Here is a 72,089-nt window from a genome sequence, read left to right on the forward strand (position 1 = left end):
AATAATAAGAATCTTTTTGGAAATCTTCCCTGCGATGTCTATCATTCCAAAAATACGCCTGCTTTTATGGACAGCTCAATGATTTTAAACCTGACGCGGTATCACATAAAACTACAGCCGCAATAAGATTTTCTTAGGGTTGTCGGTTTTCTTTAGTAAAATAATTGCTTCAGCTTAAGCTTCAGGCATGGCTGAACCCACCACGTGATAACCTGTCTGTTGACATTAAGGAAGCTTAAGAGCCTTTTTTTTTTAAATAGACATTTAGTTCTTACTGAATTTCCTATTTTAGAATGTGTGTAAATAATGTGTAGTTAATACCGCGCGTAACATGCTTCTTCAAAACACAGAATGGGCAAAACATACCATTCATTTTTCTACAGTTTGGTGGGAAGGACAACCAAACAACCATAGCTCACATTAGGTATAGACGTAGAAGAGCCAAATACGCGCACTAATGTTCCTTTCTTTATACGATAGTCACACTGTCTACTAAAAATTGTCTTCTTAGACTATTAATCTTTTCAAAACAGCGAAGGAGCTACACTAGTGTGAATCAAATACATCAAACGTATACAAGGGTGCGATGCGAATTAAATAATTTGAAAAATATTGCACCCCTAATGGTCGTAGACACACTTTGTACAGAGGAAACGCACGTCCTTGTCGCGCACTGTTGATGTCGCACATTTTGCGCATTCCATTGTCAAGAGCCCTAACGTCGGCGCATACGAATTCCGATTAGTGCAATAGGAGTCTTGGCTGTTGCTGTTCGAACTGTTCTAAACTGTCTGTCAACTGAAATGACGCCGGTGAACAGTCACAGGATGTCGTTGGAAACTCTAGGCGCATTTTTCCTCGCTGCTTCTGCGTTCGCCCTTTTCGCCTTCTCCACGTCATCCAGCGTACGTGCCCTCGCTAGCATGGAACCACCACAGTTCTTGCGGCCGCAAAAGATCACTTTTCGGAAGCTCTTGCGAAAGTTGTCCGACAAGAACGCGTACAGAAATGGATTCACGCACGAGTTGGTGTACGCGAGGATCTGCGAAGCTATCTGCACCACGATGCGCGGAGCGGTCATCTTACTGCCGTACAGGTCGACGCTCTTGAGCACCAGCACCACCTGCACGGGGCACCAGCAGAGCGCAAACACCACCACCACGACCACGACGAGACGGGTTACGCGCTTTTTGGACCTCATGCTCTCGGCGCTGATTCTTCCTCCCGGAGCTGTTCCAAGCCACAACCTCTTCAGCATCAAGACGTAGAGCACGAACACAATGGACAGTGGCACCACGAACGAAGACATGAAGAAGGATATCTGAAATGCGGCAATGTTGTATCCCAAGTCGGTCCTGAAGGTGCAGTAAGAGTAGGTGTCTTCTACTAATATGACCCCGTGGGAGAAGAGTGCGGGGACGCACGCAGCCAAGATGATGATCCACGTCAGTAGTATGGCTATATTGGCGTTTCGTTCCGTCCTTATGGACATTGATTTTATTGGATGAACCACGGCCAGGAACCTATCTAGGGACATAAGAACGAGGGTGTATATGCTTGCGTACGCACAGACGATAACTAAATATTGGACGATCCTGCACCAAGCGTCACCAAACGGCCAATGGTTCAGGGTGTAGTCCCAGCCCGTGAAGGGAACGCAAAAGACTATAAAGAGAAGATCCGCCATGGCGAGGTTGATGATTAGAATATTTGTAGTCGAACGCATCTGAGGGTCGCAAAGCACAACAATAACGACAAGAGCGTTGCCGAAGAATCCTATTACGGCTATGGCACCGAAAAGGATGGGCACGGCGATGGCGAGAACTTCTTCTACCGTCTTTGTGTCACCATAGCTGTCCTCGAAGTCTACCTGCTCCTGACCACTATGGAAAGGAGGCCCGGAAACATTAGTATTCACTCCAGTCTTGCAGACTTCTCCGGAGCTGTTGCACGTCTCCGGGTAAAGTGTTCCGAGCAGCGTATTCTGTGCTAGTTGCGTCAGCATTGACGTTACAACTGCGAGGGATGTCGAGATGGAAGGCAATGCTTCGCTTTTGTTGTCGTTGTGTGCAGCCATCAGCGCCTTTAACGAAGTAAAACTTCCATCCATCTTTGTCAAGCAGTAGAGTCCTTAATTCCTCTTTTTGCTTTACTCGTAGTCGTCCGGGGATGCCTCAGACAGTGTTCGGGCAAAATCTGAAAGAAAGAAAGAAAAAAACAAACAGATAAACATTAGTCTGTGTCATGTTTCAAGTATTTGATGTATCTACTACGGAATTTTAATTACCTTTCGTACGACTTCAACACTTAGCTTTTGCAGTACTACAAGCTTTCTCGTATTAGGGGGTGAGAAAAAAGCAAATATTTGCGAAAAAGCATCGCTGCCTTACTTGTTGATACAAACATCGACAGAAGACCTAGTAGGCAAATGCTCCCTATAATTAGTGTTACATTGTTTTGTTCAATCTCAACCTTCAGTTTACTGTGAGTTATTTATGTCCAGTGGGATGAACAGTCACATGGGCAGAGCAGGTTTATTATTGTGGATACTAAAAGTACATATGTAATTGTCATGTGAACTTAAGCTGTCTCTTCTTGACAGAAGGAAATATAATTTCTTTCCTTGTTTCATTTTCTCTTGGGAAAGGCAGGTGCTGAAATAACTGATAAGTTTCATGCGAGAGGACTATGTTCTTCACCTTACACGTTTTATCTCCAATTACTGAGCACAAAGACTACGTACATGAAGGACTGACAATGACACGTATTAGAAGAAAACCAGATCACCGAAACCAGTTAACGCGCATGAGAATGCGTTGTTTCATTCGTTTTTATCAAATAGAGAAAAATATTCGCGGTTATGTGTTGCATGAAACACTATTGATTAAACATTCGCAGGGAAGAACTTAGACAAAGAGAGTTTGCCAAAGTTCAGTGCGATGCACAGCCACATTTTCTCGTAAATTTACATTTTGCCATAAATTCTCTTAAGTAATTTGAATGTGACGCGGATTTTTGTGCCGTGCTTGAGTGCGCTTTCTGATTTTTCATGTGCGCTCTCTTTCGTCAGGTACTCCCTTCCATTCCTTCCCTCAAGCCGGGTGGTTTCAAAATTTCTGAATCCCCCTTCTTCAGCACGCTTCACAGTATCCACCAAGAAAAAAAGCACAGTTTATTTTTTGATTTGTCTCCATACTCTTCCCTTAATCAGCTGCTCATTTTTATGTGGCAGCCATCATCACGTGGCGCATTCCTCCGTTGTCTTCATGTACTTTTCTTGTACAGTAACCGCCCTCGAAACGTCGCCACACTAATTGCTCTGTGCTCGACGCACTCTTTTCGTTCAGCGACAAACCTCTCCCTGTTCGTTCTAGGTTAATAACCTCGTGGATAGATGATGTCCGAATAAGCTTCATGTTGCACATTCCTCCAGTTTATAGATAGCCTCTTGTTCAAAAGATTACCCTCCTCATCCTTCGTCTCATTAGTTAAGTATTGAAGAACGTTGATGAAGCTTATTACTACTACTACCACTACAATCTCAACTATATTTAGTGTCCCAGTAGACTAACTTGCAATTGCTCCTGTCCTGAGAAACAAAGCCTAGAAAACGGTCCTGATCTGATATCGCTGTCCTTCCCGGTGCAAGCAGCGCGATCTGAATTCACGTTTTTCGTTTTACACATAAGCTACTTGGGTTAACTTATCCCCTCTTTTGAAAGCCTTGCCCTTTCAAAGGTTTCCACACCATTTAATCCAATCACTACACAATGCAAGCTATAACTAAGCATAAAATATTTTCGCTTTACCTCCCCGATTCTACATTACAAAAAACATTCCGAATCGACACGTCGGATAGTATGCAAGATTATGATAGGTACTTAGATAACTACACCTTAACAACTGATTAAAGAAATAAGTTAAAATCTTAGAACAAAACCTGCCAGATAGGAAACCAGAAATATTTGTTACCAGGGGCACAGTATAAATAGTAAAGGAAATGACACAGCTACTCCTTGAAAGGGTAGGCGTAGTATTTCATAGGGGCCCCTGGGACAAATAACACGTAAAAAATTTATCGACAAAAAGAAAAACAGTAAAAAATGAGAAGAAAGCAGTATAAATGAGACAACAGAACAGAACAATCAATAACCACAGAGAAGAGCATTAAGACGCAACGAAAATAGAAAAAAAAAAAAAAAGAAACGACAAATCGAGCTCTAGTAGTCGCCGCCAAGTGTCGGGCCCCTCCATCGGCTGCGGGGCCGCTCAGTGGCAGAGTACGCTTTCTCTACTGCTCTTTTTCATACTACTTTATTTTTGTTTTTATGTGTGTGTGTTTCAGGCACAACTCCGGTCTTATTATATTTGTACCTCTTTTCTTTCCCTTCATCTTACGGTGCTTAAGTCAAGCGGGGAGTCTTCGTTATCAGGCTCATGTACTAACTTTATTCCTGCTGCGTTTGTGTAACATTTAATGTTTTCATTAGCACCGCCACTTTCCATATCCATGAGCGTAGAATGATCTGCAGCACTATCAAACGTGAACCGTGCTCGAGTGGCGAAAGCGGTGGGTGTGCAAGACCCCTCCTGTGCTGCTCCTTATGGCATCCAGAGTAGTTGAAGAGAGCATCTCACTAAGCTAATTAGTAGATAAGGGTAGGGGAATGGAGGAGTCGTTGTGTCAATCAGGCAAACCAAATGTCAACAAATTCAAGAGAAGTGCGCAAATGTTCTTTTCATTTGAATTTGAAAGTAAACTGTATAAAACAATTGTGCCGGCTATTAACCCGAATTATAATTATTTAGGAACTCGAAGAAGCCCAGACACTTCTTCCAGTCGATTGCAAACCGAAGGCCTAAGTGCGTTTCGTGCAAAGCGGTATCATAGGAGTTATATAACAGATACCAGAAATTGAATTAACGGATATGAAGGTGGCAGTATTAAAAGGAGTGTACGGAAAGTTGAAGATACACTTGAATTTACTAAAAGAATTACAGTCATTTTCTCGTAAAGCTTCAGGTCAACATAGACAAAAAGCAGCCCGTGAGATTCGCGCTGTTGAAAAACGAGAAAAAAAGAATTGGGCGCGATTGCTCAATTCATCGAACGAGTCTGCAATCAAAACGAAGACTTCTAGGAACAGAGCGGCTCGTCTAGTAGTTCAGGCGAGTCAATGTGTGGCGACAAGAAGGTCCCTAAGGCACTTCAGACCGTCGCTCGTTGCGTACTGTGTTATGCTTTCTCAAGAAGCCCCGCAGGCTCTCCCTATTATTAGACCTTGCGCAAACGGGACGTGATAATGCCGCGCACGAGCTTGGGCATCTAAATCCCCAGGCACCGTTCTGCTCATTTCCTCGAGTGGATAGGCAACGTTCTAGGCTGCGTCGCTCGGCGAGGGCGGCCAGTTGGCCGAATGTCGGCTAGGGAACACTTGGCTGCGAGAGCTGGGCAAACGATATAAGGTGCCGGCGATAGCACTGAGAGGCCGGTGGGGATAACTGTCTGGCTGACGTTCGGGCAGCTGAGAGACAGAGTCCGAGCGAATTCATTTTTTGGAGTGGCACTCAGTGTGGTCTGGAGAAACGGAAGGATGTAGCAGCTGCGGCTCAGTCCCATCAGCATTGTAAGCGATGCACGCGTACATGGCATTTTCCTCATGAGGGCGTACAGAGTGGAATATTGATATTTCCTTATGAACATTGAGTATAGCTTGCAGATAACTATGCAAATGGCGCTCGCTGTTTGGCTCTTTTCCTGTCTAATTTTTTAATATGAATTTTTTTATCATACCGCATTCGACAACTATGCAAAAATGCACCAAAATGATTTCAAAGCGCGCGATTTGTGTAGTATCTAGGCGGTATGAGCTCAGACACTGCTAAGCTGAAAATGCAGAACTGTGCACATCTAAGCCGTAAGTACTACACCTGGCTGATTCTTTAACAGAGCCTCAACAGTGTCAAATAAAAAGCCGTATACGCCCCGTTCAAAGCGATGGTCGCACCACTGGTGACGGAGTTGAAAGTAAGTCCGAGAGCGGAGCCGGCCGCGTCCTCTACTAGCCGTGCGTTTCTATGCAGTCCTCGCGTCACGAATTCGTTTTCCCGCTGCGCTTTCATTGTTGCATAAACAGAATCCGCTGCCAATGCACTGTGATGATCTACGTGGCATCTCCAGCGACAGTTTCTCTTTGATTAAATGTTCGAAAAGCATAAAACAATGCGCTGGAGATTGTATTTACTCGTCCCAGCTCGGCAAACAATACGACCTAGAGTGTACTGTTCGAGTTCACTTCGCGTTAACAAACCGCTTCTCATTACTGTTATATATTTCGATATGAACGCACTTTAAATGATATTCGCGCATCATCATCAATATTCTGAAGATCGCTATTATTCCCGTTTAGGTACAGAAAAATTAATATATGTTGGTTTGTCAGTAAACGTTCAGTAGTTCAAGTACGCAGTGCAGTGCTGAATATTTTTATTGCTCTTAATTTTTGAAGTCATTAATAGGTGCTGAATGCAAAGTAAAGACAGATAAGATGAGCGCCAAGTGGGAAATTTAATGAATTAAACGAGATGCTCCAAGCGCATGATACATGCAGGAAACGAAAGCGAAGTCCGAGTCGCAAGCAGGTCTACGCTAGTCTAAGAAATCAAAAAATGAGAACTCCAGCAGATAGCATCCAGACCTGAAAACAAGACAAAAACAGGAAACAGAACCTGAAAAGCAAATAACAGGAACAAGACAACGGGTATACAAATTGCCGGCATAACCCGCAAGGCTAATCCTACCGGTAGTCAGCAACAACCTCAACCTGTGAACCTCAGCGGATATACAAAAAAGGACAAAGAAAGCGTGGTGAAAGAGACAACCATACAGAACACAAAAACAAAGGAAAACAAGAGCCCCGCCGGGGTGGCGCAGTGGTTACGCCGCTTGACTACTGTTCCCAAGGACGCGGGATCGAGTCCCGGCCTCGGCGGCAGCTTTTCGATGGAGGCGAAAAGCAAGGCGCCCGTGTGCTGTGCGATGTCAGTGCACGTTAAAGAACCTCAGGTGGTCGAAATTTCCGCAGTCCTCCACTACGGCGTCTCTCATAGCCTGAATTGCTTTGGGACGTTAAACCCCACAAACCAAACCAAACCAACCGAAAAACAAGAGATTCGGGTGAACTAGTAAGGAGGATAGTTCCCAACAAAATACAAATGAAATAGAATTACAATGGGACCGAAAATAGAGCTTTGCAGTCCCCTAGAGCATTGGTATGGTCGGTTCACAAAAATTCACAACGAGAAAAAAAAAAAAACTATACACCCTTGCATAATGACTCAGACACGCTAACTCTAGGCACAGCAGGCCCGTTCGTATCATCAACGCGAAAAATGATCTGCAAGCAGAGTTACAAGACGGAAGCCATTAACGCTCTCTCGTCATACTTTTAAAGCAGAGCTTAGGTGCCCTCCGAAGTGTTGTTTCTTTCTCTTGTGTCATGAGAGTAAAATTAGATCATCCTGTTCAGCAGTATAGTTCTACTAGGAAGCGGGAAACCTGGAGGCAGCCTGCCTCATATATCCTGCTGCTTTCAGCTGTAGTTAGCTAAATCGTATATAGGTATGCGACTTATTTAGATTTATACACCCCAGATAAGATAGGTTTGTACAATACTAAACGTAGGGCATGTTTTGTGGTTTTGTGGTCTCACTTTTGCACGGCTTTTAAACTGACATTATGACGTACGTGTTGTCATATTGTATCATGGTGCTGGCAGGCGGTAGCTAGCAGCTGTCATGGCCGAGCACTGATTGGACGTAGAGGTCAGTGGCATTACGCTTGGCAGGAGCTGCCAGCTGGGACCTTTCCTTTCATATGGGAGGGTGATATCAGAATCAGGCTGCCAGGACCGCAGCATTCACGTCACACTTAGGCCACGGAGGCACGTTCATACGACTTGGTTAAAGACAGGCTTTATATATGTGGTCTTTTAGCCTACTCTGTCGCATCGCACACTTAAAAATGATGCTTAGGTATTTGCCATTTTTTTCCGAACAGAGATGTATCTATTTATCTGGTGAACTAATGTCTCCAGTAAGTTTTCGCAAAGTGCACGCTCCATTGCTGCCGGAACAACAAGGACGACGTGTTTAGAATATTATGTTTACGAATTTGCATTGTTGGGCCAACATGGAAACTCTTGCATTGACGACGAGAGAAACCCAGGACACATCGCTGTCCAACCCAAGCCAGCCTACCTAAAAGGTACACGTTTTTCAGTGTTGATGTGGGTACAAGTACTGTTTGGACTCATGCATCCATTTGTCAGCAACGCACATCAGATATGCCTCATACCCTGCAACGAGCTGCGGCGCCACGCGCAGATTCTCAAAAAAAAAAAAAAAAAAAAAAACAGCGAAGCTCGCAAGCAGTGGGCAAAGTGCTCTTCAGCGTGTTTGTCAGTAGAAGCGCCGGCAGAGACCAAGAATTCGGCCACCTCACCTAGCAATGTTAATGTTTGCCTTACCGTCTAGACATGCTCAGACGCGCCGATTCTAACTGTGCTTGTCTGAGGCGCTCTTACAGCTTCATGCAAGGATTTATGTTTCGCCTACCGCGATGCGGGTTGAAGCATAACCGCAAAGGGACTCCCGAAATGCGGTAGGTATGCGCGCACGCTTCACACGTAAGTAAGCAGAATACGCTGGCCGCATAAGAACAGCCTTTTTCGCAGAATGTGACCCAAGTATATATCTTTGAACGAGATATAACAAGCGCATGTAGTGAGCACTAATGGAAGAAGCTCGGTTTTGACCCCCCCCCCCCCCCCCCCCTCCCCGCCCCCCCGGCCGGCGATAAGGTGAGCATAAAAGCTTCACTGTATAGTCAGCCGAATCCTCTCAATCTGAATGCACTTCTGCTGCTGCAGTTCTTTCTGAAGCATTTTTTGCCAAGTCCTGGTCCCTGTTTGTTTTTAATGCATGAGCCCTGAGTGCCTCGTACGCGAGAATGCCATTCTGCTTGAGGGTGTTAATTTCCGGCCACCAGTCAAGGTTGTAAGGTAGAAAAATGCGAGGGAGGTCTCCCCTTTAAGCTTATAAGGAAGATATGATATCGACAAAAGACTCAAGTGAAACACAAACATGACTATGACATATGTTGTGGTGTAACGCATGTATGAAATGTGTTTTTTACAGTGTTTAAGTGATGATAAAAGGACTTATGTTTTCGCATTTTTCAAATCGCATTTTTGTTCACAAATTTCTCCGCCGATTTAACACCGGTAGCACAGTCAGTAAGAAAAACGAAGATACAAAAAAGTAAGAGAAAGTATGTGCTGTGCAGTATGTTTTGGGGGCAAATCCGTGCGTCACCAAAATAGCGGAACGTTAGTGTTGTCCCTAAACGTCCCTGTCTTTCGCGCTCTGTAATGCCCAATTCCAACCAGCGATACGGATCATGCTGTTTTGTTCCACAGAAAAGGAAAAGCTGTTTCAACTGGTATTTCGCATTCATCTGCAGAATTCTGATTTGACCGCGGCATAAGGGCCCCGGGCTCTCTGGGGACAATGCTCGCTCAGGGATTTAGGGAGCGCTCCGTACTCCTAATTAGAATTGGCCACATATCTGCTGTAGAAGATGCAGTCGCAAAACGCTTTTTTTTCAATAGAAGAAAAAAAAGCGTCTGCGCAAAAAATTTCCCACACACTCACTGCTCATTCCTTCATCTCTACTACAATAATTTCCCGAACCTCGAATGAACGTTGCTAAGTGAAAATTTTTATCTATGCAAATATTGAAACTTGCTCTAGAAAAGTACAGATTTGTTTCCACATCACAGCTTAGCCAGTCTTTCAGTTCTTTACTTATCGAGCTTTAATTTCGCGTTTGCACGTGCTCTCTCCGTCGTTTAATTATGATCATTGACCTCAACGAAGGCTTTGGGGCAGTAACAAGTGTACCAAGGATGGAGGAGTAGATATGCGGGAAAAAACTTCTTTGCTAATAAACAACTCATCCCCATTCTCTCCATCTGTCAATGCTCTCATAGTGCTCTTTTTTTGTTTTGGCTTATTCTCTCTTTTTTTTTTCTTACGTTTTCTCCGTCAGGTTGACCAAGCGGAAGTTGAGAGTAGCTAGAGGTCGTGGCTGCTATTTGAGGCTGCAAGTGAGAGCTGAATATTTAACTTGTTCAAATGCGCGAAACCAATCCGCCCCATTTTCAGTTTCCTTCCTTGCCGCGTTAAGAGCTGAATAAAAAAAAATATCCACTTCCCTAGATTCCAGCGCTTGGTCTAAAGGAGGTGTCCTTTTTTAACAACTAGAGAAAGTATGCGCGAACTCACCAAGAAAGAAAAAAAGAAAACAAAATTTAGGATGAAAAACTAACTGGCGGACCCTGGAAGGCATAGTGGCCCTCATTGCCCTCTGTGCTGGGACAAGTATTGGCTCACCTTCGGAGTAGCTTTCCTCGAGACACTGCCTGATCTGCGAAATCCCCTTTTCTAAATTTCTAATCGATGCACTGCATCTCTTTGAACGCCGGAATTTGCTTCGCTCCACGCTATCTGAAACTGATAATCTAATTTGAGCAAGTGGATTTGAATAATGTTCACAAAGTTTCTTTGACTTCTATTTTTCAGAAAAAAGATGAATATCGTACTGTGCCATGTGCTGTGAGTATTGGGGAAGATTTAAATTACGCCGTCCGTGGTAGACAGTGTTCATGTCGGGAAAGGAGCGCGAAAATTGCACGTGCTACCTACCGAGAGGGAATCTGGGTTTGTAAGGCTGTTCATGGTTAAGAAAACGTCTGCTGCAAAAAAGAGAAAGCCACTGTTCAATCCCCACTCAGGCTCCCTCCAAATGTTCCAGTATCACTCGTTCCAATATTTCCTCCTCAAATTTCGTTTACGAATCCCCAGATTATCTTAGCGAAATCTGAACCAGCATTGACCGAGCGCAGAAGCAGCGTTATAAATCCATATGCACTGCGCTAATAAAGACATCAAAATCGCATTACTTGACGGACCCAGTAAGCCATTGGCATATAGGCGTTGCGAAACGTCCTGTTGGAGTTATGCGCACGAGCGTGGATTGAATGGTTATACTGCTGCAGCAATCATTGCTTTTCCCCTGTATGTTGATGCAGAAAAATGCCATTTTCAATGCTGATATTTAGCGCGCGAGAAGTAATGAGATAACCTAAACTTCGAAGTTCTTGTTCAGCATAATAAAGCCACAGCCATCAGTATTCTTCTATTCAATGCACGCAGGCCAAATAGGTTTTTTTTATACGTGGCTTCGTACGCAGATAATGCTAGTATAAGTTTTATGCATTTTTATTCAAACAAATGCTCACTCCTTAAACTGCCAATAAAACTTGCGTTGTATTGCAGCTAATGCGCTATGCCGGCAGTATTTATTCGGTTAGCTTAGCGGACGCCTTTGGTAAGCAACCATATAGTCAAAGCGGTTAGTGTCTAGAGGCTTTGAAACTCCTCTAACCACAAGCAACCTTAAGGTACTCGAAATCGACTGAGATAAAGAGAGTTCTAAAAAGTTTTATATTGCTAAAAGGCTTTTTGCAACATAGTTCTGAATAGATTGCATAGTTTTATAATGTGCACCATCAGGTTTTGGTTGCAAAGTATGTGATGAGCCTGCAAGAAAAAATACTTTAACATGCTTGGCCTGAACAATATGCACAGCATTGCACTCTAAAGTCTACTTATCTGCATGCTACAACAACGTTATTATTGAAGACGCAGGCACGAAGTTCTGCGTTCTCAACGTAGCGGGGCTTACGAGGGCCAAACGAGAGAGTGGTTTGGAGAATCTTGTATGTCTCCAAGGCGCACCTGATAATGCTCCTGTGTATGGTACATTGTGCGGGTTGAAGTTTTTTGCTATGCGTTGCCACAGAGCGATAGCTTCGAACACTGCGTTCATATTTCGGAATCACCAAACTCAAATAAAGATGCGAGTTTCGGATGCGGTTTATTTTTGAAAGGCTTTGATATGTCCCATCCTTAACAGTCCTATTCTTTAGTTAACATCTGTTGAGAACATATTAATTAGTAATGGCGGTGATTATGCATTTTCAACAGGAATTATCAAAGTTCATTTAAGACTTCAGGCTACCACATTGGCACTCTGAAGAAGGGTGGTTTTTGCACGGCAAGCTTCGCGATCCTGACATTCGGTGGGTGACGAACAGAAGCAAGGTGAAATTGCTGTACTATGTAGAGCCACTCAAACCTTTAACTCGCATTCGTGACGCCTTATTTTCTGTGATTATGAACGCTACATAAGAGTTAACATGCTGAATGTCGAAATATAAGCAAGGACTGATAAAGCCCTTGCTTAAGTTTGGCCTTCCGGCAAGTTTTATCAGCCCTAGCGTTAGCGCAGGAGAACAGAAATTGTGGCCGTCACGCACGCCTGTTGAAGATTTGGGCTGCTGTACGCTTCGAACAACAATGAACGCAATAGCCACCTTCGGCACTAGGGCTGCCGGAGTGAAATTTAAATCGATCATGCACATCCTATTCATAAAATAATTCTGCTGATACTTTATGATTTTAAAACCATGTTTTCAATCTATCAAATTCTGAAATAACGAAATTCGACTGCCACCTCGCCAGTTCAAAACATTGATAAATGCAGCCACAAAATATTCATAAATTTTACGTAGGGGGTGAGTACATGGGATCAATAAAAATGATCCCATGATGATAGGTTAACAAATAACTTCCCGTTGGAAAAAAGCTCTTATTCCAAATTTCTGGATTATACAGTAGCATGAGAACGGTGTTTTTGAAAGACATGTTTGATACAGAGTCGGAAGATATGTGCTGTATATAAAATCACCTCGATACTTGCCCACTCCACTGAGAACGAATTGTGACCATTCAGGCCCGAAAGACCTTCAGCTGCAGATGCTATCCAGGCACAGGTCCGCTTGCCTGAGGGCGTTGTGTTTTCGGGAGCTGTAAGGATGGCGGACCAATCTTCCGCATTGCGTCTATATATTCTTCCCTGCCTTCGTACACTTTGCCCTTTTTATTCCCAGCATCCCTTTCGAATGCAGGCTAGTCGACCGGAACCGGCCCACGGATAACCGCCCGCCTTTTGTAGTTCTCTACCCTTTGGTATCTACACTCTACAACAGGGAATTATCCAGGCCTCTACGAGCGCAGTGCCGGCTACGGAGACAAAGCCCTGTTTTGCTTCTGTCATGTCCACTGCTAGAACACGAAACCGCTCTAATATTCCGGCGACGCTCAGTCACTGCTTTTTCTGTCGATGAAGTTGCAGACATCACGAAGTAAAGTCAAGTGCTCAGAGGCAAACACTGTCCTCCTACATTGTCCCCGCGGCTTTCAAATTCGTTTGGATAGTTCTTTGTCTCGGCTTATTGCTTTTCTTCCGTTTGACAGATCGCCCGTGTTCAGGAGAGAACAGTTTCCAGCTGCCTCTGCGCGATAGTCGACCGTACCCCTTTGGCTGCACGAAAACTTTTAGCTTCTATTTCTTTTTTGCCTCAATGTTTACGACTCTCAGTGTTTAACCACATTGTCTCCCGTCTCCACTAGTTACCGTTCTGTTTGCTAGCTTCTGCACTTCTCTTTCTTGTTGCACATTATTCTCATAGATCTATTGAGGAGTGTCCTATGCGCACTAACCATTTTTTTTTTCTGGCCTTGATCGACTACAACGTTTGCTCTCAGGAGTAGACATTCTGTCGGGAAAAGAACAGGTTTCTTGGATACGCGTCTTCGCATCGGCTTCAGGGAAAATGCTTTGACGAGTGCAAGGGAAGAATGCTGAGGCGATGTCTTTTGGACTCTATGCTATCAAATTGCTCCCGCCCGCTACGTTGCTCTGCTGCCTTGTATCATGGATGAAATTATTTAGGGCTATTATTTCAGCGATGTAATTCAAATTAAGCGAGAGCGCTCGGCATGTATTAAAATCATGGTCAGAGTGTTTATGAAAGGGAAGGGAAGAATGTCTCTCACTCATCTCGTAGACGCTGAACAGCCAGAAGCAAGAAATGGTTGGTTGGTTTGGTTTGGTTTGTGGAGTTTAACGGCCCGAAGCGACTCAGGCTTTGAGAGCCACCGTTGTGAAGGGCTCTGGAAATATCGACCATCTGGGGTTCTTTAACGTGCACAGATATCGCATAGCACACGGGAGCCTTGCTTTTCGCCACCCCTGAAAAGCTGCCACAGTGGCCGGGATTCGATCCCGCATCTTTGGGCACAGAATCAATAAATGCTTATCGGTATCGCGGAGCGATTGGCACAACGGCTTAGGGAATTCTGTACGCAAATCTTTTTGAAATGCGTTTAGATAGCAGGGGGGAAGGGTGGAGGTAGAGTTTATAGTAAGTGCAGCTTACTTCATTTTCGTCTTTTTATCTGCGGCAGATACGCGATTTTATGCAGCCTTTCTGCAAAGCGGGGCCGAGCGGCCTAATTTAATTTCTCTCTTTGAGCAAATAAAATGTCTTAATCTGCCCAAAACAGGAACTCATTGCTATGGGCGTTGTGAAAAAGCACAGACTGCCGATAGATTTTTTACAATCCAACAACCGCTAGCTGCACACTGTTGAGGGTACAGAGTTTCCCGAAGCCATATAAGTAAAAACAGTAGTGATTGCGGCAAAAAAGCAATACATCTGACGAAAGCAGAGCGGTCTAGACTAATATCTGGCATTACTCGCAATCAAGTATGCAAATCACTTGTGGCTTGTGCCAGTACCGAGCATGAAGCACTCTGCAGTGGCGAATAAACTGCAAGAAGTTCATAATCGCATACGTTAAATTATCTGCTTACAGCTCTTGCTGTCTTTGAATGAACCCTCGCGTCTGCCTGTTGCTCACTTCGGACGAATATATTCGCAGCCGGCAGAATGATTTTCTCAGGACTTTATGTTAATCTCCATGCATTTATTCTTGGCAAAACCTAACCTGCGTGACATGCTGGTTAGTCCACCAAAGGAAGAACCTCCGCTGTTCATTTTCATCAATCTTCGATTGCAGTGGAAACACGACTTCTTTTTATGTAAATCTTGCGCTAAGTGCGTAGTACCCAAATCGAAAATAGTAGAGCGTATTTGGCGATATTTTCGTTTAACATGATATTCAGTTCGTAAGCTCTGGTCAACCGAATTCCTCCTCACTGTCCTTTCAGATATAGCCATTTTCAATGAAATATGGAAAAGTCATGCATAGAGAATATGAGATATGTTAACATAGAGTGCATAAGCCCAAACTGCGGTTACTTATTTTGCCAAACAGTCCGATGGCGCCACCTATGTAGCATATATTCCAGGTAACCAAACAATGGCGACTAACTCTTTAGGATTCAGATCAATATTCTCCATATCTCAAATTAATGAACTATTTTATTATTTTTGGAATTTATTGGTTATATTGTTTTTTTTTTTTATTTTTCTCCTCACACAGATTTCATGGCATATCGAAGGCTTCCTGCATTAAGAAGTGGTGAAAATTTCAAGTTTACATGTCATTTGCCAATGATTAAAATCTATTACTCCCGCTTCAACGCCTCGTCATGAGTCTCTTATATCGTGCTCTCATTGTTTGTTTTTTGCTTCCTTTTTTTCACCCTTCCAAACTCTCCCGTCACTTCAACAAGCACACAAAGAAACTCCAACACTTTCATTTCCAAAAGGAAAAATGAACAAAAAACAAATTAACTCGTGTGTCGCGCAAACTGAGTCTGTTCGGAAGGAGACTTAAATCCGTTCGCAAAATTGGCTCCAACTTCGAATTTGTGTCACATGTTCAGCCACTTTGAAATGGTTCCTGTCGGTGGATGAGAAAAAAGAAAAAAGCAGCTTCAAAAGCAGGGACGTGATTCTTCTCTTAAGGCATTTTTGAAGACATGGGTGAGTTTGTGTAGAATTCAATTTCATTTTTCGTTTTGCTGGGCAGTGAGGCGCTCCGAATGGAACGAAATCTAACTGAAATTATCTTTCACAAGAAACGACGATGTAAGCCGGTGAAAAACTCCGAACCTGCTTCGCTTTGGGTGCAGCAAATTCGGCTCCAGATGAAGACAAAGACCTAAAGTGGTGGCCCATTTCCTCCTTTCAACAGTGAGATAAGGGGAAGCTGAGCTAGCGTTCTATTGTCTCAAGAAAGAATAAAAGTGCTCGTCGAGAAACACAAAAACACAGGAAAGTGTAGATGATCTACGACAGAAACGTTATTGGTGCAGGATCCATGTTTGCGCAGGTTTTGGGGAGTACCAAGATTCGAAGCAGACTTGGGCGCGGTCACAATGTACGTAATCATAGTTGTTAACGGATGATACAACACCTGGCTACTTTTACGAGGGATACGAGGGATACATAGAACGCGCCACTAAATTAGAGCACGAAAGGCTAGCGCACCTTCTTGCAGTCCGAAAACGCTATTTCCCCAGGTGTTAAATCAGAATTCATGTTCTCTGAATTTATTCTTATGGAATTTACCTTGTCAGCATAGCATAGGAAGCGTATTTCCAGGTATGCCTCACCGCAGGCGATCACGTATGATCATTTTCTCTCAATAGTGAGGTATGTGTGGATGGATGAAATATAGGCGTCCCCTTTGAAACGTGTGTGTGTGTGGGAGGGGGGGGGGGGGGGGGGGGGGGGCTGGCAGGTGCTATCATGCTCGTTTTTTCCCCTATATCCTAATTATTGTTTTAGATCAGTTAACTCTACCAACATCCTAATTATTGATTTTTTGTTTCTACATTACTGACATTATGTTACTTTTTCTGCTTATAAGCCACCAGTCTTCCAATCGTGTTTTGCTAGCTTCCACCACAGGTTCATTCACGGGGCCACTGGTATCTCTAAACCCCAGGGCCTCAGGAAGAGTGACTGCGCCTGCAATGACTTCCGGATGAATACCATCACATTCGAGTATAAGATGGTTAATTGTTTCTGTGGATTTACCCCATACTGCACATGTGTCATCTTCATGGCTAAATTTCTTTTTGTAGCTGCGTGTCGTAAGGCACCCTGATGTAGCTTTAAAAAAATGTAGGGCAGTGTCTCTTGAGTTATCAAATAAAGCTTCCTTCCTGTTCTGCTTTTTCCACTTTCGGTATAGCTCCACACTTTTTTTTTTTCCATAGAATTTATTCTCAATGTTTACCTTCTGTATTTTTCACCTGTTGCTTAACGCTCTCTATTTCTTCGACCTGTAAACTCCTGTGAGCAGCGTCACCTAGCGAGAAATAGCATAAATATGGCTAAACGCCGCTATGGAGCGCCGTTGAAACCCACCATTCCAGTTGATTCCTCGGGCAGTGGATCAGTACTACATACTTTAACACCGACATACATAATTTCAACAGCGCTTCTCACAATTGTTTTCCTCTTGCTTTTTACAATTCAGGACCATCAAATACATTACCAAAATATCATCTGGGGTGCGTTTTTCCCTTCATGCCGCTTTATGGGAGGTTCTTTAATCCTAACAGCCCCAAAAGTAGTCGTAGACACAGCCGGCTATATGGGTATGACCATACCCACATAATGCAATAATGTTCACCTTAATCCTGTTTCACCTCCATGGGTGTTTGTTACTTTTTGGTTTCGTTCAGAGACACTTCTGAGCCGAAATTGCCGTTAAACTTGCTGACAGAAAGCCAGTGAGCAGAAGATGTTGACGTTTCCTACCGTTAAGAGACCTGGATTACGCGCCGAACGCCTCACGTGTTTTACTACCACTGAATAGCGCACAAGATCCAAACACACCGCCATCGGAATACCACAATTAAGTGGGATATAGATGAGAGACGGTTTTAATTAACCACTTGGCACACCATCAAACTCGGGAGGAAAGGGCGACCCCCAAGTGTGACTGAACATTTGGAAAATTGAGATTAAAATACTGAAATACGAAAATTAGTTGGCTCAGTTAAAACCCCGGTTTGACCACCCTCCGAAATTAGTGTGGTCCGCTCCTAAAATTAGTAGGAAGGTCCTCAAGTGTGAATTCTGCATGATGTAGCATGAGTTGACGACAGGAGTGAAAACATTGGTTATGTTTTACAGAAAACAACAAAGCGTACATCCTGAAAGCGATTATAAGTCGAATACAACTGAATTGGCAAAGGAAAATGTGCGGGTAGGGAATGCGGTCAGCAGCTCTGCCCAGAATTATGAAGATTCCTGTCCCATGCACGGCTAGGGCGTAGATTTAAGGGCCGTGGCGAACCTATACTTTGTTTATTGTATAAAGGAAGGGCTCTAGCATGAAGTCTATAGCAGATATACAGGCCCAGCAGTCGCAGCTTATCTGATCTAAGATTATATTAATTCAAATTAGTGTTCCTGGTTGTTCTGAACCCACTATTTTGATGCGACAGCATTTCGAATGCTCCCACAATTCCGACCCTTGAGGTGAAGTAGTCTTTTCTTACCATCAGGCCATAAAGGCTTCCAGAAAAAACAACAACAATCGCTTTCTGCAACCTTCTCTCTTCCACTAAACGCCAAAAGCGACGAGACAGCTGCATTAACGAAGACAACAAGACAGTGACGTCTGCAACAGGGAAAACAAGAAATGTTAAATTCGCATGCATCTTCAGCAAGTATATTTCTTCACGCACATTTGCAAAAGTTTGTGTGTGACCGACAGCGAGCATGCTTATAGAAACGCTTTATGTCTAATTGCTATCGTTGTACCTAGGGTAGAAAGGCGGAATCACCGAAGCATCTATCATGAAGCAACATGTATGGAACTGCAAGATGCAGTCCTAGAAATATAGTTCCTTCCTATCTACCCGAAAAAAATTTCTAAATAGATTGCTTTTATTGGCGCGCCTATTGTTCACCAAAATATTTATCGTGTCTTGGAGAGTTGCCTAACACCGTTTCATTAGATGCTCACTAGGGCTGAGTTGCCGCTGAGTTGACGTGCTCGCGCACCATGGGATCCTATTTCAAGCTGAGTTTGAAGAAATATTAAAAAAAAGAACGCATGTCGGTACGACGCTCAATTAGTTGACGCCAGAGCTATAACTTCCCCCACGGCCCGTACTCATAAAACTCCGCTTTGGTTAGCCGTTAACACATCTCGCTCTACAAACTTCCACCGTTGCATTAGAGTTCTCTCTAAACTGTCTTTAAATAAAAGATTTACGCACCAATTTCAACTGCTCACTCACTCCAACATGCAAGGAGAAGCCGCTTACCTTTAAGCTCTTTGTTATGTTGATTGCATGACGAACCTGATCGTTCGGTTTGTCGTACATTCGAGCCTCAAAAGAGTGCTTACACCCAATCACCGCAGCTGTACGTTCCCGGAGAGTGAACCAAAGTTTTTGAAAGCAAACTTATTCAACCAAACTCTTTGCCCAGGAACGTTCTAACTTCCACGAATCGATAGGTGCATCTGCATCGCAGTAACAGGGTCGATACTGCGTTCGAGTTGCGAGCAGATTGTTGGTACCAGAAACTCTGTAAGCAGCGGATTGTCTCCAGCAGCTGCGTTCATTGAGGCGTAGGCCAAGCTTAGTTGGCACCCGTTTCCGCCGATTATAAAAGCGCCAATTCGCGGTAGACCATCACCTTCGCCACTTTCTGCAGTGCTAGTTTTTTAATACTTCGTAAAGATGACATCAGCCTTCTCCAGACACTCGATAACTTAACTATAGTGTGCACAAAGCGGACAATGGGCACCTCGAAATTCGATTTTCGTGTAGGCTACAGGAGCAGCACAATTGTACTTCAGGCGTGATCGGTATTGGAAGCACTTTGTTGGCAGCATCATGTTGCCATGAAAGACCCACGTGTTTCTTAGCAGGGCTGATAGAGACTAACAAAAACATTTAAAGGTTAACTAGATTACAGGTTCACCTGCACATCTTGCCGTAGGAAAGGAGATTTTCAAGGGGCTCCAGGGGCTAGATAGATGCGAGGTAGAGTGCTGAAGGATGTCAACTATGAAAATATGCTCAACAAGTACACAGAACAGTTTTATCAAATTAGCATGTTGACTGAGTGACGTGCTTGCGGTATAAAAACAGTTTCCTCTAGCTCAATAACTTTTCGTAATATTAGTGCTTAATACTCCATATTGATGTTGTAAATGTATCACCAAGCTTAAAACACCATCATGCCCCCCCCCCCCCCCCCCCCCCTCCGCCCTTAGCGCTCTGGGCTGGATGGCGCGCCTTCATTTGGCTACTACATATTCATTTCTAGCACCACCATGAGAAAACGCCACCGGCATTTTCTACAAGTACCACACTTTCCAGCTCTTTCATCCTGCCGCCTACAAAAAAAGTCCTGTTCTACAATTGCGAAATACCTATGATAATTAATACTGCGGTGGCAGGAATTCGCGTCAAAAAGAGCTACAGGTGGATAAAATGCTGATCAGCTCCGCGATTTGAACTTACTTCTACCGTTACCATATACATTTTTGTCTAAAACCGTTTCAGAAAAAAGAAAAAGCTGTAAGCACTGCCTTAGGGCAGGAAAATTACTCGCCTGCGCATGATATCGGGCATTAAGTGAGCATCCTGAGAAAAAGGGCATCCTTAATTGCTTTTCAATACTTTGAAGTCTGATTTTCCAAGGTATATATTGTTTAAAGCTGATTCCCGGCTTGAAAGGTAATGTCTTGTAACCAAAGAGAAATGTCTTCAGGGTGATCCTTTTTGTGTTGTAAGATGGTCTTAGAGAACGATATCAATCCTCGTAATTAGGGATGGGAAACGCGGGTACTTTTCTTAAAGGCTATAAATTATGCATTAGCAAGAATAACAAAAAATCAATGCCAACCATCTAGCACGTCTATACGTTTCTGGAAACCTGTAGGCCCACAAATTTTTCCCTGTTGGTCAGTTGCCGCATTGATGTTTGCCTCGAGATTATGCAAGAAATTGGTTATTTCCACCGTTCATTTCTGAAACAATATCTGATAGGAAAACAACGAAGCGTATTATTCTCTTGTGCAACCTGGAAGTCGTGAAAGAACGCAGCTGGAAAAAAAAAATAGGTTGGCGTGGCAAGCATCGATTTACGATTAATTAGAGGTCATCAATCTTTCTACACCTCCTTTCAGTCACCCTTCCTAATCTATTAATTACGTCTAACATTACATGCTCTTTCTTCGCGTTTCGATCGGAAAGTAACTCTGACTCCGAGAGAAGGAAGAGAGCGAGAAAGTTGGCAATTTTTGTTTGTTTTCAGTTTACGCCTTACAGTATTGTTACGGCGCCGAGCAGAAAGAACATGTCGCTCGCGCAGATTTCGATTAGTTTTGTATCTTGACATCAATTTCTGATTAGCGCTGCAACAAACGACAAATTCACACTGTATAGCAGGCTTAGAATTGTAGCCTAATATGGGTACATATTTATTTGCTCTGAAGCTGCTCAACCACACTGAATATAAGTTGGCACCGCATAAAAAAAAGTACATCCGGAATTGGGAAAAAAAATGGAAATAAACTAGAAAAAAGTAGGCAAAATAATGACCTCGTAGCAATGATCAAGACGTACGCTCAACATCATCCACCTCTGTCCGTTTGCTCGTGAACTTTGTTTAAACATGGTATGGTGCAGCTAGCTAACCAAGCAATTGAGCAGGGTTAATTTGCTGTTAACAACCGTGCGATTTTGCAAAATAAACACGTAGTGTTGTGTCGCTCGCATAGCTGACGGAAAGTGTAACTTTAATGACAATTTTACTCAGAGATAATTGTCAGAGATATGCATAGTCTCTTGCTGGATACTAACTTCGTATATTGATAGAAGGAGGAAGTGCTTTGTCGACTGATATTACCCCGCTTCTTGCCACAATTTATTCCAGCTGACGACGCCTACGACGAATAAAAAAAGAGAAAGACCATGATTAATTATCGCGCTCAGCCATTATCCAACATATGTGGCACGATTTACCACACCTCCGTAATCTACACTATAGTAGGGCTGGGCCGGAGAGTTAGAAGTTTAGGCTGCCTAGATGCAATGAGGGAAGACAGCCATGAGAGTAAACTCTGTTCTAGAAAACGAAGAAAATAATAGACACAGCACACTGCATGTGCGTGTCAGCTGGTCGAGGCGGCTGTGGTAACATAAAACTCAAGTATTCATCGAAGTTCCACCAGCTTTCATAACCGTCACAGAGATATCCTCCACGACAAGAGAATGATTCAACTTAGAGGTTCTGTTCTTATTCCGAAGAACAACATAAACAAAATATTGATAATATTTATATTGACATTATGTTAATGCCTATCTCTTTGCAGTCAAAGATAACGATGGTTGTTTCTTGTTCAATGATATCCTGTGAATGCAAAATAACATTTGTGGTGCAGTACGTTCAAGAGGTTTTTCTCTCTCACCAGACTCGATGCTTTTTAGTAAGTCCTATGCCGTATTGCCCGTCATCGTTGCCTTTTATTCATTTAATCATCACCACGCAGTTCCCGTAGCGGACTAAATTGGACATTTGACACATATTTATTGACACAGGCTTGGTATCAGAGAAATTATATTCAAAATACACGCGATCTCAAGGAAACAGTTGAAAAACATGGATATTATTTGGCCTCGTGATTCAGTAAGGTTTCTTATACAGTTCATCTAACTTCATTAGCGGTCAAGACCGTCTTTGTTGCTGACAGATTCTATAATAAAAGGTCAGTATATGAATTCACAGAGCCGTCTATGATTCGTATGACACTTTAGATAGCGGGGCTGAGGCTGAAGCTCAATATATACTGGTCTTATAATCAAATGAATAGACTGCAGGGCTGGCTGCACGCCGAAAAAAATCATGATTATCAAAATTTGGCAACCAAGCCTGCTCGCCTCAGCACATCACATACCTAAGGAATGAGAAAAAAAAGAACATACGATACAATAACGGAAATAAATTACCATGACGGAAACAATTGTGTGCGCACCCCAGCTAAAACAATAAGAAAATAAATATAAAACAAAAGAAACATCTCGTGCCCTATAGTGAAACGAACTGAATGGTTTTGAAAGTTACATCGACTAGTCTCCAGTAGTGTCTTTGTTTACCAATGTTAATTACACTATATTCTTTAGCTTATGTTTTATGGTCGGGTTTAGATATAAGTATTATACAGTTGATTTATATTGGCATTTAAAACTCTAGATTAAACGTTTCTACCGAAACACTGCTTACGCAGCTAGATCACCAGAATTAAGACCAGTAGCTGAAGCTTATACCTTATCCTGTGCATAAGCAAATAAACTTCTGAAGCATCATTCGATAGAAAGGCGAGTTTTGTTTTCGAAGGTCCATCTTGGGACTCTAGCGCTGCTATTGCTCAGAAGGATTTTTTTCTTGTAGTACTCACGCTTTGGACCACTAACGCGGGCCGCTTTGCTTTACTTATTGACTCTTTTGTAAGAACATCTGGAACACGACATTTAAGACAATTTCAAACTTCTCAAATAATATGTGTCCCGTAAAGCTGTAATTCTTGGTTCCTATACTTGTTTCTATTACCTTACAAAAATAAAATAAATATTGCTGTTTAGGCCAAGCGACTGCCAATGGCCCTCGTTTGATTTTACTAAGCTTTCACACTTTTTGAATGCCTTTAGCTGGCATACACGGTATACCAAATCATCCTACACCCCAAGATATGCAGAATAGAGGGACTAAAATCTCCTCACGAACAATCATGACTGCTCATAGAAAGCAAGAACATAACATATTCATTCCTACGCTCCCATGCCGACTTGCGTCTGTGTTAGTGCTTCAGTTACTCCACTGCTAGGGAAATTCAGACTCGCCCACGGACAGAAAGCGGTGAGCTCCCTGTTAATTATTGAAGATGCCACGCACTTGGATGGGGCGAGTCTTTAAAAATGAATGGTTACCTGCCAGCACTCGTACTTACTTGCTTGTTTATGGATAGCGCTCTTTCTCTTCGGTCGGCTCGATGGCTACTTCGGCTCTGTCGTGAAAGTGAATGGGACTTTTGCGGCAAGACACCGACACCAGTGGGTGTTAAGGCCCAGTACTGCTGTCTTCCAGTTCTCGACAGGTATAAATTTCACCTTTAACCTTTACGTTTCGGTGCACTTGCCTGACTCTTTCCTCATATTCTATAATGCATATATCGTGGTATACACTGAATTTTTTTTACGCGGCGTCACCTGTCATGAATTGCAGTATATGACATCTCTGATAACGATACCAAGAAGGTTGATATTACGCTTTATACATTACACGCAGGAGCACTGTGATCACTATGTGTTCGAAATTGATCTGCGAACATTATTTTTTTTTTTCTCCAAGGAGGAAAGAAACAGGAAAATGATTTTCATTGTACGGCAGCTAATAAATACAGTATCACATTACTGTTAGGACCGCGAATGGTTCAAGTTTCGTGCTGGAAATATTGAGGCAGCCGAATTTCTAGGCACCTTCAATGGATAAAAGCATTTGGACACGCGTGTTGCGGAATATTCGTCCCAGTGTTGTTGCTGCTCATATGACATAACCAAGCATAAAAAGCGATGATATTCGCTCCCCCCCCCCCCCCCCCCCCTATTTGATGCAGCTGTAACGTTAGACATTGCATTTAATACGATAATACGATGCGTTTAATGCGAAAAAATACGCTATTCGAGAATGAAAGTGGATCCCTTATCAGGCTCAACGATGCGTTTAATCGTTGGCAGACAAAAGGCAACGTCGCACCCTGTATGAAAGCTTTGCCAGTGGACACAGCCCTGCATGCGCAAGTTTGCACATACGTGATAAAAAAAAAATGTTGAAACACACGCCTGCTCTGATAATTTTATCAAGTCCATATTGCATAGAAGTAGAACTGCTAATAAGTTACATATACAACTACGCTCGCTAACCTCAGTTGGTGTAAGTCAACCTGTTAACATGGCGTTTATAAAATAATAAACAGCGACAAGTTTTGCTTGACTTTTTGTTCTTTTACTGTATAACGTCTCTTCTGAATGAATTTGCCATAATTCTCAGCGCTCATTTTTTTTTATTTTGTAGAGCTTAATATAAATAGCCCTATAAAGCTGCTGAACCTGAATATGTTCTATTCTTCCCATCAGTGGCATCGTTTAGCGGTGTTCTGTGGAATTGAATTGCCAAGGATGAATTTCAGGTCAGTTACCTCAACTAAATACACTAAGGGTTGCCGTGTAAATTTTGTATATTTTAATGCAATAAAAAATAACAGTTATGTCGAGCCCTGAGATAAGCTCTCGAAGGGCTGTGTTTGATGTGCTGCTGCAAGAGAGGCCATGGGAGCTTGCGTTACGCTCATTTTTACTCAGTAGGCCAATAAATATCATTTTATGGCAGACTCTGATACACCAGAATACAGCTTCTTCACCTTTAATAGCTTTTATCGCAGCCAATGGCACTCAGTAATTCGAATGACATCATGATAATCATGGTACACATGATATTGCTAAACAGCAGGGGGTAGCTAATGACGGAGGGTCCAACATGACCTAATCGAATTGCCCGCAACGTCATGAAAATCACTCGGCACCTTTGGCTGCAGAGCATTCAATAATTAGTATCAGTTGCTTTTCTCGAGTTGTATCCGACTGCAACGAACTGCCCATTGTAAGAATTCACACCCATAAGAAGCCCAATAATTCAAGTTTCCTCCCGTCGGAAGTGAGGAACCTCCATGTTGTTCAAGCACAAAAATTCGGTAATAAAATGAGACCCCTAGATGTGCACAGCATAGGGGGTTGGAAAGTATGCGATGTAACCGATTAACTACTCCTTGCCGTAAACGATACAATATTTCAAATGTAGTAGGACACTTCCTCTGTACTGGATGATATTCGTTATTGTTAAAAAAAAAACTTAAATTATTGGTGAACCTTGGTGTTAAGAACGTAAGTGAAGCCTCCAAACAGTGAGAACTACGCGATAGAAGTTCCAATAAAAATGAAAAGAAATATTGCACCAGACAGAAATTAATACGTTAACAAGGATTGAAACATAAATTTATGTTGGTTTTGATAGATATTATAGGGCACGCTAAATTTCTGCGCTTCTTTATTCATGTGAAGGCATTTACTTCATCATTTATTAATCGAAAGATATAACACAAGACAACGGCTCGATTTTACACTGACACCTCTAAACGCAAGAGTTAACTTCGATAAGCATTTTTATTTCCCCAGAGCAGTTATAGATTGGAATAACCTACCTAATCCCGCAGTATCACAAATCTCATTAAAAATGTTTGAAACCTAAGTTTAATTTTCCTTAAATGCTTGGCACTGTATCGTGTCCTTGAGTTGCATTTTGTGCTTTGTATTTCTTTTTTGCAAATCGTATGCTTTCATATTTTATTTTGAATTAGCATTTTTTAACAAGCTTGAATTTATACTTTTTTGTTTCCAGCTACTGTTAACTTGCATTTTCTATACCGACTCTGCTAAGGATCTAAAAAAAAAAAAATCGCAGTACCGATCAATACAAGTGCAATACTTTTTTCCTGAGAAAAAAAGTGCTGAGCACTGAAAAATTTGCGCGGAATCTATTTGAATAAAACGTGGCCATGCAGTGCATTTATAAACAGTCTAGAACAGATGTTTACTAGCACAGAACAGAGGGCATCATGACATATCAGGATATCCCTGAGAAGGAACTGTCTCGCAGGGATATAGTTTATCCAGTGGAAGCCAAAACAAACATAAAATGTTTACTTGTGAAATGAATGTAGACTGAACACAAATGACGCTAGGATTTCACAAAGAAGAGAGCATTAGCAGCTTTAACGCATACTCATAAGATGTGATATATGTGAACGAGCACACACGATACTTTGTCCAGCTCAAAAGACATAAGAAGAGAGATTGTCGCATCATGTTGTACAGACCATTATTGCAACGTACGCGTTGTGTGGTAGAACACTGGCGCTATTATGCAAATAGGTTGGAGTCGGAAATATTACCTCGTTGGCAATTTAAAAAGACGGTTTTCAGTACACAACGTTGTCACTTATGTAACGAGTACAAGAAAATCCTCTGTTCGGAGCAGAAAGGCTCACGGCTAATGCTTATACGGGCGCATCATGCAAAGTGGACGTAGTTCTACAAGAAAGCACTTTCAGAAAATTTTATAGAATTAGCTTTTCACCCGCTAGCCCTTTATTATACAAGAAATATTCTCATATATGTGAACTCTACCAACAGAATGTACATAGAAACGTGTTAGGCCAAACCTCCATCGGATATAACTCGTATGTCAAACGACACCACTAGGACGTACCTAGCTTTTCTTGGTACGCTGCCTGGCGGTATAATAACCTAACTACCACAACATACTTCTCGGAGAACTGTGCTGCTTCACTGCCATCTTGCACTGAACATCATGTCAACTGTCAGCACTCTGATTGCCCATGCATGAACACTGCGTTCTCCCAAACTCCGCCCTAACTCGCTTACTTGAATGCTCGAGAGACCCGGCATAAAACTACACTAGTTAATGCCGTACCAAAAATGAAACACGAAACTTGTTTGCTTGGTTATGGGAACGGAACCAGTTGTGCATGTCTGTGAAGGCCTTCAACAAGCCGCAACAGTAAATCTTGCACTTTTTCCCTACAAGAAGTATGCGACTACCGAAATGCCAGTGGATAGCCTTCGTGAAAAATTGCGCAGGCAGCATATGTTGTGTACCGCAAAATGCTTCTAGTGGTGCTAACCGCTGAAACTCTCCACATCGTAAAACAGCCTGCCAAAGTCGCGCATGCTTTTTATTTGCTTTTCTTTCCAACTTTCCTATTTGCTGGAGAGGGCTACTGACCATTAACCGCTGATCATTACTACACACAAGGTCGCTCCTTTTCCCAAAGTTAAGAGAGCTCGCGGACGGTCTCCAGTTAGGCGCAGAAGCGGTCATTAGCGACGCGGTCTAGCTCCTGACGCATATTACGGTCTTTCATCAGGCTCTTGATGGATGCGCTTCCAGGATCACGGAGCACGCGCTACCGCGTTATTAGGAAAGGCCGCGCTCTGAGCTCAGTGTCTCATCTCACATTCGCCACGAACCCACACAGTGCCGGCTCCAATTTACGCTTATGCACAAAGGCGGACAAGTTCACACGTGGGAGAGGAAAAGATCTTGAAACAAGAGCAAAATAGAAATTGGATGAATGTGGTTACCATATTTCAGTACATCTGCCGCTCTCGTGATAATTACGCACTCAAGCTGAAGAAGGGCTGCCCATTCAGGAAACCGAAGCATGCTTGGTTCCCCAGGGATTGACGTTAAAGCGTTAATGCTCAGTTTAGCAGCGAAGTTTCAGGCTACGTGTTCAGTCGGTTTAAGTGTGTAGGCACGTACACAAAATTGAGATTTCCTTAAGACAACCCTGCTCATACTGCACTGGAATTCATCTTTAACGCCGCTCTCTTAATCGCCCATTCAGGAAATTAGTGTGAAATGCTTCATTCTATTATTCGCGCGGAAAAAAAATATGCAGAGACAGTTTATGATTTTAGGTGTTTGTTGTGAACACTCCTAATAAGTTTAGCTATGCAAATACTTAATGCCAACAACTGAAATAATGCAAAACGTTAAAATGCTGAAGATTACTATAGATAGCTTTAAATACTGACTGATTGACCACAAACAGTCCGAGCAATCTGCTTATTGTGCTTCGTTATTGCACCTCAACGGTACGGGCTCCTTCTTTGGCCTACGATGGTAAGGGTGGTTTTAGTGGAGCAAAATTAAAGAAGTGAAATGCTAAAGGAACGTGCTAAAAGAATATTTCATCCAGCTGTAAACGTAAAGTTGAAACAGCATACACCTCTCCAATATGATATACGTGCAACGAGCAATTAAAGAACAAAAGTTATCTTATCAAACTGCTTAAATTTCTTGCAAATATCTCGAGAAGAAATTAAGTAGATGTCGAGCGCTTGCTTGCAATGCAAAACACTGAATTCATTACGATCACAGCATGCTGTTATTGCTTTTGAGTGAATTTTCTTTTGATTCCGATATAATTATATGAGCATAAACTAGAAGCGACTAATCCTCCTCCCACCGCAAGTTTTCTCATCAATGTGTAAAAGTCAGTAAGGCGTTTTCAGCGACTGTTTGCATTTTGCAAACTCTTCCAGCGGATGACCGCTGGTATACGCCTCTTCCATACCCGTTTTAACTCCTAAATGTTTTAATATATAATCTCTTCTTTAAGCCCTAATATTGCTTAAGTCCTTTAATCAAAGGTTGTATTGCTCAGCACCATAAAGCGCTTCTTTTACTGAACAGCGTCTGTTCCCAAGTTCTGTCTTTCAGATCTCCTGCTCGTCCTACACTGCCGGACACCATTGCCGACTGAAGTAAAATGTCATGCCACAAAATTTTAGGACAATTTGTCATAGTTGAGAAAAGCATGCGCATTGGCTATAGCAAAAGCCGCTCTCGCTTTTTGCAGCGTTGGAAAGTTGTCCCTAATTTGAAGTCACGTTGCGGAGGGAGGAGATATATTAGTTTTCACGAAATATAAGGAGAAGAATGAATGAGCGCAGGGCGACAGGAAAACAACCCTTGCGGTTCAATGTTGCGAAATCGGGATAGCTGCTGTAGGGCTGGTAATGATTGTGGCATTCATTAAAGCGGTGTCCCCACTTTGATTAATGTCCTTTTCCCGCGCGCTTTGCGTTCGTTACACAACCTTTGAATAGAGGGACCAACGAATATTATGTAAAAAAAAGGATTTGTTATCGTAATGAAAGCAAGCAGACAACTGCAGAGGGATATACTGCCGCTTAATGCGAATATTAAGGGGCGTAAATAGGAACTGGAGTCCCGTAAGAGTCTGGTATGTCTTTTATTACTAGTTCGAAAACGCTGCTAGAGTTTATAGCTAGAAATGTATACATTTGGTAAATTTCGTGGTTTTTGCTTTTGCCACCCCGTCCTTTGCTCAAATTCTAATCTGTGCGCAGGTATAGATAAAGAAAATTACAGATGGGCTGTTTCGCCAAAAGAGAGAGTAGAGAATGAGAGCGAGAGGTAATCGGACATTGATATTATCAAACTGCATTTCTGCAGTCCCCTTTGAAAAAATATTGAAACAGCTGTTTTCAATATAGAGAGGTCCATGTTTCTTATAAAAGTCATTGAAACTCCACTTCCTTAAGTGAGGAAGTTTTTATTTCAGAAACGTTTTCAACCAATCTTGGCGGGAACTGTTGCCAAAATGCACTTCGGAAATATGCAAGTTTTATCCATTCATCTCTCCCTTCTTTCCTATCCTTGCAAAAAACACCCCTTCCGAACTTAGGCCTCATGTAAGCCCTTGCAGATCTGCAATGTCTTGCAAAATGTATATAGCAGCAGACTCCAGGTGCGTATAAGCGACAAGAAACTCTTCCGTCAGACTATAATCCACTTCAGAGCGTAGCTATTCTGGCTAGACAGTGCTTAAGGCCTGTAACGAAATTCTGCAACGAAGCCATACCAAAATGGCCAGGTAAATTCTAGCCCTGGAGCCTAGAGAGACTCGAGAATGTAAAACATGAGACGATCCCAATTGCTTTAGAACTAATAGTCGTTCATAAAACGTACGATTAGATAAAGTAATTTTATCAGTCAGAACAACTCACCTCCACTGGGCTTTCATCAATGCCAAAACACTTCACCCTAAACGGTACCCCTCAATGAGACATTTTTCCACGTTTTCTTTTCGACACCGTGTTCAACCCACTAGTACGAAAAATAACAAACTTACATTTATTATACGCATACGACTTAAATAAATGTGAGAAAGGGAAGCAATAGCGAGATTAAAGAAACATGCAAACAGGAGCGAAAGCAGTATTGCAAACCGAGAAGAGTGTCTATCATGCTCCACTTAAAGCCAAAGTTTCTGATATTAAATATCATCCACAATGCTAAGGAGGAGGAGGAAGATGAGTAGGAAAGGCAGGGAGGTTAACCAGTAAAAGCAACCAGTTTGCTACCCTGCACTGGGGGAAGGGGATGAGTAAATATAAAAGTTGTGAGAGAGTGATAGTTGAAGTTAATACAGTCGCATAACAGACACGCCACATCACATCACGTTACAGTCATGTCATAGCAAACTCATAGTCCTTCGATTAGGCCTGTGCTTCTCATAAAGCGGAGCAGTGCCACAATGTTAAAACATTCCACATATACATCCAGGTCGAGAAGAAGGACATGCGAGGAGCAGAACTGTAAAACCTTAGAAATCTCGTGATCCACATAGAGGCCAATGAAGCGCTGTCAGCCCGAACGAGATCATAGGCTGTATCATTGAAACAACTGGCTAGTAAGGTGCATGACAGCTAGGCAAATATCAGGCAGAATAAAGTTTTGGGACTCATGTGTCAGCTATGGAATTTGTTCTGCGCACTCTTTTATCCCTTACCTAGCCAGAAAAGAGGAGATAAACTGTACGATCACATAGAGCTACAAGTCAGCGCTCCATCTCCCCAGACGCGTGGGTAACAAACTGCTCCTACATTAATGTGTTGAAAGTACTTTCGATGACGTCACAAAACGCACACAAACTTTTCTAGTTGGAGAGGCAGTCCAAATATTGAGCGAAAACGCGCATAAGATAAGGAATAATCCTGCCATATTGGTCCATACATGCGATTTCATGTAGGCTCCTACGTACGAAATAGCGAGAATAGACCTTATCCCCAAAAGCTAGCACCCCGGGAACCACACACATAAGAGAAGTGAGGTTTAGAGTCGTATGTAAACACTTCTCCAATTTGATTGAGAAGTTATATGTCGATGTCAGAAAATATCGTTCGAGAAATTCTTTTTGATATATGCATAATAGTAAGCGGAGGTCGAGGCCACCCTTCGGTGATCATCTGTGTAATCGTGCAGAAGAGTTTGAAAAGGAAGGGATAGCTCTCACTATTATTCACACCACTCCAACAATCAAATTCGGCAGTTCTAAAATAGCATGTAAAAGGTTTCTTCCGTGGAAATTTCACAAACTTGCTCCTAAAATTCTCGGCACCGCATTGCCAGATTCAAATTGTCTCATTCCCAGTGCACGTTCTTCGTTCAGGAAACAAGTTTGCCCGCAACCGTGCGCGATGTTTAATCAGCCGGCTGATGAGTGAGCTCAACCTTGGCTCCACGATGGATCACGAGGTGAACTTTCATTAAATTATGATGCATCACCAGGAGAGCACGCAAAACTACCCCTCCCCAAAAATTACATTGAAAACGGCAGCAGGTTACTCTAAGGCAGTTGCAAACTGTTTTTTTTTTTTGCCAACCCTAATTAATAATAACTTCAATCTACAGACTGCTCCTCCTAAATCAAAAGTATCAATACACCACTGGAATATCGCAAACGAATATTGAGCATTCGCTCCCAGTTGAAGTTGAGTGCGAGAAATACATTAAAACACTATGGATTGGGAGTATACGGTGTCGGACTCTACGGTGTCGAGCCTTAACTCCGCGGTATAGGTGCGGGCTGTTGCATAGGCTTCTGTGGGGGCAGGCATCAAAGGACATTGGTACAGCTCTCTCGCCACAACGAGGAAGCGCAGGGATTTAAAAGTTATAATTTAATCACGTGAATGCTGTTTTCTCTTCCTTAGCATGAATGTATGATGCCCTCTGCCTTCCTCTTAGTAGTTGCTGCAGTTGCCATCTATATTTTAAGCTCTAGTGTCTGCACTATCAGGGGTTAAGTGCGGAGAATATATTTGCCTAGGAATATGCACCTGCAGCAAGACGTTTACAGTTAAATCAGTTTGACCATAATCATATCAACATCAACCACAATGTTTTCCTTAAACCGTGCACATACCTTCATATCACTAATATATGATTTTAACAGAAAAATAACTAACATTTCCTGTCGAACAAAAGTATACGAGTCAATTTTCTTTTTTTCGCCTGATTACTCCGTGGAACAGACTGTAAGAAGTAGTGTAGAAAACTGACAAGGAATTTGTGACTGCATCTTTGCGCTAGCGAGTAGCAAGAACTGTGACCGCCTGCTGCTTTCCGTAGTGGATATTTTTTGCCTTTTAAGAGCGTATAACAATTACACTTCTCGTACTGAAGTTTCACCGTGTGCTGCTCCTTAGTTACAGAATTTCCAATCATATTGTGGTTTGCTGCATTTCAGCAATGATACCTTGCTTCCTTAGCGATTGCTCGCATTACTTTCCTCTGCAATAACCTCCTACAACGATGCATCTGGGCGATTTGTAGTGCCTTATTAAATAAATAAATAAATAAATAAATAAATAAATAAATAAATAAATAAATAAATAAATAAATAAATAAATAAATAAATAAATAAATAAATAAATAAATAAATAAATAAATAAATAAATAAATAAATAAATAAATAAATAAATAAATAAATAAATAAATAAATAAATAAATAAATAAATAAATAAATAAATAAATAAATAAATAAATACTTAGCTATACTGGCGCGCACCATGCCTCCCAGACAGCAGAAGGTTCCGTGTTTTAATCTCACTATTGTCGACAATCTTGCAGTTAACAGTTGTTATGCCGTACTCTGCTGGGTATTCATCGAAGCTTCGGAAAGCGAAACCGTGAGAAGTTAAAAGAGCTGCCTTGACATCTGGAGCCGACGTCACGTTGATTAGTCCATTATGTAGGACATGCTTATTTTATTATTTATTTATTGATACTGCAATCCCAGTGTTGGGATTTTAGCAGGGTGGGAATATAAACTAAGCAGTTTAACAAAACAGGCAAAAATAAACAATAATTACAGTGCAAATTGAACTCTTCTGCACAATTAGGAATAAAACCAAACATATACAACACAGCAGTGAAATAACAAAAGCAATAAAAAGAAACTAGGTGATACTTGATCCGGTACCAAGCTCGTAGGGCTACTGTCAAACATCCACTCTAATGGATTCCCGGCTTCTTGTTATGAAAGAAGCCAACTCTCAGTGGGGCCAGGGAAAGCATAAGGGACTATTTTTTATTTTCCCTGTTCCCCAGAAGTAGTTCTTTAATCATTCTATAGGCACCCTGCAATGAAGTTTGCTGTGGCGATCGCCCAGCCGTAACATATAGCCTAGAGAGAAGAGCAAATACTTTTAGGCGCTGTCGTAGGGCATTTTCACGCCACCTGCATCAGCTTACACGGATCAGATTGCACGCTCTGTCGAAGCTTTGCATGGCGTGTCAGATAACTAGTCTACGTCGAGGCACCTAGTCAATGACGTTATCTGTCACATGCGTATCTGTAACAGTGATCTACATTGTCGGTCGTCTATCGTGTGCCAAGCGGCTAACAGCAACATTTTTAGGCGCGCTACAGAACAAATGCAGCGCTGCATAGCCAGTGCAGGTTCCCTATAGGGGAAAAATGATAAATTGAAAGTGTAAAAAAGGCATGGTCTCTTGTGCAATTCGAACCCATGGCTTCCGAAATTCCCGTGCAAACTTCGGACCAACTGATCCACAGCGAGAGTCGTTCAGTCTTCTAGTTCCAAGCATTGATTGTTTACCTACCCCATAGGCACGGTTTGGATTCGCCTCTTTCAGTATTTCGTTTAGAGCAGCATACCCTGCTCCAGCATACGCTTCGTGCCATATCAGGGAGAGGCGGCCCCGAATTCAGTTTGGCCGGCTTGCCCACAACCACAACATTTCGTGCCCTCGCATAACACAGCCCTCAAAACGTCTCGCATTGTATTTGCTCAGCTGCTTGAAAAACCACGCGCTAACCCCCACGCACATTGGAAGGTAAACAAACGTTGATATGCCCACACACGGACTGTGAACCAGGAACGCAAACTTTTCCGGGGCAGTCGAGCTGTTTTCAAGATTTGCCGTGCTCTAATCTCATTTCGCCAAAACGGGTAGAGTTTTTTTTGCTTATATGCACCGCTCTTGACCATGCGCATTTTTGTATTTTTATTGGTTGATTACAAGAGCGCTCTGATCAGAGACCTTTCGCATGCGTGTTTTTTGTTTCGAAATATATCGCTAGAACATAGCTTGCATGCTTTACAGCAACTGAGACTCTGTATGCTGCTTATAAATATATCTGTGCGATGCTCTCGTTGCGGGAGATAAGTCGTTGTACAATTGTTTTCGAAAGCATAATCACCGCGTTAGTGGCGTGGCGTGAACTTACTGACGGTGTTGTCATTTTCTGACCAACAGCAAGTTTTGTAATAATTGGCATGATAATTTAACTTATGAATTGAATTACACCACCGACCACTACGATTTGCGTATTCATACTTCACAGAAGCGCTATGTTGTTCCCACATTAGCACAACGGATACAATAGCAAAAAGGCAATTTTTGAAGCATACTGCTTCTCACACATCGGAGTGCATTGCGCTGAAAGAAGGAGCTGTTGGCAATGTGCCGCATTGCATATAACTATTTTGGCCACCTGGGTACTGTCCGATGTTAGTGCACATCAATGAACACCACGTGGTCAAATTTTCTGGAGCTGCCCACCATGGCACTAAGTCTACCATTGCTTCCTTCAACCTTATAAACCAATTGAAACCCCAAAACGTTTGAGACGGTTTAGTACATCGAAATTGGAAATACCATGCTATAGAACCGCTTGCCTTGGTTTAGCATTGCTTTTATCTGACCAGCCACAGCCTTGAGATACGTTGGTTCCCATTGTCTTTATCGTTTTGACAGGTTCTGGCACTGCGACACTCCGTCAGACAATACCCATTAAAAAAAGAACTACAGAACTGTGTCAAAAATACGACAAAATATCCTGTAGTTCTGTCGTAACCATCAAATGTTTTTGTTGTTCTGCAGTATTTTTTTGTAGTTCTGTAGTTTTTTTGTAGTATATTTCTGTTGTCTGTAGTTCTGTAGCACTTTTCTGTTGTAACTACAGAAATTTCTGATGTTACTACAGAATGTTCTGTTGTTACAACAGGTTTCCTGCCAAAACCGCACAGAAGTTCTGTCGTAACATCAGAAAATTTTCTGTAGTTTTTTCCGACTGGGTATGACTAAGTATGTGCTAGCCTCCAAGCTCAGCCTTGAAAGCAGGAACCAGTATGCTGCCCTATGATGCAGGTTTACTCTAGGCAGGTGTCACGATAGCAGCGAAACTAGATAAAACGTATGGATCACAGTATAACTCTTATAACTCTTCATGCGATACCTGGAGGCCAGCTGTAATAACAGAGCAGTACATTCAAGCTGAACGCCATTCATTTTTATTTATAGTGCAACTTTTTCACAGTAAATGAAGATGATGAGGACGACGACATCTGAAGTGCAGCGTGGAAGGCTGGCATTAAATCGCACGACCAATCCCTCTGAGGGGTTGGCTCACTGGTCTTACACAATGCCAAGCATTCGAATCTGATCCCTTTGCCTCGAATTGGTTTGGAGGCCCACCTATAGCGATGTGTTTATTTATTTATTGGACCCTGTAAATTTAGGCGCTACAAGAAAACTCCTTACTATTCAGAAATTCAGAACATTCAGAACACAAACCATTGAAAGAGACTCATGCTACGCTGCTGCAATCAGCCTAGCCGCTTAAGATAGATTGGGGTTTACAGACATTGCGGGCAGTTGTCTTACAGCATCAAAAATGAAAGGCCAAGGTTACAATCACTACGGATAACCATTTCCAATAACATCAATTATGATGAAGTTGAAATCCATTGTGTAAGAAATTACAAAGTGGTTACGGCTATTCGGTGCGAATGATTGCGCGTTAGCGCTACACTGGTAGGATAACATTCCAAGGACAGGTCCTCTTTTATTTTTCGGATGGTCAAACAATCGGAACTTACCCGAGCTATACATAGAATTGAAGGGACACATTGAAGGTGGCATTTTACGAAATGGTGGTCAAAGGAGTACCGGTTAATTTAAAATCTCTTTAGAGATACGCTGGCTTGCATCTCTTGTACGTATTCCTTACCTCTCCCCACATCATCTTATTTCCACGATAACCAACCTCCAGGTTGATAATTTCACCACCAACACTTCTGTTACCCGATCAGTCTCTCTGCTGTCTTTTCGTCCGTGGTCCACACGTTCTCTGTTCTTCCCGTGGCAATAATCATCTGTGTGCGCAATATTCTTCAGTCGCCAGGAAATCCTGTTTGCATGATGGGTACATGCCGGAGTCTTTATGCGGTGATGGCTTTCCAGTAGTTTATTCCATAAGTCTCGCCATAAATGTCCTAGCCTCTAGACCGCCCGCCCCATCTCACACAGGGGATTTCCGCGTCTCACTTTGCCACCTGGCAACCACCACCTGCGTGCCGGCGTTAACGATGGTTCGAAATGAAGCTCCAATAAAATTGAGTTTTGTAAAAGAAAACGAAAACCACTGCGCTTGTTATATACCCTAATTCTCTTCGTCCAGCAACACTTAGAGCACTCACTGATGTTCATACGAAACAACCTTTTGACTTTACTGCAGAAACAACCCAAACCGAGATGATATTAAGCTTATCTGTAAGGATGCCATTCACCTTACTGTCCTTCAAAACAACCGTCACGATCTCTATTTTGTTTCGTATATTTATTTCATTACCCTGGTTCCTTTTTTTGTTTGCTTTGCAGATGTAGAAACAACCACAATAACATAAAAAGCGGCATGTGTGTGTGTCCCTCATTTACAGCGACTATGCCAATCTATAATAAACGTGAGAGCTTCACTAAACGAAACCATCTTCGCGAGTCACCGCGCGGAGCGCATAATGAGGTTCACTATTTCTATTTTCATTCGTTTCCACTCTGTGTCCTTCACTTCAGCCACCAGCTTGCGTCTTTCTCCTAGGCAGAGCTATAGCTGGGGAATATTTCTTTTTCCTCGCACGCGCGAATGTGTTAGGAAAAGAACAGCCATAACACTTGCGTGTGAGCCAGAGTAGGTCTAGAGCGAAGAGACGGCGCACCGTACGCGATGCGTTAAATTGACTCCACTGAGGCCGTCTTATCGCTCCCTATTTTTCCGCATTCTCGAAAGAGTCCGCGTCTAAGGCCCTGTTCCTTCACTCTTAAGCCAACCCGGGACACATGTAATAAAAACAAAAGGAAACGTCGTTTCGTTTTCTCAAGTCGCTTGCGCCGGGCTCTGCCCAAGGGTTGTGTTGAAAACTCAATTTTAGGCTCCTTGCGTCATTGCTTCGAGCCATCTCGAGGAAAGGGAGAGTCCACTTAGAATTCCCTATCCGCTGCCAGAAATCACAAAAGACGGCAAGCGGACCTGACAAGCCTGTCGCCTTCTATTAGGCGAGTAGTATTTCTTTTTACTCCCACATCACCGATGGGAAGTACGAAAGTCTTCTAACTTCTTTTTGGGGTATTGAATGGGCTGGTAGACGAGCAGGTTGGAAGTGGCTGTTGGAAGAAGTCGAAAAAGCGCAGGCGTATAAGGCCGAGACTAAAACATGAAGACGAAGAGACTTACTAGAGGAGGTCGCGAGCGCTGCTGCCTTTCGTTAGCTAGTCTCTCACTACATGGCAGCTGGCTTCTACATAGTGTGTTGTTATCTTTATTCTCGAGACGAGAAAGCGTTGCTAACAATTTACTGAAGAGCCTCTTTGCTTAGAGAGAAAGAGTGCGCGTTCATGAATAAAATGCATTACTCGCAAGTCTACCATTTCACTTTATTCTCATCTATATGCAGATTGTACGAGTTTTGCAGAGTAATATCAAGAAAAGAAAACTCAATATTCAGCGGAATTTGAAGCGATGGAAGATGAGAATCGGTAACCTATAGAACCCAAGCAATAAGAAGAATATAAAACGAATACGTATTCATCAAGGTACCAATTTAAATTTTGGCAGCGTCACCAGACCCAAGTATTAAGAAAAATATTACAACTGTAATTACTAGTTAATTATGTTCGAAACGAGAACATGGTGCAATTCTTCGTGCACTATGTTGTCAAGGTTTAATGGTGGCTTATTTTGAAACAAAAAAAAAATAGTGTAAAGTAGGGCGGCTGCTTTATTGAAGAAACGTTTTAGCAGTGTCTGGAAGTTTTCATCTCCACCTTCTCTCATAAAGATGCGTTCTGGTTGTACAGCCTGCAGTTTAGCAAAATATAATTACTTCAGCCAGCAACCCGAAGATGCCATCGTGAATTCGTTGGCGTTAATTACGGAAACGATCTGTTTGCAGAAGAGCATGCGCCCGTCTTAGCCAAACAACGTTCCGACCGAATGTTGAATGCCTCCTGTAATCGATGCCTTCATCTGCGCCTTGAGACGCAGGGGTGAAATACCGCTCCAGTTTTGTACATACTCGTAAACGTCGAAGCGCGGTCAGCACTATCTGTTCTTCAGCAGTTTTGAACAGTGAGGCGTTGCACGTTGTATTATGAAGATTTTTGAACTTGATCACCTCGTTATTGGCAGCCCTAAGAAAATTATTAACAAGAAAGCTTGCACCTACACTGTGTTGACCATCTGATTTGATAACTTACTACTTAAGCTCACAGATTTGGAGGTATTTGCATTAAAATGATGTAGAACCTGCTGGGGACAGTAATTGTTCTATTATAATTTTTTATTTTTCAGTTCTGCATTGCTAGGCATATTTTCATATTAACCCCGCCATGTTGAAGTAATGCTTAGGGCGAACGACTACTGTGTCCAAGGATGCGGGATCGAATCCTGGTCGCGGCGGCCGCTTTTCGATGGAAGCTATAAACAAGAATTCCGTGGGGTATGCAATGAGAGTAGAGGTTAAAGAACACCAGGTGGTTTAAATTTCAGGAGCCCTGCCCTGGGGGGGGGGGGGGGGGGGGGGGGGGAGGGGGCGTCTCTCACAGCCTGAGTCGCTTTGGGACGGTAAACCACATAAGCAAAACCTTATTTTACTACTGCTGTTTTCTGGCCTTTCACATCTTCACATTGCAATTACTTCTGCAAATATCACCTGTTTAGGATGATGTTTGAGGCGCACGAAAAACAATGACAATACATGAAGACGACACAACCCTGGGCCCTTTATCGAGTGCTACAGATATCATCATGAACAATAAAGTTGCCCAATCAGCTACCCTCACGACCTATTTATCTATTCATAGTGAAATTTCCATGATTAGATTGGGTCTTCATATTGACACACAAGTATAGCCCACTTCAGCTACTTGAACTACATAAAACAATATATACTCACTTTCACGCCTTAGAGGAGAGTCATATTGATGATGTCGCATATTTTTATCGGCTCGCAGTATCCCAGGATTTCTTGGGAGATAAAACTCTAATATTTTCGCGGATTATTCCAAGCAGCCATTTCCATCCTGCATTTACACATCGCTTGCCGGAACGGCAATGACAGACATTTCGTGCTTTACAAGCCTGTTGCTGTACGCGCAATCAAGAAATAGTATATTAGTCATGTAAATAGAGACCATATAGTGGCAGCTTTCATAACATAGTCTTCCAATTCACACCACTGATTTACGATAGGACGATGTTTTATTGTGACAGCAATACTACTCTAGGTTTCGAGCCTTCAGCAAGACGTGGCCATGCCCACGTGACGCTGTGACGTCCCACCCCACGTGACACTAGGGTGAGAGCTGCGCTACCAACTCAAGCGGTCGGCGTAGCGCGGTCGCACTCACGTCACGATGTGACGTCACACCCCACCTGACACTAGGGCGAGAGCTGGGCTACCAACTCAAGCAGTCGGCATAGCGCGGTCGAAGCCACGTCGCAGCGCGTGACGTCACACCCCACGTGACACAAAAACGAGAGATGGGCTGTCAGGAGCTGCCAACGTGGGTCACTCGTTTCACATGGGCAGGTTATGTCAGAATTAGCCTACTAGAACCCTGGAATTCACGTTACCCCTCTAGGCTACTAAGGCACGTTCATACGGCTTGGTTAAAGCGGGGCTTTATATGTGGGCTGAGGAAGAAGAAAAAGAGAAGAAGAAGAACGCTCGGTCACCCGCAGCTAATGCTCTCGCTCAATATTTGGTTCAGCAGCGTTGAACCCTTGTAATTTGTTTCTTATTACCTTCCGATGAGCTTACTTCCGCAATGTGCGAAACGAATCGGGTACCGATAGTGATCGAGGTAGTAATCCTGCTCGCAGGGCACACCAGATGAATTTATAGTACACAAATGAAACGAAAACGTTGCTATAGTTACATACGGCAATCCATAGGTAACTTTGCGAAGCCTATACAATTTCTCCTTATGCAATTTAATGCCATATTTGACGGGCGCCGAGAACTATGGTAATGATGCAGCAAGAGATGAGGAAGAAATCAACACAACGAACAAAAAAGTTTTTACAAGGGCAGTTGTGTAAAGGACATGATATGCTGTGTCTAGCTTTTTCACAGGCTTTAAAACAGAGGCCACTGTCGCTTTTAAATATGTACCTAAAATCTAATTATCGAGGGTAAATCATATGGGCCACTATGCTTACTCTTACTTCTCATATGAAGAAATTTTGGCTTCCATAAAACGAAACCCACCTTGACAGAAAAAATAAATGCTTGAAACTTTCTTTCCATAGAAACTGCAGCGCAATTTACAGCTTATGCATTTTTTTTTGCATTATTGCTCTTTGAGGATGAGTGAAAAAAAAATATATGGAGGTCCTTTATAGGCATTTTATTAAGTTTCAGCCAGGGAACTAGCTTCCGTTCCCAAAGGAAATTCATTTTTTCAAATTAGGTATTTCGCCATGCCAATATTGCTTCGTAGCCCTTCCCGTATTGGCATCAAATTTCTGCATTCTGAAATCCGCAGCGGCTAGAAAAAAAAAAAAAAACACCATGCAAAAGAATTTTAGTCCATATTAAAGATCCCAGAAGGCCTACATTATTGCGGAGACCTAGGCGTTCCACTTTTGCACTTCAATATTCATTATTCAAATACCTTTCTTAAACTTTTATTTACATCGTGCAATGAAATCCATAGCTTCAATCTTTCACTTCGTTCAGCCTATTATGTATTTACCTTGCTCCACGCCGGATATCCTGAAATACGTGCTTCAAAAAATATGGTCTTCTTCGGCAAGCAATCACGTTCGCCCCTAAAAGAATGCGCTTGGATGCTTGTATTAAGAAAGAAGGAAATCACGATTATTAAAATTCACGATGTAAGGAGCTTCAGGCCCTTTTTCCTTAGGGAAGCGAAATTTATCGTAATACACCAAGAAAGAAATTCAAGCTCGAGCTTCTGGATTTGTAATGCACCTATATTTTGAGCTTTTATTTTCTCGCTGGTAGTATACATGTGCCAAATTCTTTAGAAAACCTTGAGAATATAACAAAGTGAAATACTTTCCTGGTGCTTCTACGCGCGAAACACTGGCAATATTAGCCGATCGCGCTGACCAATCTTTGTTAAAGCTAGCATGTGTCATGGGAATGAAAAATTACTCAAATATGCATTAGTGCTTCCTTGAGAAAACTCAATTAGTCCAACGCCACGCCAAGGGAAAGACTAGCAAATATTCGCATGTGGGAGAAGGTTTGGTGCTCGGATATAGCAGAATTTCTGGTAGATATTCATACACTAGGTCTTTTGGGCACCTAAATTAGCCATTTTGGCAGTGATTGTTATTCACGTAATGTTTCTAACGAGAACAGGAATCGTTAGCTCCAGAATATAAGGTTCGGTAGGGCAGATAAAATATCTGTCCTAGCTAGAAGAGTTTACATTTATCTAAAAATAATTTTGAGCACCCAGAACTATGTCAGCATTCTACTAGACGGCACAGAAAAATGCAAATTGTATTTTCAAAGGCTCGAAAACGAAAAAAAATATTGTTGAGAAGATATATATTCTCACTCTCTACCCGAAAAACGGTGATATTCCGGTACTAAGGCGCTTCTAATGGTATGCAGGTATAAGCGGTCAAAATGTCTAAAAATGGTATTAAGAGCACTAATTCGCCCTTTCATTGGGTTGAAGCTCAGCGCTGCAGGTTCTTGTTTACCGGGTTTTAACATTTACGTGACAAAAGCATAGACGGTTTACCGAAACGTCGTCGAAATCGCCGATTGCAGGCTCGAGTGCTAGAACACTAAAGTAAAGGCCTTCTAACACGCTAGCGCTTTTGTAAACCTACAAGAACACGCTGAAAAACAAGCCATCACTTCTGAGCAGTTAGCCTTTCCCCGGGCTGGAAACAATACCTACTATATATATATATATATATATATATATATATATATATATATATATATATATATATATATAAACACACACACACACAACACACGTCTCCGAAAATTTCGACCGCCCGGGGTTCTTTAACGTGCACTGACACGCATAGCACACGGGCGCCTTGCTTTTCGCCACCATCATCGAAAAGAAATGAAAATGACTATATATATATGTTGCCATTTTCACTTCTTTTCAATGGAGGTGAAACACAAGGCTCCCGAGAGCTGTCTGATGTCAGTCATAGATAAATATATATATAGATACAAATAAAAAAAAGCTTCCCGGCTGATTCCTGTTTTATTTGGAGTCGACGTTTGCCTTTCTTGAGAAAGGCAAACGTCGGCATATATATGGGCATATATATATATATATATATATATATATATATATATATATATATATATATATATATATATATATATATATATATATATATATATATATATATATATATATATATATATATATATATATATATATTTGGACAAATGTTCGTAAATGTAGCTTAAAACACTTTTATTACAAGCGCGACATAGATGATTTTTTTTGCATCTCGCACCACGGTGAATGAGAACTTCTGCCCTTTACAGCAGGATTCAACAGATTACAAGCCCACGGCGACCAGACAAGTAGGCTTAGGACGAAAGTATAGCTATTGCCTGCATTCAAACTAGGACGAAGTGTCTGTAAAAAATTTGACACAAATATGGCGCACGGCAATTAATCAGGGCAGACGCCAGAACAGCCCGCATGAAAGGAAATACAATGTGAGCCAATACTATTTAAGTGCTGTTCTCGGCTGGCGCTTCAGCGGCAAGTCGTGTGGAAGAATTGTGAAGCGATCTGTGCGTAAAAAACAGAAGGCTTCTGCCTAAATGTACCGGCAAACTACGATGATTTACAAATATGTACACAACTTAGACTAAGTTGAAGCTAAACGTCATTTTTCATATTTTCATTTCGAGCATGGCGAATAAACTCTTGTAGTAAAGAGAAAGGAGGACGAAGACGTCCGTAGATGATCAATTGTCGAATTGTCGCGAATAATATTAATTACTTGTTCTGCTTATGTTACTTTGTGTGGTGATTTTTATTTAAGCAAGGACCAGCACTTATTTAAGAAATGCGTGTTCGTAAGTGCGCTGCTCCTTTCAAGCGCGCTGTACATTGCCAAAGGTAGGGTTATGATTTTGTGTACATCATTATTATCTAAATGTGGACTTTCACAAAAAGCTGAGGAGAGAGATTACAACGCATGCCCCGAGTGATTCCCTTTTTCACAGTGTGCTGTTTCAACGAGCTAGTTCTCTCTCATTTTCTCGAGATCTGTTCACTCGAATAAAAGGGAGAATCGTCCTTCAAACGGTTCACTCTCCTTACTGTTTGCATGGAAAGAAAGAGGATGTCAACTATGGAGGTTGTAATGGGTTAGCACGGTAACGTAACAGTGGCATGTAGGGAATTCATGACCAAGGAAAATACACTCAAAGCAACGGAGGCATGCCATCAAAACGCGCTTTCAGAAATTATGAACTATCTTGGCAGTTCGAAAGCTTCAAGAAGTAAAAATGAACAAAAAATTATTCAGTAAAATCATCAGCAACAAGGCAAAATTGAGAGCACACTTAGAGGTATGATGCATTAACACAGTTACGTTTTGCTGCTGTGTCATTGTCTATAGAGTTTCGACGGTAATTTTGCCTGCGGGTACTAGAAGTGGTATGATTGTATGTTACAGCTATATATGCGTGAATTTCGACTAAGAGCCTCCACCGTAACCCACCAGGAACAGTTCTTCACTGCTCCCATGAAGTGGAATGGATAGCATATGCGGAATTAAGAAGCGAATAGTTCATTATTTACTCAGGATGCTTTCAAGTTTGTTAATGGAAATCATATGAAGTAATAGAGTTTTAGCTTACCGTGATCCGCCACCGCGCGTTCAACTGCGCGTGCCCAGATTCCCTCGACGCCGATAGATGGCGCCACATACTGGATGTCGGCACGTAGACCTGCCGCGTCGGGACCAATCAGCTTGTGCGCCCTGCCCCCGCAGAGTGGTGGGCCACGGTTGCGGATCGGGTACCACGGTAAGCTAAATCTCTCTAATAAGAAGTCTGGACTGTGCGGGAACAAATATCCGATGCAATCCTGACAGCGATTTTTTCGGAACTGCTCACAAAGCAGAGTACAATGTGCCCATTAATTCTGAAAGCAATTTGCACAGCTAAATGATTTATTCGTACTTATTTCGCATTTTGTGAGCAACGTCAGCTTTTTTATAAGCGCCATTTATGTTTGTTATACTTCTCTTTTTAGTCGTGACATATCCTAACTCCGCTCTCTTGGCTGGCCGTTCATGAATTATAGGCTAGAACAAGTTTATTGACACTGAGGAAGCGGCGAAATGCCTCTTGAAAGAGAGCCATTGATTGCTTTAGGAACGCCTAAAGCAATCTATCTCCAGTCATTTTCCCAGCGTACTTTTCGAAAGATCAACACAATTATCGACCTCATTCAATGAAATAATTGAAGCGAGAAGTTTGTCCTAATTAGAGCATCGAACCTGAAGATGGAGACCCGGAAGAAAAGATAGATTCAATCTTCGCAGAATCCCGTCAAGGCAGTTAATTAGGAGAGATCAATAAGTCAGCCACTCTGTCCAGCAGATCTCTATTTGACAAGCTGCCTAATTAATTTTTATCGATGCCGCTCTATTTCTCGTCTTTTGCTCTTCGGTCGACCGGAACGAGACAAATCGACATGAGGCAACCCTCTATCGGCATTACATGCAAGAGTTTATTATATCTAATTTTCAATTCATTTTATAGCTGCTGTGAAATAGCAAACAAATGCACGTGAACAAGCTCCTTCAAAGAAGGGTAGTCACTTTGCTTCTGATATGAACAGAAGTTTAGGCTCGATAGCTTGCAATTCCGAACCCTTGACAACTTTTTACACAAAAGTACAGTATCCCGTCTTTCCTGCATTAAAACTAAAAAACGATTTGGTTAGATTGAGTGCATAAGCGAATTATACTTCGTGTACTAAGTTCGATAAGGATGGGGTTTTCTTTATTTTCCTCAATGCAACCTCTTTTAAAGGGACAGATATAGGTACCAGAAAGGAGGATAGCTAATTTGTTACTGGAGCTTTTGAGAACTTTCCTTTTGCTTTCTTTACCGACTGTATTGCATGCGTTTGGAGCCCAAACCGAGAGATTACGACTGTGACAATTTGTATGGAACTACCACTAATAAATATCAGTGTATTCTTTTTTTACTGCTCGAAAATTCTGAGCTGGGGTACCTTTTTTCGATCTTGGCAAAGCCGTTCGACTTTCATTAGAATGAGTGCACAAAGCGCTCGTGTAATGCGAGATGTCAATGCATAATAACGAACCTCGCCTAACGAACCTCATTATTCAAAGCTGCCACTATGTCGTCCGTCATATGCTGAGCCACTTTGGGACGTGTTTGGGACGTGTAAATCAAAATTGATTATCGGACGTTGGCGAAGACGGTACACGATACAGAAAATTTCAGTCGATTTCTTCACGTCAGATGACACAACGGAAGCGCTGTAAATTCTGACGCTGTCCTATATTTGCACCGAGTCCCATAAAGGGGCGGCTGCCGCGACCAGGAATCGATCAGGGGTACTATAAGCTACAAAGTCGTGCGCTGCTTGCGACAAAAAGTTCCTCAGTTTCAATTCATAGTGGCATTTGCTGAATATGGTTAGTATTGTAACAACTTATCAACTAGCATGATCGAATCGTGCTTTCGAAATAATTTGATGAAGCACCTTTTCAGTCATGCACAGAAACTAAGATTTGCCCTGACAAAGTTCCAGGGACAATAATGAGTGTACCCAAACGTCGTGGCACTTAAGTCAAGATCAAAAAACAGCGCGGCTACTTGGGACAAACAGAGAAGGGAGAATAACGGACAAGCGCTGACTAACAACTGAAGTTTATTCGAAAAAAGCACAGGTAATATACACTTTTTTTCTTCAAGAACCAGGACGCATGCGCTCCCAAACAAGCATCAGTCTAATCATGGGAATCCAAATATACAATCTCAGTGTCATGCAGAAGCACCGATGGCGTGCTCACGCAACTATCCCCTCATCTTGCAATGCACCATTTGATCTTGCAATGCACCAACTAGCTCAGATTTCCGTTCTTCTGCACTTAAGTCATCGTCACCAGTTTCATATATTCTTAGGGAGCATTTCTTGTCGTTATTATCCTGTTCACTAAAATCCCTCAGAGCTCATTAGATGTACCACATTCGTAGCACGGCTGAGTGCTTAGGTTAATTGCTCACTGGGTTGCATTTATGGAGTACGCCCACATGCGGACATTATAAATTCTTGGTTTTCAACTGAATCTGCGAGATCACGCATTCGAGGCTGTTACGATCTCAGCAAGGTCTCTCTCTATATTGCGCGGATTCTGCGGGTGGTTATTGCTCTGCCAACGTTCTACAACTGCTGGTGACCACGGCGACGGTTTCAGCTTCGTCAAACAAACAGTACCAACGTCTTATCTAGCTGATTTTTCCCTCCAAGGAGTAGCTTTGGGTCGATCATCATTAGTATCTTGCACGCGCAATCGCATTGAGTGAAGACAGAGGTTTCTCGCTGAATAACTGAGCTGCCAAAACTCCTATGCATCTAAAAGCGCTAGAATGGCTTGTAAGAACACGCTGCAAAGGTAAAATATCGAAGTAAGAGAGAAACCTCATTTCTACAAAAGCATGACGGCTTCGTGGGATGCCCAGCAGATTTTGTAGATAACAGGCGTGACGTTTTTTGCTTGTGGTTTTGCCTATCTGTCAAATCTCCTACTTGGCCCTCGCTAGGCTTCTTTGCCGCTGAAAAACTTCCGGCAGATACTGTTGCTGTACATGTTTGGCCACTTTAGCAGTATGATGGAAGAGCCTGTATACGGCGGACAGGGAACACAATTTGCAAATTAAGGCCTTTCACGCACCAGAAAACGTCGCTGAAAAGATAATCTGCTGATAAATAGTGAAAACACGTTTTCCTGATATCCTTCTTCTTTGTGTTTTTCTTATTTCCCACTTTGCTTATTTATTCTGCACGATACTTTTTCAACACACCGTGTTTAAAGGGAGCAGCTGCAAACCGGATAGCCAACTCATATGAGAAAAGGTTACCGAGAACTTGTTTTGTTTGCTTTTGTTTAAAACTAGGCGTTGTGATATGTGCAGAAAGCGCAAAAATTGCACTATTGGTTGTAAGATACAGAAGAAAGCAATAACCGCTTCCAACGGCTTTATAACGCTATCTTACGAGAGGTAAAAATTATTGCTTCAGCCTACCATATTAGGAAAGGCTAAATAATACCAATAATATATTATACATTTATATAAAACAGGACCCAGACTGTAAACAAAAGCTTACTAACAAAAAAAAAAAAAAGCAACCCCTTTCTTTGTTTTGACACTGTTCCTCAGACGTGCAAATATTTCAATGAGTTAATATGGAAACAACGTCCGGTTCTTCAAAGAATAAACAAAGTGAATTTTTTTAATGTACTTCGGTTTATGTTAAATATACTTTGTTGTATTTCTTCCGCAAAGGAAGAAATTCTGCGAAAAATTGCATGGAGACGCGGCTCAGGATTCACATCATGCTTCCAGGAGTCTCACTGAGAGCCCTACCCAAGTTGAACCATATACACATACCCGAAGGAAACGCTTAGCTCACACGTTGGAACATAGAAAACGAGAAGAGAGAGCTTGCCGTCAAACTCGAAAGAAAACAGTTCAAAAGCCTCCACATTTGCTCATTACATGGCTGTATACCTCCACTACACTAATTACATTTTCTTTCCTTTAAAGTGCCCTTGCAGTGGTAGTCGGTAAGCTATTTGCCGTACACGGTGAAGTTTGAGCTGGTCCAGGGCAACTAATTACGCTTCAAGGAGGCCATTAGTGACTGTGTGAGACTCTGACGGTTATTACACAGGGTTTTCCTGTTACTTTTGATGAATACGGCTGGTACAGTGCGCCCGATTTGGTGTTATTTAGACTCGTTAAAGCGTTGCGTCCCAGTGCAATGGCTGGCAGAGGCAAGGTATACTCTACGAAGCCCCTGGGTAAGTTCTCATCAATTAATGTACGAAATATTTTACTATTTGCATCAGAGGCATATTTCGTCCCCAAATTTTGTTTTTCTTTGGGCAGCCAGAAATGGTAGGATATTTAAATGCTACACCAGGTGTTTTGAGGTTAGCAAATAGAAGACATTGAAACCTCAGGTAAAATTTTTGTGATTGCTAGAGATTAGAATGTTTTCTATTGAAAATCTAATACCGTTGCTGACCATAGGTATTCTGTATTTCTAGCGATAAATATCTACCTCAGAACTTGGAAAGAATTCCGCGGCCTAACAAGGAAGTGTGCTGGAAGACATACTACACCTTCCTTACTCCCTCTTGAGCTTATTTGTGTTTAGAGTGTTCTTCTACACCTTTCCGTTGCGGGGAAAACGACCTATAACATTTCGTATTTTCTCTAGAACATGGAGAAACGATTAAACCTTCGAACACCGAATACCTCATTAGTGCAGTGGAGGCAACCTTACTCACCCGTGGCCTGGATTAACAAAGAAATCTCATCCGACAGAATTTTAAAGCGGAGCAGAACTTTAAACGGTACTTCTCAAAGTTTGGAAAGCTGGAATCCCTGGCAAGCTTCGAAATTTTTCATGCCAGGTTTTTGTCCATCATCAATATCTAGGGCCTTATCATTGCATTTATTTCATCTGTATGCGTTGAAAAAAAAAAGAAAAAAAAAAACTCTGTGGCAATAAAGCGTTTTATCGAACAAAATGCTTTAAATGCAAAATATTTCTTATCGGCGACACGCTTTCCATGATGTAGCAACTACTCCCCGCTTCTGATAAATAACCCAAGAGCTAACAATCACAAGTGTGCAGTCTCAAGAAAAATTTCGAACATACTTCGAGGCATACCTTTCAGATTATCCGCTAAACAATCATCCCTTAGCAATATATATATATATATATATATGAAGGAAAGAAGCCAACAGTCGGCGAGGCCAAGGAAAGCGTTGGGAATGGTACTTTACGTCTTTTTTTTTTAATGTGTACTTGGATAATAATAGAGATTAGTAATGTAATCTGTTTAGGGGAATATAATTAAACACAAAGTAGAGGAAAAAACAACGTGCCGATGGTGGGAACCGAACCCACGACCTCCGAATAACGCGTCCGGTGCTCTTCCAACTGAGCTACATCGGCCGCTGTCCCCCCTGCTACTTTCTTGGGTATTTATGTTGTCTGTATACGAACCTTGAAACCTTGAGAGTGTTCACCAGCGCCACCGTCAGCCAAGGCGGCGGACGTGGAACGTCCTATATATATATATACATTCTTCAGTTCTTTGCACATATTGTAAATTGCGTTCCATTTTTGGTGCGAAAAAAAAAAAAAAAACTTGCCCGCAGGAATCTTTTATCGCATTTATTTTCCCCTGCCTTTTTGTGTGTGGACCCCAAGCGGCCACTTTTCCCCAAATTTCTCATTGTTCCCAACTACAACGTTTCCATTTCCGACTTCTGCCGTTGCATCGTTCTTTTTTGATTTCTTTTAGCTTGCAGAAAGTAACCGCAGGAATATTCGGCGCAATATATCACGCGCAATTCAAAAGCGGCGTACGCGCTAACAGTGAAGAGCAGTTCTAGGGTTGAAAAATTAAGGTTAAACTATACGGTCTTGCGAAAATGGAGCACGCTAGATTGCAGCGGCGGATCGCAGCTCGCCGAGTTACGAAATTGAGCTGACATTGGGGTCGCAATAAATGCTCCATTAATTTTCGCTGCTCGGGAACGTTGATTAACGATCTTCGCATGTGGCCATCTAAGGCACTGTTTGCGGGCTTCAACAAGGAAGCGTTAGGCAAGCTTACTGAAAATGAAAGTTCGAGAAGAAATAAACCAAACGAGCGAAATATAGCTCGCTGGTGGAGCGCAAGGCTCCACTTTCAGACGAGGTGCGAATGAAGAAAATACCCTTTGTTAGCACGTTTACTCCCTTCGTCGCTTCTGTTGAAAGAATATGCTGATATTCGAATATGAGTAGAAAATTAGGCCTCCTCTGAGCGCGGCTTGTTTTCAGAGCTTCGGAAAAAAATATTTATCCGTTCAGAAACTCGCACGTCTGCCTTTTAATATTGGGTTAAATACTCTTGTTCTTTTTCATTTTTTATTCATTTATTTACGTGCTTGCTCATCAAAACAGAATGATACAAATTATTGAGGGAAGTATTAAATTTCAAACGAAAAAAGAGGCATATATATAATATGAAAGACGCTGGCGCTTGTTGCATAATGAATAAAATTTAGAGACGGAGAAGAATAAAATTTCAATTTATTATACTACCTCAGTGTTCTGACGTTTTTTTTCTTTTTCTTTTGCGGCACCCCACAAGTATCACTCGACTGCGACACATCTATTACTACTTCGTACAAATTTTCACGGACATCGCCCAAAAAGAGTATATTTGTAATGCGATACTAGTTACCCCATCATCCCTTGCGTATCTACCTTACCTTAAAGGTTGCCTCTAAGCGTTGCGCCAAAACTATTCCACTTTGAGATACTACTTTCCTCACTGCTCCACTTAGCAATACCTTTACGGCGATAGCCACAATGAGGATGGATGGATGGATGGATGGATGGATGGAATATAGGAGCGTCCCCTTTGAAACGGGGTGGTAGCAGTAGCTATCATGCTCATTTTTCTCCATATATCTTAATTATTGATTTAGAATGGTTAACTAAACCATCATTTAATTTATTAAATTTTGCTCCTACATTACTAACATTATGTCACTTCTCTGCTTTTAAGCCACCAATCTTCCAGCCGTTTTTTGCTACTTTCCACCGCCGGTTTATTCACCCGGCCACTGTTATCTCTAAACCCCAGAGCTTCAGGAACAGTGATTGCGCCTGCATCAACTTCCGGATGGATACCATTGCATTCGAGTATAATATGGTCAATTGTTTCACTGGAGTTTCCACATACAGCACATGCGTCATTTCCATTGTTAAATTTCTTTTTGTAGCTGCGTGTTCTAAGGCACCCTGATCTAGCTTCAAAAAGTAGGGCACTGCCTCTTGAGTTATCAAAGAAATCTTCCTTCCTGATCTGCATTTTCCCCTTTCGGTATAATTCCACACTCTGTTTCTTTTCCATCGAATTTATCCAATTTTTACCTTCTGTGTTTTTCACCTGTTGCTTAATGCTCTTTATTTCTCCGTCTTTGTTACTACCATACTTACTGGTTAGTTTCCTAGTTCTTTTCCTCCATTGTGAGTCAACGCTTTTTAGGTACAGGTATTTAAATACTTTAGCTGCCCATCTGTTACTGTCCAATTTCCTCAGGCGTTCCTCATATAATATTTTACTCTGAGCTTCCCGTACTTCGGAAGATGCCCAGCCCATATCTCCCTGTACCGCCTCATTTGTAGTTTTGCCGTGGGTACCTAGTGCTAATCGTCCAACGGATCTCTGATTTGTTTCTAATGTCGACTGTACCTCTGATTTTAGGCACAAAACCGCATCTGCTTGAATTAAAACATCGGCTCTCTCCCGTTTACATGATGGCGCCTCAAATTTACATATAACCCGCTATTCTGGTTCATTCGCAATTTATGTTTGTCATTAAAAATTGTTAATAGATCCCTCAATACACCTCCCGCCATATTAAGGCCTATAGACACCAAACTTTGGTGGCATTTCCCTTGTTAAGGATACGTAAGCCATTCTTGTATATCGAGCAGCACGCAGTTCGCGTCTACGACCGCTAAATAATTTATGATTGAATTTTCTTTCCTCACCAGTTTCGGTAACAGCAGCCGAGGGATGACTGTGACGTCACAATCATGTCTTTATGTGCGGCATGAAAAAGAGGGGTTAAACGCTGCTGAAACGAATGTGGAGCGAAAGCTTTGGCTGCAGGCGACCGAGCATTGCGTGGAACACAACCAGCGTTCCGTATAACGCATCGAAGTCCGCCGGTGTTCTAATAATAGTAAAATTAATTGGTTCACAGAAAAGGAAAGGTGCAGTATCTGTCACACTTGTTCTGTGGGCACCTGAACCGCGCCTTAAGAGAAGAGAGGAAGATGGGAGTGAGAGTGGAAAGAAATAAAGGGGGGGGGGGGGGGCGTAGTGGAGGCCTCCGGAGTAATTTCGACCACCTGGGGATCTCTAACATGCACTGACATCGCACAGCACACAGACACCACTTCGTATTGCCTCCATGGAAAGGTGTTTCAGCCAGAATCCACTTTTCTGCCTTCAGCATGCGATGTCGGCAGACGCTCCGTTCTCCGCTGCGGTGTGCGCATCCGCAATGCGGAAACTGCCATCCTGCTCCTCTCCGCACTGGAGCGGGCATCTGCTGAGATTCCGCTGCCCTCTTCCTAACTCCTTTGCAGCGCGCGCATCCAGCGGCGGAACACGCGGTGTACTTGTGTCGAAAACCGGTCCTGGCGCATGCGCTCTGCCGCTGCTTTTCTAGGCACCATGAAATTTGCAACAGCTTTGCTTCTCGGTCCGTCGCAAGGTGATTCACTCCCCGTATGAGCACCCTATTACTCTAGTTGACCATTCTCATTCGGGTTAAGATGTCTGCCAGTGTTATGACATCGTCTCTACATCGAACTACTGGCCACACCATCGTCACAACGTCCTAGCAACTCGCTGTTGTCGTTCATCTCTACCAGGATGGCAATTACCTAGTTATTATCACCAGCGGTTTATTTGTCTTCTTCATGTCGTTGTCCATCTGAGCAACAGCGCGAAACCGGTTGCTATGCAACGGGACGCACTTTAAGGCACCGATGAAATGCTAAAGTGTAGCGTAGTGTACCTTTTGAGACAAATTTATGGTTCACAATTCAGCGCCGCCTTTAAAGGTATGATGCATAAAGCTCTTTAACTAAGTCATACAAACCTACCTGCCTGGCATAGGGGAAACGTGAATTTATATCTCATGGCAGCCTTATTCTAATGTCACCCTCCCACAAGAAAGGAGGGGCCCAAGTTGACGCTATTTAGGCACCTGCGAAATGAGTTTGAAATGCTCAAAGATAGTGTAGTGTAGCCTTCGCTACAAAACATTTATATAATCGCTGGTTATTAACTTGCATTTTTTTCTGTTCTTGAGGCAGGCTGGCTTTATCATTGTAGTCAATTGAAACGACACAGGAATGATTATATCACTGTATTTTCATCTTTAACGTGACTTATTCTTAACTTTGGCTTCCCAGTTACAGCTCTCGACTGTCGAAACCGAAATAGAAACCTGGCAAAAAAAAAAAAAAAATCATTATAGGTTATTCAGCAAGCATAGGCGAAACGATGTGGTGATCCATGTAAAGTCATGTCTTGGTCATTATTACAAAGGATAAAGCACGAGCCCAAGAATTAGGCGTCTATACTCCTCTACGTTTTGAATGGATATGGTGACCAGGTCTCGCATTTTTCTTCATTCCAGTCAACCCGTATCCTCAATGCTTATATGAAAAACGGCTCCGTAAGAATTCGGTAGATTGTCCTTCCATGCAGTCAAATATTTGTTTCTAACAGAGTACCCTTTCGGACATTTATTAAACATAATTTTCTAACTTGTCCTGAAGGTAGAAGAAGGCTTCTCGTTAGGATAATACATGCATTGATCGCCTTATGAGGATGCTTATAAACGAGGTCGTAACCGCGTAGCAAATGGCCATGCAACTTGTAGGTAGCTGCATAGGGGAGGCCCAGCAATAACAAACTAAGAAGCATGGACGGAAGAACTTTTAAAATATTGGCGATGCTGGACACACATCAATCCACCCGGGACCATAGTTTTCGTTCTTGGTTGTCAGCTACAATTTCTCTTGAAACGACAATAACGCTGTATGTGCATTATGCTCTCCTATATGCCGGGGTGGTGCGGTACTTGAAACGGCACTCACATGACAGAAACATTTCTCTTTCCGACATACTGCTGTTAGACAAGGCAAAGCCTTTAAGCTCACGGTTCCTCTTAGCACTTTTGAGAGCCGACGCAAATAGCTCAAAACTAACAATTGTTTTCTTAGCGACCACTTCCTGCAGCTAACTGCATGAAGGTAAAAGGTCTTCGAGAAAGTCGTTTTCAATTTTCAGACCATTGCAGTGTAAGAAAACGAAATGGTGCGGCGAGTTGCAGCCGTCATAGTTTTAAGGTAGGTGTGAAATGTGTTCAAAAAAGCAAAGGACTATGGCGGTAAACGAACAGTTTTACGATGGTTCTATAGATCGATATGACGTGTTGCCATCGTCTGAAAAGGTATTGTTCTTGCTTATCTCTGAAACACAAATGTCATATAGCGGCCCATGCTGTCATTCTAGCTGCTGCGTGACAGCTCTGCAGCAGACAGCGCCAATGCAGGCTACCATGAAAGAAAAAAAAAATCGGGAATGTTCGGGGAAACTGAGGACATTACTCTAAGGCCGTATTTTCAGACAACACATTTATGAGGAAAACTCACATCGGCAGTGCAAAAGAGAGAGAATGAGTCCTGACCAAAACTTAAAGACTTCCTTGTAAATTAAGCACAGGAAACAAATTACTGCCGCTCGATGTGGAAGGATAGCATTACTCACCACATCACGCGCTACTCCGAGCATGTTCGTTGTACAGATTCAACGAAATAGCATAGCTCAACCAGTCTGCTTGTCGGCATACTGCTGCAAGTAGTTTGCTCTTATGAACACTTTTATTCTATTATATTATATTATAACCGATCGCCGCAGGCGCACGGTGACTTGTTTTTGATGGTCATGTGACCATGTGCCTTGTCTGTCGGCATACTGCTGCGAGTAGTTTGCTCTTATGAACACTTTTATTATATTATATTATATTATATTATATTATATTATATTATATTATATTATATTATATTATATTATATTATATTATATTATATTATATTATATTATATTATATTATATTATATTATATTATATTATATTATATTATAACCGATCGCCGCAGGCGCACGGTGAGTTGTTTTTGATGGTCATGTGACCATGTGCCCGGACGATTGAATACAGACAGTAAAAAGCAGGTACCAGTGAGTCGGCCACCACAACTTTTTCAGTGATTTAATGAGTTATACTGTCAAGCTTCTCATTGGATCGTGTTTTCATGTGGGACTTTAATTTAAGAAATCGCCGGGAGTTCACAATGTGGCAATTTAAACTTTGAGATCAACTAGAATGGTACCAAATGCAGACAGTGCAGTTGCTAGAGAAGAAGTTTGGGGCGAGGCTGCCACGGTCTTGTAGGCCCTCACAATGATACAATATACGTCAGTTCAGGCATCTAATCCTTTTTTTTTTTAATGCACGCGTATGGCGCGATATGAGAAGTATGGGAAACTGGTGAGACAGACAACCAACTGGTTTATACTGTGTGCAGCTGTTGTCTCTTTTAGTGACCGAATCAATGGCGATTTCTATGGCGTGTTGCACTGCTCCCCTTCGCTCTATTTCACCTCATTACGGCGCAGACAATGGCGAAACGTTCAACCAGAGAAAAATAACTAAAGAAATAAAACAAAATCAAGCATTTAAAGGAAAAGAGTTGAGTGTTTTCTGAAATGTTGAGCTTATCATTTAGAGAGACATAAGTCCAGCTTACACAGACGTGCTGTTTTTCGACAATCTGTTAAACTTTTAAGGAACCGTAACTACTTCAGTTTATACTGTGAACTAAACAAGCAGTGGCTTCAATCCGCATAAAACACAATATGATGGCCCAGTTGTAGACAGCGTAAGGCCTACTACGAGCCCCGCTCTTGGTTAGACCAAAATATTACAGAGCGGCTAGTGTCACAAAATTAAGTTTGTTTATCGCAGTAAATGTAGCCGTCATACGAAATATTATGAGCATGCAATGCTGCGGCGCCTTAAGGCAAAAAAGCAGCAACAAAATTAAGTATAGCATCGCACCACAATGACCTAGTCTTCAATCTATGCGACGACATGGGAGCGTAATATAAGTACTATTGTTTTGTTCGTTTATTTGTTTCCGTATACACGCGTATTTTATAGCTTAAGGTAGATTTAAAACTAACAAACTCACTATTTTTATAATACGCGAATATTTCAATGAATACGCGTGTATCGTACGGTCGAGTTCCTTTTTTTTTTTATTTGAGTCAGCGGAACGTGGTTAGTATTCATGACTTAAGTTATTTATAGAAGACGTGCATCCAAGACGGAGAAACGGGAGCGACTTTCTGCATTCTAAAACAGTCAAATGAATTCCTGTTAGTCTTACGCAAGAAATTGCTCTGATCTTTGTGAAGGCTCGTAATATATGTGATTCAAAGGTGATGAATCAGTAGAAAGTACTAGTGCATACTGCTAAGCCTAAAAATTCTTACTTTCAATTATCTAAACTAAAATACCCCCCCCCCCCCCCCCCTTCTTCTCCCGATATTTTCTGTCCCCTTATCCAACTCCCAGAGTGGAGCGTAGCCAAACGAGGTATCCATCTCGTTAACCTATCTGTATTCTATACTGTCTTGGGGAGCGGAAGTTATCCTAAGAAATGGTAGAAGATGCTGCCTGTAGTTTTACCCCAGAAGTTATTATTATGCCATCCTCTTAGCGCAATTACTCTCAGGGTACAATTACCTCCCCCCCGTCGTCTCCGTTACTCTATATCCTTGTCATCGAATAGCTATACCGGAAATAGAATGAAACGTCATCCTCAGAGTGATGCTTTAGCCAAGCCTTCCCAGCAGCTCGCAGGTTGATCTCCTTCTCCTCGCCGGCATCTCGGCTGTCAAAAGAAGAAGCAGGCTGGTACCATGCATCTCAGTGTGGGAACTTGGCTCCTACCCACGCATCACAAAATACATCTGCCGCGGGAAACTAATACTTTTCTACTCTCTGCTCGAGGCCAACTTCCCGGGTAGCTGAGGAAGATTTATTGGTTCAGCTCAGACCAGCTGGCACCCCGGCAACTGTGAGGACCTCTCGTCTGCCCGAGACCTGTACGCGATAGAGTATGGCCGAGTTCTGCTACAGACTCCGTAAGCTGCGCCACTAACTAGGGCAATTCCCTGCTATCGGGCTGACTTCGTTACCGTTCGTAGCTGACCAGATGGGCCGTGCTTGTTCTCTCGCATTATTCTACTTAGGTTCGGTTTACAGCTTGCGAGTAAATCTTATATCATCAACTTAACGAGGCTTAATGCTCTGCAGTACAACAGGTTCAGGTATACATTCTTTTGCAAGTAATTCAGCCAGATCCCCCCCCCCCCCCCCCACACACACACTCACACACTCGCTTCGGGTATAGCTCTAAGAAGCGGTTTACCGTGCAGCCATTTCTATAACCACTTATATACAGTACCAGAGCTTTAACCAAACCATTATGACAGTTACACAGCGCTCTATATCTGGCATCCAATGTGTCGTTTTAAAAATTCAACATTTTTCAAACTATTCCGACAAATTTCACTATAGCTTGAGCTTAGTACTACTTCGGGATTCTGTCCTTCATATAGAATTCCATACCTAGGTTAACATGGAAAAAAAGAAATTTCAACTTTCCTCAACAACCCTATGCCTTATGTCTTTCTGTATCTCACCGCATGACTTGCAAATCAACTTGTTGCACTGTGTTAACAATGTGCCTGATTTTTTATTGCTTATGTAACTTTATATTTTCTTCCACACAACCTGATGGTTATATGCTACAACAATTTTTTTTTTTTTGAGAAAACTATCCCGCCTTTTCTCACACTGCAAGAAGCAAGGCACAAATATTCTTGCGGAACTGACAACAATTACATGCAATTTTTCTGCTAGTGTAATAGTGTCGTCTCTTTCTATTTCGAGGGTTACTCAAGTATGTCTAGTAGGCCTTAAAATAACTAACCTCGCCATTCCCCCCTCCCCCTCCCGTCTTGCCATAACTATGTGGCACCTAGAGCAAGTAGTGAAGATAACACTATTCGCAACATGGCAGCGACATGATTCAATGGCAGGAATACGGAAAGGAATCCGTAACGCCCCGCTACAGCAGTAGTAGTCTGATTTTTCATTAAATATGTCCCTGTCGACAATGACTACACGAGCAGCATACCGAGTGTTTTCTTTTAAATGCCCAAAAGTTAAAAAAATGCTAACTGACTTTGAACTAATTTTAGCCTTGCGGCTAGACTTGTGAATACGGCGAACACTAATTCGCTAATTCACTCAATACGGAATTCAATTTCCCAGTTTTCATTTTAGGGATATGCAATTTCATTTGCATTTTTGGAACTCTTCCTCCAAGTAGTGTAGCCGCGGTAAAAGATTTTGTGAAATAAAATTGCAGCGGGCGTTACAAGACCAACAAAAATGAACCCGATATGCCCAGTGTGGCCGGAGTGCAATTGCACTGACTGCGTGCATTGGATACCGACGAGGCGGCCATAAACGAAGCCGCGGTCGAAGCAAAATTGACACCGAACTATCGTGCGCTCATCTGGATCTCATGTTATCCCAGAAGAGTGAAGACATCTCTGGGTGGAGCGATCTTCGCCACAGGCGCTGCTATACCTCGCTGTTTCCGCTGCGATACTTTTTGGAGGAGAAGCAACAATTCTGAAAATATGACGTACACCCTAAAATGATTGTTCGTTTGTTTGTGGGGTTTGACGTCCCAAAGTGATTCAGGCTATGAGAGACGCCGTAGTGGAGGACTCCAGAAAGTTCGACCACCTGGGGTTCTTTAACGTACACTGACATCGCATAGTACACGGGTGCCATGCTTTTCGCCTCCATCTAAAAGCGGTTGCCGAGGCTGGGATTCGATTCCGCGTCATTGGGAATAGTAGTCGAGCGCCGTAACCACTGCGCCACCCCGGTGGGGTACACCCTAACAGATTTATGTAAATAAAACAATTATTTATTCATACACTAATTGAAGCAGCTTGGCTTTTACTTGATTTCCGATGTAGCCTCGAATATAGCTGCAGGTCTCAAAATAAATCTAAAGCCAGTTGCCAATGACTAAAAAAATGTATACCTATAAAAAAAAGCACCCTATATGCAGTATGTAAGATCTGGCCGCAAGGATGTTTTGAACTCATCCACAGAAATCTTCGCAGTACATGTGCGAATGTACCATTTTTCACTAGTAATGAACGTGACAGACATCATGAAGCATGACATCATGCAGCATGCGAATGAAGCCGGCGTTAGGTCGTATCGTATGGATGAATTCATATCCGCGCGCTAGCCAGCTGTCAACTCTCTCTCTTTCTGCCCAGTGCTGAGGTAGGTTGAAATTACTTGCCCTCTATAAGCATTAGACATCCCGAAAAAACAGCGTACTGCCATTCCTGCCCCACCCTTCTTGCTTATTTTGCATCCCAGCTACACTGAAGCGCACCGTACATGCTGAATTTTGGCCATCTCTAAGCCTAATCTACATCGGCTATTTGTAGTGCCATTCTTACAGCAGCCGCGAAAGTGCTGGCATTGTGTTCGGGGTATTTGATTTGGCGGTGCTGCATATATTCCACACATTTGCGTGACAGACGGAATGACGCTGCATACAGTCGCCGGTTCGCTTGCTTCGCTTGCTTCCCTTGCATTTGCATACGAATCTTCTACCCTCCGGTTTCCGCACTCCGATCTCAGCTTTCTCTTGTTTTATTGCTTTTCACTTTTCGCCTCGAAACGGGAAGGTCGGACACGCTCCAATTTAAATGTGCATCTCTTGCTTTTTTATTTTTTTTCGCCAGTCAGCAACCATCCCCTTATTTGCAAAGCGTCCACAAACACCCTCGAAACGTGAACATGCGAGAGGTACACATGAACACTCGCATACGGGTGCCGGCTCAGCCACTCACGCGTACATTTAACTGGCAAAGTAAATATTTCAAGAAGTCCACAAACACCCCATCTCCCCCTTCCCGACTTCCGTTCCAACTCGAGTCGCACGGTGGTGTAATTTCATTTTGCCATGAAGCAAGGGCACTTTTAGCACGGCACGCTTCTGACCGCAACGCTCCGCGTCGTCCAATCGGTCGATAAAAGTCCCCGCGCCCAAATACCGTGCTTTCCTCATACAGTCCAAATGGTGTTCAGAACTTCATATTTTGCTCTTTGCACTCTTCGTGCCCTGGCTAGCCAAAAGCACTTAGTTTGAACTTTCGAATTATTCGAACTGACATACCGATATTGAAATCTAGGTGCAATAAAAAGCATTCTTCAGTTCTACATCCGCATAACTCTACCAAACTTTTATTTCTATTGCATGTCAAACTTCCCAGACAGATGCCAATATTTTTTATCCTATTGTGATCCTTATTTGATCCTATTTTTATTCTAAGTGCCTCGCGCCTCTACGGTTTGAATTTGACGCAGTGTGCGCATTTTCTCTGTAAGATAAATTTACATTTATCGGCCATTTCCATTACACTGCTTAAAAATGTTAGACTGTTTATTTTGACACCTAATTCTGCCTTAGGTTCTAACTATATTATTCCTAGACTTGTGGCTGGAAAGAAAGTAAAGAAAATTCATTACATGATAACCCCACGGCGCATTTCACACCGACACGAGGAACGGCAGTCTACCATGCTGGGTCCTGGTCGCCCTATACAGAAGTACTATATTTCATACATGATCCAAAAGTATTGTATTTAAGTACTAAAGTTTATTGGAACAGTCTTTTCATCAGTTGGAATCATCACGCGGACTATAGCCTGGAAAATCCGGAAATTCGATCGTTGGGTACTTGCTTCTGCCTGCAGCGATTTCTCCACAGCCTGTCGTTGCTTCCCCGATCAGGCGATGCCATTTTATAGCGATTTTGGAGAAAGTTTCAAAACTAGCGATGCCTCAGCGAGCGCTGTGACAGATGTTGAAAGACACGCCGCCCTTGCCAACCGGTCATTCTTATTCACGAGATAGACGGATTATACTTTCTGGCCATCTGAAGTTGGGGTATAGGAGGGGACAAAAGCGTAGGGGATATCTGTCCATGTTCGCAAACTCCGCGACAGATGGCAGGATGAAGAGTGGACACGGATTGACTGTGGAAAGTTGTATTGCTTTTAAAAATCAACGAAACTCAAGAATTTGGACGATTGGGAGTGGGAAAGAAAGCAATCAAAATCAACGGGAATGAACAATAGAAAAAAAAAGAAGGTTTATGTGAAGGCTGGATGATACAACCAGTGGTCTCTTCTTCTTTTTTCTCTTTCTCACAGCTCCTGTGTAGGGCACTTGTGTTCAGATAGTGAATAAAGTTGTTGAAATAGGATTACGTCCATAATGGTTGCCAAAAGTTAGCCAGTAGTTTTGATGACTAGGTTTTGTTGTTTTCCGGAGTACTTACACTGAGCTCTTTAGATCGTGCTTCAGCCGAATGGGATGGGATCCGACATATTTTGCTTTATCCTATCGCGCTGTAAGTATTAATTTTCATTGTTTCATGTTGGCCTTTAAAGTCCAATACTTTTAGCGCGGTAGAAACCGAAGCTCGGTCGCTTTAATTTTCTATCTAAACTTTTTGCGTAATTTTTTTTGTCCAAGATTTTCTACACTTACTTCATTTTATATATAACTGTTCAATTGTGGCAGATTTTCTTATAGGAGAAAAATTCTTTTCAAGTGAATTATTAGCAAAATATACATGTGGAAGCAAATTTTTGTAATAGTTCTAGAAGTAGGATGAGCGTGTTCCTTTATGAGAAATGTAAAAAGACTAAATTATGTGCCCACTACCATGTGATGTGCTAGTCACGACTCCTGTTATTTAGTCCAGCCGTGAAGAGATCGATTAAAAAGCGTGCATGTGACATCGACATCCCAGGATCCCTAATGGCCAACCGTCGAACTTGATGAGCTTCCTTTTACGTAAACATTCTTAAGCTTACAATTTTCTTAGTTCTAAAATGTCGGAGTGCTTTCCTTGTAGGCTTCAGAAAATAAAGGCCTTTATCCTATCGTCAATCCTGAACCTCAGTGATTAATTTTCACAATTGTATAGAGCACAAAAAAAGCGATAATTCCAGTTAGGGTTTCAATAGGTCATTCATATAGCGGATATCCACTATGCAAACCTTCCGCGTTCAGGTGTAAGACAACGATAAGAGCGCACAGAGCGCCTGGTTCTAACATAGGCGGAACGGGAAGGCCAGACAAATTATCCATTTCTTGCGCCTACTACAGCATTATGGAGTAATGCACAGATCTCCGACTAATCTTATTTCGTCCCCCAATGAGTACACGCTGCTCCCAGGGCTCTTCGTCTTTGCCTCAGCAAATTTCCTACTGTCCCTTCACACAGGGTTCGCCGGGCTGAGGTTCTCTCCTTTCAGAGTCCTTTTCCCCGCCTAGCCCACCAGCGGTTCTCAGCTCTTCCATTAAGGCGCCCTGTTCAAATTTCTTCCTCTTTGATTTCAGTTGGGAGCCATTAGCTAAGTTCGTTACCCACGGAACTCTTTTGTGACTGTCGGCGCTGCCCACAAGATCCTCTTTATAGGTTTTTTTTTTTTACAAGCACTCTTCCGTAAACATTTATTCGCATTCAAAGTGAGTTTGAGACCTTTTATTTTGTCCGCTGAACAAAGCAACTAATTTCACGCCCCAAGAAGCACACGCCTATGGTAAGCATTCAAGCATTCACTTTTGTTAATTCTTTTCGCATAGCCATTTACTATAGAGTTGATTACTATCGGTATTCTCTGCTTCAATTCAGGCGGAATAAAACACAAATGTGGAAGCGGCGGGCCATGACCATTCTATCACCATCCCATTTTAGGTCAAGCTGCGAATCATGAGAACGGTCCGATCAGGAAAAAAAGCGGCATCAGAGCAAACATAGTTGTCAATCCATAGAAGCAAATGCATCCGAATGTAAATATCAAGATAAAGAAGGAAGGTAAAGTTAAGTAAGGATAAGTAGCGGAATACAAGGCTGAACAACCCGGAACACCGGGCTAACGTGGTAGTGAACCTATGACTTATTCGGTCAATCAAAGTAAGTTGACGTCATTTTGTCTTCGACTTCATCTCTGCACTTTTAAATTCACTCCAGGAATCCAGTAACCCACTTCCTATTTAATCCCAATCTTTATACATATCATCAATCTTTATTCCCATCGTAACCCCGGCAACTTCGAGACAAATATTTGTTCAGAACGGTGTGGAATTATATGAGAACGTTCTAAGGATTTCCGCCCGTTTTATGCTGCTAGTGGGTCGTTGACTAATTAGCACGCGAACAACTTAATCTCCTATGTGGAGTGCACTACTCTGCCCTTTTCCCCAGTTTGTTTTCGACGCATGAGAATTTCATGTTACTTCAGCCACTGTTACTTGTAGGTGCAGCCAACAGACTGGTTTGATGCACCGTAGATGAACACGTCTTCATATGTTTCATTCTTTCTCAAGTAAACAATTGCCACCACCACAACCACTCCACAATGGTGTGACCGGCATTGCAAAGACAAAAAGAACGTGTTGAGAACAAACCATGGATGCCGGGAAAGATCTCTTCCTGATTTTAAATCATGCCATCATCCCTACAATTTTTCGGCAAGACCGGAAGCAAAATGCTAGGTAAGGAAAAGAATAAACAGTCCCTCGAACGAAACTTCTTTCGGAAGGCATTCCCACGGTGCCGTTGGCGCCCAGCATCGACTACAAAAGGTGGATTCTTCTTCCACTTTCGCCTTCGCCGACTTCATAAATCAGGGGTTCCCGAGCGGCTGTCTGACCGCTCAGTGACGGCTGAAGAACGGTTGTGTCAAGAGACGGGGGCGAATCGGCCGGAAGAAAGGGCCTGGGGGGTCATTTGTTCCGGGAAACCTGGTGCGCCAGACTACAAAGGGCCCTGGTCTTGAAGGCTTGAGGTGTGGCCGGACAGCTGGCATTGTCTGAGTTCTTCATCATGGCTAATTTACCGCAGCACAATATCGCACAGTCTTGCTACGAAATGCGCTAAGGCACTTTTCGCACAACTTTATGCTTCTCGGAACAAGGAGAAGGGCTGCTTCATTCAACACATGACGTCCCTCGTTACATTCAGAGGGTTCTTCTAGAATTTGTCAGCCGGCTAATTCTTGGCGTGCTAATTGGAGGCCGAGAGTAGAATTCCGGCAATGAACAGGGAATGACGGTCGCGGCAGGTAATGACAGTGAAGTAGTAATAGAATGCTGCCTAGCGACAGTTTCTGAGAAAGTACTAGAGGAATGGACTTTCATTACTGCAGAGTTACGCGGTTGGTTCGATATGAGGTTGTAGTAATGTAGTTTAGAATGTAACCGACAGAAATAGCACAGATGCGAATAGGAGAAGTGATCGCATTCTCTCGCTCATTTAATAGCCTTGGTGCAATAACAGATTGTTCAGGCTTCACTGAGGCTTTCCTGCAATGCTGGAAAGTAACCACGGATAACAATTGCTTTGTTATGAATTCTCCGGCTGAAGAGATCAGTGATAGTGAACGAGTAAAAATTGCTTGCGGATAACCGTGACAGCCCTTGCATGCTGACGTAACTACTAACTTACTGACGCAATTATTATTTACGAATATATTGCTAATCACGGTTAGTAAGGTTAGTAATCCCTTGCTTTAAGGCTTTTATGAAGTGTCTTATTGTTATTGTGCTTAAAAAATGGTATAACCGTGTATTGATGTAAGAACACCTGTTGAAATGCCATTTACATCACAATATCGTCGTAATGTTTTGTCGGCAGCACATAACTGAATTAAGGTTGCTACCAGCATTTGTCAACTATTTCAAAGAAGAGACAAATTCAGACTTGTACACGTTGCAGAAAATAATTAACCGATTCCAATTACAATTACTTCATCCGAAATGTAATTGATTACAGGCGTCGATTACAGCCTCGCAAAAGTAACTAATCAATTACAAAAAGTAATCGATTACTTTTGCGTTACTTTTTCGGAACAGTTTATTTATAATAGCACAAGTGTACAGAGACGACAGAGAAAGTGCGGATTGTGTGCTATACCGTTAAAAAATTTTAATTTTTACGAGGAGCTGTTTTTTCTGCTATCGTCGATAATCCTCCCGCGTTTCCTCGTGAATAGGTCTGCAGTTATGCTAAACACTCTCTCAGTATATGCACCGTAGGGAAGGGCGTTATTGTAGTGAATGAAAACATTGTGCACCAGCTCATGCTTGCGAAAGGCTTCGAGTCTGGTGTCCTGTAAGAAGAGCCGCACTTGTTGGCTGTCGTCGGCACAGGTGGAAGACCAGCTTGCCTTGTTTAACCAGGCGAAGAATATTTAAGTGCTTAATTTGTGCTCATAAATAAAGTCTCTTTCTTTCTCTTTGCTGCTGGCGCTCTGGTTAGGAGTTTCGGGCAGGGCCAACGAAAAGCTGAAAAAAAAAAAAATCCCCTGTACGCGATTTCTCAGGAACATCACATGCGCCCTCGTGGCGTAGAACCATAGCATTGACGGTTTGATTCATCGGGCCTCTCTTTCGGAGTGCCGGAAAATAGTCCCGACTCGCAGTAATGAGGTTTTTTATTAAACATAATATATAGACGAAATTGGTTATCTAAGGCATATTTCTAACTCAACTGCCAACTTTCGACGTTAGAAAGTGAAGAAAAAAAAGCAATTTTCTTGATTGAAACAGATTCGCTATGCATGTATTGTTACAAAAAGCAACAGTGGTGACGTCATCACCAAATATGGAGATCGTGGAAAGAGGAACGCGCGAGGCAAACTGCAGGCGCATGGGGCCATACCGTTTGCTGGAATGGCACAATCCCTCGAGCTTCAACTGTATGCCTTCCGTTTATGCACGATGAAAGCGTATCACTGCACCCATCTAGCATGTACAAGAGAGCGACCTGCTCAAAAGCAGCTGCGCTTATGTGCCGGGTTCGCTCACTTTTATATGTCACTCAGTCAGTTTAAAAAAAGTTATTGATTACAAGAAATCAATTACATCAAAGTAATTGAATTACCCAAAACGTTAGAGTTCGAAATGGTAATAGATTAATTACAAAGTTGCATAAACACGTAATTGGTCTCAAGTAATCAATTGCTTGTAACGCGTTACGTACAAGTCTGGAAAAATGCGGCTATGCATTATGCACTGCTGAGGTTTCCTAGGGCTGCACACAGACACCAACCGCATACAGTTAGTAAAGTTAGTTATTAAAGAAGGTGATTAAGTTCCGTCTATATATTTTGGGCTGCTTTACAATTACAATTCAGTCGCCTACTTTAATTAACAACCTTGAAACATTGGAAGTGAGATTGTTCGGATATCGCTACATTGTTCTGAAGAGTTCAAAAATCTCAATAGGGTGTATGGCGTGTCTCTCCTGTTATCTACAACTAATCAGTACTTTAAACATGAATAGAGAAGTGTTTTCAGTTATGATATTATTTCTAAATAAATTTGTTGTTATTCAGTGTCTAAACATCTTGCTCGTGCTCGCAACAGTAAAAAAATATACTTCGAATAGGCACATGGATTCACGTCTCGAAGACTGCTCGATGGCGATTTGGGTACCGGAGATGAGGTGATAGGAGAGACAGTCGACATGGTTGGAGGCGTAGAAGCAACCATGAAAACTACAAAGTGACGCTTTTAATTTTGGAGAGGAATTTCCACGGAGATTTCTAGACTCTAGGGACACCCACCACATTCGCCTAGGGCGTTTTCGAAAGGGTTTTCGTAATGACTACCCGTTAGAAAGGGAAGCTACATATCGAAATTCAGGATCAAAGTCGTTCCTTCACTGTTATTTTTCTGTATAAATCCCGTGCATCGTGATGTACTTCGGCATCACTTAGATCGTTTTCTTGACCTTTTATTACCTACATTCAGTCCTTTATTCCTGCATTTTTTCCCTTAGTGAGTATCGCTGGGTGGCAACATAGTGGCAATTTATAAAACGCTCCCTTTGCGTGTTTCTCTCAATAATGACCCTAATGTGATATCGATCGCACAAATCCTACGGCGACAAACGATTAACGATAATGTCCTGCGCGAAATGTAATGAAATTCTTTACTGGCAGCCGGTGTTACAGCAGGGATTGCGGTATCTCACAGGGAAGTGGTCATTGGGAAAAAATTAACGGCTTTCTGCGGCAAACGAGGCGCACGCTGACATCCGAGTAACCGCCACACTTGCTTTTCGGCTTCGGGCCCGCTCATTGCTGGGATCGACAAAAAGTTTTAATTAGTGGAAGCGCGTTCTGACGTCAGTGTTCAAAGACCCAGGTTTGTAGAACCTGCGCAGGCGAACACTGAGACCCACGCTACGGAACACACAAACACTCCCCCTTTCCAAGTGAGCACTCGCGTAACGTAGAAAAAAAATCAATTGTTCCCGCTTGTCGAGAACAAAGTACTTTACGCTTCGCTTTACCGAACAAGCTGTTAATTACCGCTGAAATTGCGCAACGTGCTTGCGCACTTCTAGCAGCCAGTTTGGAAGCAGCGCTTTTAAAATTTCGAATTCCTCCATGTCGATTAAGGACGCAGTTTTTAATAGAAGTGTGGGAGGCAGTCTAGCTTGCTGGAGCGAACCAGGTTCCTGCCCATGTGGGCGGCTTTACAGCACAGCATGTATTGAAAAGAAGCTCTGTTTCTATGGAAGTGGGTGGAAGAGGAAAGGTACACGGAACTATGCTATAGCGGGTGTTTTTATAACTGTTTACTGGTCGTTGTTTTAAAACCTGCGAGGGATACATCAGTGCGGTCTGTGAAGGTGAATTGTACAGCAAGTCGGGAATTATATATTTGCGCGCGGCAGAGCTCAGTAATTGGCTATATAAACATTTTACTTCGGATTTTAAGGGTAAGCATTATATTTTAAAAATAAAGGACGTCAACAGAAAAGCCCAGTCCTGATTTTACATTTTCTTTACCAGCATTGACGTTCGAAATATTTAACGTCAAAATACGCATTTTTAGGTCGCAAAGCTGCCTTCCCGCAATTCACTCTTTGAAAATGCTATTGCTCGACTTGGTATTGTCGCTTAAATAGCACTCACTGCTTCTACGGCATAAAACAGACAAAGCGACGCCATTCAGAAAAAAGAAAGGCATCGGGGGAGCCAGCTTTCTGAGCTAAAATTAATGTGTATTTTTAACGTTAAATATTTCGATCTGCATGGTCGATAATGATAATTTACAACTCAGACTGAGCTTTTCTGGTCACGGCTATTATTTATGAATATAATATTGGCCTACAAAATTAGAACGTTCACTACCTTATTTACTTACTTCATTGGTTAATTACTGAGCTTTGCCAGGCACATAATGCCTGCCTTTCTGTACAATCCGCCTTTCAGAACCAACTGACGTATATACCCCGCACAGGGCTCAAAATAACGACCTCCAAAGAGATAAAGAAAACACCTGGTAGAGGAAAATGCGAGCTACTCTTCCATCTATTCTTCTATTTTTCTGTCCGTCTTTCCGCCTTTCTCTCTAAATTTCCGTCTTTCTATCCATCCATCCACCCGCCCGCCCGCCCGTCCAGTCGGAGACCTCAGATTTTCTTGGTGACGTTTGGCATAAATTCTCAAATACTCAGCTTCATCACATTTATTATTTATAACTGAGCTATGTTGAAATTAAAGACAAGAGACACAGGAGTAGAACTATGATTGAACCTGCGCCACTGAGGCTTGGTGTTACCAGAAATTGAAGAGCAGTAATTTATTTTTGACCACCTTTGGCACGCGGAAGAAATTCCGTTGGCAGGGAGACTATGCCAGTTGTTTCTGACTTTCCGAAAGGATTTTTCATTTTGAAGGCGTGTAAGATATGTCACTGCGGTTAGTGCATGCGGATTGTATGTTAATGAGGAATTCGTTCTATGAGAGTGTTCAAGTTAAGTGCATACAATTTTGAAAACAAGTAATTTTTCTCTGTTTCATACAGAATAGCTGTTATTGGTAAATTTTTTACCACCAAAGAAGCAGCGCCAACTTTTTCAGCGTCATAAACCAGTTAATCAATAATTTCAACGGCAAAGTTTTTACAAGACTGCCATTTAGTAAATCGAAAGGAAAGAGGAAAAGCTTCTACTTCAAATATCTGTTTTTAACGTTTGATATCGCGAATCATAATGCCGATGCCGACATTTACAGGTTGAACGCATAATGACGACAGTTTTCAGTTGCGCAATACACTGTCCTCTCAATAGAGAAATGGGTAAAATATCGTTTCCAATTTTGTGATTAGCTTCTAGCACACTTAGTTCCGTAAAAACTCAAGTAAAACTTTCATGTTTATCACTCTCTATTGGGACAACTATGTAACATTTGATAGACTGTTAAAACAAACCGTTTTGAACGGTGTCACAACCGAATACTAAGCGAAATCTTCTTTGTAATGAATATTTTTCTCTGTCGACGCCTAGTTGAGACTCCTATCAGCAAAACGTAGTGGCTTAGCATGCCTGAGCATGGTTGTATATGCAGAAGCATATTTTAGGAATAATTCAGGTAAACATGTTTATGAACAATATTTATTGCCTCATGGCATCCGAGGGTTATGTAATGAAGGATGTTAATTGATTAAATGAATAAAAAGTGGTTTGCTGATTTTATGAAGTCCAGAATTAAGAAGTCAACGTTTTTTCGTTTATATTTTCTCTTCCACCTCTTGTTTTAAGCATGTAGAAGAAGGCTTATTTGACGACGTCTTGGTTGGTGGGAGCAGTAGTGCGATGCAATCTAGATCAGAGAGACTCTCGGCCTGGGCGATCGCAATACTACAGAATGCGTCTTCGTCATCGTCTTGACAGGGGCCGTCTTATTCTTTACAAAAAGAATTAAGCCTCATTATGGCTTCTATTGAAACTGTGTCAAATTAAATGAAGATGAAGGCTATTTGACCACACCGAGAAACACTGGCAGCCAGCATGTGCAACGCTCATTCATTCATTCATTCATTCATTCATTCATTCATTCATTCATTCATTCATTCATTCATTCATTCATTCATTCATTCATTCATTCATTCATTCAAAAACCTTTACTCATGAGGATGACCTGAGGCCTAGAGATGAAGGGGGTGGGTTAGGTGAGGTTGAGGGCTCCAGCGCCCTGCTAGACTTCATGTCTGCAACATACTGACGGTCTGTTTCTTTCAAGCGCTTGCTGAAAGGAAGCGCCTGAGTAACCTCCGCCAAACTGAAGAAAATTGGTAGCAATGCTGCAAAGTTGAATATAATGATGGTCATCTTGACAATAATTTTGAGGCAGCTGCAGAAATGTGTAAAAAACCATTATCGTAGTAAAAACCGCGTGGTATAATCTTGTAAACCCTAAGAAAACCTTTCTTTCCATGGTTCTGCTGCGCTCTCAGTAAGTAGTTAAGTGCGTCATAAAAACGAGCGTTGAAGCGTATTCAAAAATAAATAACTTAAATCTGCAAGTGTTTCGAAGAAGAACCAATTGTGATGGGTAAACATTACAATATGTAACATGCAATGAACTCTGAAGACACAATGCGTTGTTCATAATATCTGAATATGTTTGCAATTCGATACATTCTCTTGCTTCTAAGACCACCCTGAAGTATTTTCAAAGAGTTTAGAAAGTAGTTTAAAGTATTAGTAGACGCGCTGTAGAACTAAGGAGTGTGTGGTCTCTACACTCACTTGAAGCAGGGTACACTCAAATAAACCCGTATGATTCACTGGAAAACAACTTTTCTATTTGATTATTGGTTATAACCATTCTAAATACGTCGCACCTAAGAAATAACTTTCACCTGAATTACATTAATCAGAGGCCACTCGACGATCTCTT

The 72,089-nt window shown here is 42.2% G+C and overlaps 1 pseudogene across 3 annotated transcripts; it reads right to left on the reverse strand.

Moving 5' to 3' along the window:
- Positions 1 to 339: 339 nt before the first annotated feature.
- On the reverse strand, positions 340 to 30,738 carry LOC146189835 (allatostatin-A receptor pseudogene; annotated as a pseudogene). Of its 3 annotated transcripts, XR_014707312.1 has the most exons (6): positions 30,656 to 30,738; positions 23,380 to 23,438; positions 21,785 to 21,867; positions 18,458 to 18,579; positions 15,733 to 15,840; positions 340 to 2,196 (listed from the first exon to the last, which is right to left on the reverse strand). The product of XR_014707312.1 is annotated as an allatostatin-A receptor pseudogene, transcript variant X1 (transcript). The 3 variants fall into 3 exon arrangements; XR_014707314.1 differs by lacking the exon at positions 15,733 to 15,840; XR_014707313.1 differs by lacking the exon at positions 23,380 to 23,438 and having other exon boundaries at positions 30,656 to 30,698.
- Positions 30,739 to 72,089: the final 41,351 nt, after the last annotated feature.

This window comes from Amblyomma maculatum, chromosome 5 (genome assembly GCF_055883805.1).
Source record: "Amblyomma maculatum isolate TAMU_Amacu chromosome 5, ASM5588380v1, whole genome shotgun sequence".
NCBI lineage: Eukaryota > Metazoa > Arthropoda > Arachnida > Ixodida > Ixodidae > Amblyomma > Amblyomma maculatum.